The sequence below is a fragment of the Culex pipiens genome, chromosome 1 (assembly GCF_016801865.2).
Source record: "Culex pipiens pallens isolate TS chromosome 1, TS_CPP_V2, whole genome shotgun sequence".
Classification (NCBI taxonomy): domain Eukaryota; kingdom Metazoa; phylum Arthropoda; class Insecta; order Diptera; family Culicidae; genus Culex; species Culex pipiens.
The window spans coordinates 104844808-104916896 of NC_068937.1; the positions used below are offsets into that span (position 1 = coordinate 104844808).

Genomic DNA, 72089 nt, shown 5'->3' on the forward strand with positions numbered 1-72089 from the left:
GCAGTAAATACAGTAAAGCCAGGGGTGCTCAAAGTTTTAGAATGCCGGGCCAAATTTGAAGTTCAAATGAGCTTGCGGGCCAAATGTACAAAATAGTTTATTAAGAAAAGAAATTACGTTATTTTAATTTAAAAGACTAAAAAAAATCTATCGCCTTAAGTATTTGGAAATTTCTGCAAAATTTCTAATATTTTTTGAACATTTTCAGAACAGAAAATTACAGTTTTCATTAGTTCTGTTGATTTTATTGTTTAAGGTATATAATAAAATGGTATTTTGTTGAATATACTTGTGTTATCATTGATATTTTTTATATTTTTATAATGAAGACATGAAATCTTAAAAAAATGTAACGGCGTAATTTTATCTATAATTAAGTGTAATAAATGAAAAGGCGTTGCAAAATAATTTTCAAAAACTATAGCCTATAGGCCGTTGCAAACATTAAAAAAAGTTTTTGTCCTTCGATTCTAAGCATGGTCGAGGGAGGGCATTTTTGAAAAAAATATATAAAAGTTGTAATTAAAAGCCAGAATTGAAATTCTGAAACATTTCAATGAAAAATTTGTTGGAAAATGCATTATGCACCTGTACAGATTTGTAATCATTTATTTAAAAAAAAAAAAAGAGAACAAAACTGTTTGCGGTACTGTGCATCGAAAATACACTTAAATTTTAAAAATTAATATGGAGAAGGGATAAAAAATTTGTACAATATTTGCAAAAGCCTTATTCTTCTCAATTTTATCAAATTTTGTCTGCATGAATTTGAATAAGATGATAATCAGTCAGATTCAACTGTCACCTTTCATGAGTTCGAATCCCGAGGTAGAAGTGGTGTAAATTAAGTTTGAGGCTCAGTTCATTAAAAGGGTAATTTTGACTGTTAAATTGATATGGAATATAGACATATTTTTTTGCTCTTATTAAAGTTGTCTACCTAAGTCAGTCAATTTGAATGTTTCATATAACATTTCCGAAAATGTTTGATGAAAATTTTGACGAAGTTTACTATTTACTATATTTTGAACAATAAATTTGTGTCGTATAATGGGGATTAAAATATGGATAAATCAATGGTTTTATATTAACAAAAAGTAAAATAAAAAAGATTAACATAAAAAGTTAAAAATAAGCCTCCTTTAAAAAATATAAAATCACTTTACAAATGTACAAAGGGCCATTTTCATGCTCATTCGAAAAGGTTCCGCGGGCCACAAAAATGACCTCGCGCCCCACGTTTGGCCCGCGGGCCATACTTTGGGCACCCCTGCAGGAAACAATGTACGGAATACATAGAGCTACATTGGCTTTGATCGTCCAGTTTTCACAGCGGCGAGATGGCCGTACGAGTTGGGGCGCAGACTTAGCTAGATATAAATATCGCCGGTTTGATATTTTTTTGGGATCACAGACATTTTTTCATAGCATCTGCCAGATGTAAATTTACACATTATTAGTGGTAAAATTAAAGCTTTTTTCTGACATGAAAAATGTACCCATTTTTAAATGTTATTTTACCATGATTGTTTTTAATGTGTATTCAATAATTATTTTTAAATTTTTGCATCTTATTTTTTTGTCAATATCAAATTTGTTTTGCCACGACAGTTTGATTTTTTGTAATTACATATAAGGAATGTACATTGATTTCCAAGTAATAGATTTTTATAATATAGTTGAAAATTTGAGGCAAGAGTTGCTGTTACTAGTGTAAAATTTTCAAATGTTATTTATTAACGTTATTTTTTTAGTTATGTACTGACATTATGTACCACTATTTTTCCGGTTGCCGAAAACAGTGCTTAAAGTTTTTTCATAAAAAATACATATTTTTCTTATGTACCTGATAACTTTTTTCCTTTGAAAAAATGATCTTAAAACCTTCAAGACATTTGGCTCAATGATCACTGTTTATATTCTTCATTTGGTACTAGTGCGTCCATCCCGGGAATTCCCGGGACAAAAATCCCGGGATTTTTCCAAAACCGGGAATTCCCGAATCCCGGGAATTTTCATAATTTGTCCCGGGAATTCCCGAAATTGAAAAAAAAAATCAAATATTGGTCTGGAAATTCAGATTTGGTTGTAGAAATAGATGAACAGTTGAATACATAGTAATCGATACAAATTTTAAAGCATTACAATTTGTATTCGGCATATATCCGCTTTAATTATTCTTATAAGGGAAAATTGTATAATTTTTTTATTTCACAGTTCCCCAAAATGCCTGGTGTTTTTAATATTTTCTATTTAATTTTATGTTTTTTTAAAGACTGGGTATTATATTTTTTATTGAGGATTTAAAATTTGAATAAAAATATATCATCTTGAATTATTTTTCATCAAACACAGGAATCTGCGGCAAATCACGACAAACGTAACGAATTAAGACAGCTATTTAAGTCCGATTTACAAATTAAATGCTCTAAAATCTCCTGTACCTTCTCAGCCTGTAGTCCTGATTTTCTCAAGTTGGCGGTAGTAACTTAAAGATTATTAGTAAAATATGTTTTATGTTAAATAAGACAATCAAAACTTATCTGAAATTTTACATTGACTGGTATCATTTTATTTCTAGAGTTTTTGTTTTAAAGGGTCCGAAAAACATATGAAAGACTTTTAGGACTTAAAAAAAAAATTTGGTTTTGTTGCCACTTCTCGTTTTTTTTACATTTTTAAAGAAAATTTTCAAGCTTTTCTAGTTATGGCATACAAAAAATATATAAAAGAAATATATTTTTAAAACACTTATTTAATTTGAATCACATTAAGATTGAAAATTATAGTTTTTTTTAAAGCACAAGCAAAGAACAAAAAAAAACAATTTTTAATTTAAGTTATTTAAAAACTGTCGTCCTTGTTTGGATGGAAGTGTATACTGTTGCCAATTATTATTATTGATCTAATTTATGATTTTAAGTTTGAAAACGTATCAAATATTATGAAAACATCGATTTTATGACTGCTTCAAAAATTTCCCGGGATCCCGGGAATTCCCGGGATTTCAAAAATATTTTTCCCGTTTCCCGGGAATTTCAAAACCCGGGAAATTTGGACGCCCTATTTGGTACACAAAGACTGTCAAGAATCGATTAAATATTTCGAACTTTTTCGACAAAAGTTCACCATTGTTTATGATTCTATGAGTCATGATACTACAAACATGGGTAAGAGAGGATAAACAGGACATCATTTAATAATCATAATGAAATTACATAATAAGAGCTATTAATGTTACGAAGTTTTGTTTTCTCAACATTTTGCCAACAACAATCTGGTCACATTATAAATGCTTCCAAAAAAATGGCAACTGATAAATATCTTAAACCATTAAATAAAATAAATCGAAAAAAGTAAACGCAGTGCACAAGACTTAAGAAAAAAAAATTATGAAGTTTTGTAAATTGAACTGCAAATACTAAATAATGAAAAAAATAAATAATTTGTGGTCAATTTTACACAACTACGACTGGGAGTTATTAGACATTTTCGACTCGGACTCCAGCTCTTTAAATTCAGCCGACTCCGACTGCAACTCCGACTCCAGCTTTTCAAGTTTTGTCGACTCCGACTCCGACTACAGGTCCCCAAAAAGACCCGACTCCACATTGCAAATAAAATATCAAAAAAAATTACAATTCCGGTGTAAAACTAAATAATTTTTTTTTGTCTTTCTAAAGTGACGAAATAGTCAACTTTTCATCGCCTTGAAAAGAGTGCTGATAAGTGTATTATGCAACTATTTTTTTTCATAAAATTATTTTTATTAGGTCCTTTCCGGTGCTGAGACCTGGTATGCAACTAATTCTAAAAGCAAAAAGTTCAACTTTTCAAAACTTCATCAAAATAGTATGCAGTAATGATTGTTTTGGTATGATTCGCTACATTTATTTTTTATTTATTGTGACTGAAATAATATTGAAAAAAGCAAAACTATCCAACATATATTTTCTAAAAACACTTAATTTTTAAGGAGAAAATATAAAACAAGAAAAAAAAGTTTATTGTCAATCCAAAATGGCTCAAAATAACATCGGGTAATATGCATAAGGATGGCTCGAGATGATCGATTTTTCATAACATGTTTTTTTTCGGTTGCTTTTAGGCCCCTAAACAACTCCCCAAAATTTGGGAGCGATTGGTTGCGTCCACACTTTGCGAATTGCATTTCAATTTTGTATGGGAATTAGTATGGGAAACCCCTCTTTTTACATTTTGATTGTTTTCCACTAAAGTTTTCAAACCACTACAATAGCGTTAAAATTTAGAAAATTCTCTAAAACTTTCCCGAAGAAAGTATTATCCTATCTTGCTCCTGTCAAAAGATACAGCGTGCTCAAAACTGGCCTAAAACGTGATTTTCGAGTAAAACACACGTTTTAGACCAGTTTTGAGCACGCAAGATAGCACAATACTTTTTTCGGGAAATTTTTAGAGCTTTTTTTCAATTTTAACGCTATTGTGTTGGCGTGAAAACTTTAGTGGAAAATAAAAATGATAAAAATCAAAATGTAAAAAAGAGGGGTTTCCACACTAAATCCCATACAAAATTGAAATGCAATGCGCATAGTGTGGACGTAACCAATCGCTCCCAAATTTTAGGGGGTTGTTTTGAGGCTCAAAAGGCATAAAAAAACTTTGTAACGACGAGCCAGTCTAATATGCATAGTATGCAATTCCAAGGGAACGAATTATTTGCAAATGAATAGAAATAAAATACATGCTTCAAGTGTCAAAATTATGCCAATGAGAATACAGTCCCCATTTTACCCCACTGAGTCCTGTTAACAAAAATACTCATTGCGTAACGCAGGTAGCTCCTTTCTTCAGTCGCCAAACTTTCAACGGACAACGCATGCATTTTGGTAAGAATGCCACCACCCTCTCTGCGGATGCACTTGTCGAAGGGCCCCGGCCAGAACTGATAATTTATAAGGCATTTATGCTAATCGAAAACGAGCACTCAGACACATGCTGGAATTTTATGGTATTGTTATGTGTGCGATGTGAGCAGCATATTTACATCTGCGGGTCGGTTCAATCGACCTGCGCTGGAAAGTTATGGGTTCGCGTTTTGTCACCTAAAATGGGAAAATTTGATAAAATACGCGTCGCTAGCTGGGAGGTGAAAAATTTGTAATATTTCCTTCATTTGCATAAACGCACTCTTGACGTGGCTTTGCGGGGTTTTGTTTGAGCAAACAGTTCTCATGGAATAAAAATGAGCAGTTCAAGCGTTAGTCCGCGTTAATGCTTTCCACAATTAAAAGGATTAAAACAATCCTCGGGAATGGCACTACTGGTGCAGCTCTTTTAGCCAGAGTTCCTCCCCCAAGGAAAACAAAGCCCTACAATAGCAGGAACAGAGGAAGTCAATCCCCGGTCCCGGATGCTCGGAGAAGGCACGCGTGGAAAATGAACCCAAAATTTTCCCCCTCCTCGCGCGCATTTGACACGTGTCGATGGTTTATTAGCAACGCGTCCTCCCGGCGAGATGATCGAGATTTAGCACTCTCTTGAGCGGGAGTTTGACTTTTTCCAGGAAGTCCTGCAGCAACCCCTCGCAGTTGAGCATGAAGAATCAAAATCGGATTTACTTTACATATGTTTCGAATATCCTCGTGGGAGTGCTGACTGAACGAGAGAGAGGGAGGCAGGGAAGAAGAGATCGTTGTCGCTCACGGATACCGAGGCGAGGTTTGCTTCCTGAAGTCGATGTTGGTTGATGGTTTGGGGTGATTTAGACGGTTTGATTTATGATGATGGTGCTGCTTAGCAGCTACCATCGCACCGGTTTGTTGAAGATTTGAAGACTTGAGGGTTTGGTGGTAATCATGTTTCGATTAAGCGTTCTGAAGCTGTGGGAAGATAGCTCTGCGAGATATGTTATTCTGTGGATTGAAAAATAATAATACTCTGAATACTGACAATTATTCAACCGCAAATCGTTTCAAGTTACTCATGGATTTTTTAAAAATAATGTTCAAATATCTCAAGATTGTTTCACTGCATTTGATTAGATTTGTGCAACCGAGCCATGTGTCCCAGTGGTAACCCATCCGCCTCTTAAGCGGTAGACCTGGAGTGCAATCACCAGCTCGGACTAACACAACTGATGATTGTTTCCCTTCTGGATTCGAGTGCTTAGTGAAGAGAAGGTGATGTGGTCACACAAGCTGGACACCTAAGGGTTTATTCAAATATTTTGTCCAGAGATTTTCGGTATTTCAGACTCCCCTTCTGCCTTTCCCCCCTGTCACGCACTTTTCCTATACCTGTCGTGATAAAAATCATGTTTTCAAAAAAAATCTAAGTGATGTCCACTTTTATGGGAACAAATCAAAGGGGAGGGAAGTAAAAAAAATAAAAAAAGGTTTTTGCAGAACAAAAATTGCATAAACAGACCTCAATTTTACTTTATATCGATTCCAAATAGAGGCACATATTTTCTGAAGAATTATAAGCAAAAATAAAAGAAAAAATGTATCGATCAACGTAATTTTTCCGAAACTTTCTTACAATAATAAGTCCGTTGCAAATATTTTTCAAAGTTTATGTCGCACCCCCTTCAAAATTGGTTCGAAAAATCAAAGGACAACAAAAATATTTTTCATAAAACTGGAATATTTCAATGGAAATTGAAGTCTTATCAACTCAAAACAATCTAAAACGCCTTTTTCTGCTTTGATAATCATATTTAGCTTATTTGAGCATGTTAAAAAATATGTTGAACCTTTATGAAATTAAAATTTTACAATTTTCGTCCATACTTAGAAATTTTGCAAAACAACTGGACAGGTGTATAATGCATTTAAAATAACTTTTTTCATTCAAATGTTGAAACCGTGGCCTGTAATTTTAACTTTTTAACTTTTCAAAACCTTCAAATAAGTATTAGGATTTTATTCAGGGACAATTCTCACACGTACAGTAATTTTCAAAGATTTCTGAGTAAAGCGTTTTTCCAAAAGCAAACCTTAAACCTTTATTCTGTAAGAAAGGCAAAAAATAAAAAATAAATACTGTAAAAACATGATTGAACTACACTCAAACCCCGATGGTTTGACACCAACTGTTGTCAAACGAACGGGGTCACTTTTTAGTTTGACACCCTTTTTACACGGTGTCCACACACACTAACAAACGTTTGTTTTGATAGTGTGATTGAGCGCCGTGTAAAAAGTGACAGTTCGTCACTTTTTAGTTTGACTTTGACCAACCAACGGGGTACAAACTAAAAAAGTGTCAAACGAAAAAGTGACCAACCACCGGGGGTTGAGTGTACATAGGCAAAAGGAAATGATAGGAGGTGGTAGAGCAAGCCAAATACTATCAGAAACAAACATTTAATAACTAGAATAAATTCAAATTAAAATAAAAAAAGAAACAAGAAAAATATAACACAACACAAGTAAAGTTTTTCGTAGAGCAAAAGTTGCTCAAAATAACCTCCTCAAAAAAAAAACTTAACTTAAAATAACCTTCTGAACACGGGAAAAATAAATAATTTGGAACAAAATATTTGGGCAGTAGAGGGTTAAATTTGTTTTTTTTTTTTTTTGTTAGATTTATTCCAATATTATTGCAGTGTAACGTTTTATCCGGAATTTTTTTTTTGCGTTTTTTAATTAAATTTTTTGTATTAAAAAATTGGAAGTCGCTAAGAAAAGTTCTCTCAAACAATTTTTTTTTTTGTTATTCCGGGGCCTCGTGGCGCGGTGGTTAGCGGCTTCGGCTGCCGATCCCTAAATTACTAGGGGCGCGGGTTCAATTCCCGCCTTATACTCCTGGCCTTCAATCGGATGGGGAAGTAAAACGTCGGTCCATTTTCGTAAAAGAAGTTTTGGGTGACTCACCACACAGAACCTTCTAACGCTTAAAAATGAGCAGAAACTTGCAACAGAGACCACAAAAGACCCGGGGGTCGTTAAAGTGGATTGCTTTGCTTTTTGATTGTTATTATATTCGGTCATTGTTCCATGCAAAAAAATTCACCGAGTTCCATTCCTTTCAGCTGTAAGTTATTTCGTAATTCAGTTGGAAACTCTAATTGCTTTTAACAAAGGACTTAACTATAGATAAAACATTTTTACATACAAAAAATATATATTTTTGAACTTAAATCCTTCAAGTGAATTTTTGCTGAAATTTGCAGTAAATTTCAAATAATAAGACGATTTTATTTACCTGAATTGGTATGAATTAAACTACAAAGTCTAAAACTACAAAGAAATGACATCAAAATGAAAAAATACATGATAATGTGACTTCAACTAAAACCGTTACCTTAATTAGTGAAATAAAAAAAAACACCAATTAAAACGATGAATTTGAATTGCTACAAATGTGTGCTTTTCGTTGCTTTTGAAATAGTTTTAAGTTTGAAGGTCCTATAGCCAAATAAAATATTAAAGTTGTTTTATAGCACTTTTAAAAAAGTAATGATTTGCAATTTGTAATAATTGTGAATTTAAAATAAAATTTTATAGCGGATACACACTTAAATTTGTATTGTTATGCTCTTTTAGCAGAAACAAACGATCGTTATACATGAAATAACAATAATTCAATTTGAACCATTTGCTCAAAAGTGCATTAATTTCAAAAATAAACACTAGATCGTCTCGTCGTTCACCGTCTCGGTTGCCGCGTTTGATATTAACTTATTAATTTTAAAACCATCGCCATAAACTTTACAAGCGAGCCGTAAAATTTTACCGCCCAGCACACTTAAATTTCACCAAATTTAATAAAAATAAAGCGCACACTCAAACACACATCCCTCTCGCGCTCACATCAATCCGAAAAATAAAAATTTAAAAATCAAATAAAACCACGCTTCTATTCACCACTTAAGACTGCAACATTATACTATGGCCGCACTTTATTCGTCATCCCACACCACACACACCCCGCGGGGGAACCAAAATTTGTAATTAAATGGCGCGTGAAATTGTGCCCGATTATACCGACGCGGAACGACGCCAGAAGACGCCACTTTTTCCCCCCGAAACAAAAAAAACGTTTGAACACCTCCCGAACACAATGTCTTTGCCGCATGAATTTTCATTTCAATTGGACACCGAAAGTCTTCCGTTTTCTGGACAATTGTTTGCCTGGGCTGCCCAAAATTAACACATACGACAGTCAAAACACACATTTTCATCGCCACCACAGAAAGAACCCCTTTCTTTCCCCCTTTCGTTTTCCCCTTTTCCCTCTCTGACAGTTTGAACAAAACGAAACGAAACGAAAATCTTATTGTTTTCCATTTTCCCCCTTCGTCGACAATGTCCTCTTCTTGTCCGTTGCGACGACGACACGACGCATCAAGCTGCTACATGTCAAACATCGTCGTCGTCCGAAGCGGGGGTGAAACGTCGTTTCCTGCCCATTATGCGACTGCAACTTGGCCAATGTCACTGCACAAGCTCAACACACACAACGAGAACACAGCCAGACAAACGAGGTCCTCTTCAGGAAAGCTCACAGCGAGTCCTCCAACGCACGGGAGAAAACAACACGTAGAAGAAATCACCAGCGAAAGACAAGAAAGAAAAGAGAATACAGCGAGCGCCAGACTCCACCCTCGACCAACACAAGCAAACGTGTACGGCGAAGAGCAACCGTTGAGCCGATGCGATGTGACGAGCGCTGGCGCTCCGCCCCCTTCGATTCGATGTTCTCTTTTGCCAGTTCGTTCAGTTCCAACCGTAGCAGCCGGTTTCGCTGGTGTCCGGTGCAGCGCGGTAGGTTCGCTGCTAGTCGGGGTAGCCTGCTGTGATGTCGATGTGTTCGTGACTGGCGTTTTGCCTCGGTGTTGGTTGCTGGGCTGCTTGCGCGGGCTTCTGGTGCTGGCTTTGCTAGTGTGTTGCGGTGCCGTTGTGTGGGTTGCTGCGGGCTCGGTCTCCCTCGGTCTGAATGGGTAGGTGTGTTACACAACCATAGTTCAACAATTAATGCCTTCAGTCGACCCCAGGCCGTCGTCGTGGTTGCGCGGTTTTTTTCCTGTGTTGCGAGCGTACACGTTTGAGCGTTTTTTCGAAGGTAGCTGAGGACACGATCGTCGCGCTCCTCTCTTCTTTGTGGCGTTGCTTCTTCAGAGACACCTTGCGCGATTCGAATCTTCGGGGTTTTCGGGGGTGTACGGAACCTGAGCACGCAGCAAACAAAACAAAGTGAGCGCTCGGGATAAACATCTATCTCCCGGAGCAGTGTGACGGTATCCTTTGGGTTGCGGGAGTTCCGATTGCGCGCGCGAGGAAGATTCGACGAGTGTGTGTTTGTGGTGTCCAGGAAGGGGTATTTGAGTGGGCACGATTGCCAGGCGATCCGTTTCGCCTTTAATCATGCTAAGTGTTAATCCATTAAAATCGTGAATAGACGCCGCAGCGCAGAGTGTCATCAAACACTGGATTGAATAGATTCGTGGGTTGACGTGTGGAAGAGCGGTGAAGCTGGTCAAGCCCGCCGTACAGCAGTGGTGCAAACACTGAGATATGGCGCTTATGCAAAGTGCGTACCGAGCAGTTCGCCAGCACGCTGAAACGATTTAAACGGCCGACGAGCTGGATGCTGGATGCAGGCGAGTTCACGGTGAAGAGCATCCAGCGGGCTCGCTCCAGAAGCAGTTCCGTTGTGCAAGTTGAGACGAAGCCGTCCGGAAAACACAAAGAATTGATTAGCGACTAAGTGAAGTGGTTCTCGGCAAAAGCTAAAGCAAGAAGAAGTGGACCAAGAATCCACAACAACCAGAGAGTAGTGCAGTGTAGAACAAGAAGACTAACTAGAAACCCAGAGTCAACATGATGGATGCATCGGCGGTAGAGGCTCGCGGCTGGTACGACAACCAGCGGCTGGCCGCCGAGAGTTCGCTGGGCCCGTCGGCAGCTGCAGCGGCGGCTGCGGCCGCTTCGCTCGGGCAGCAATCGGCGGCGGCGGGAGTTGGCGATGCGTCCGACATGAATGCGTTCTATCGGTTCGAGAACGGAGCGGCGGCCGCAGCCCACCGACGGTACTACCCGACCGGATACGGAACGCACGGTGAGTGACGGTGGCGATGGCGACGGCGTAATTTGATTTTCGAGGCTGATAATCTCGATTGTGCATCGCGGGGATTGTATTCAAATCAGAGCGGTTGGCGTTGCGGGGTTTGTGTCATTGGTAGTGTGACGTAAAGTGTAGGAGTTTCGGGAGGAACGGTGCAACGCATTTAACGGGCAATTTTGAAACAAACAGTGTTGAGTTGATTAAAAATATTTACCTTTCACTAGTTGGCACGAGTGCACCGGCGTTGATGGCATGATCAACCGACGTTACATTAAATTTCAGTTATCGAACATCGTGTAACAAATCGCCCAGAAAATTGGCAGTAATAGCAAGTTGTAGGCAGAACGAAAAATCTTTTCCTGCGATCGGCTAATCAATCTCGCGGCGTACTATTGAAATCAAATCTTCCAAGAATTTGTTCTCATCGGGATCTCGTGTAAATCTAGTGATTCAACGTCGCTCCAACTGGAATGATGTTTCACTTAGTGTCGATGAATGGATTAAGAATTTTCGATGCTCCCCGTGCGCGCTTGTGCGAACAATTTTAAATCGCTTCATTGTATACAATTAGCTATCTCGCGGGGCAGTGAAACTTTGCTGAAGTACTTAATAGAAAATGATTACTTATTTTGCTGAATAATTTTGCGTTGTGAGGTGCGGGCTGCAAATGAAATATTTTGATGATGAATAATGCGTTACTATGCACGCTTATTTATGTTGATCAAACCTATTCTAACTCAAAGAACAAAACCAAAAGTTGATAAAAGTTTCAATTCTTGAAGAAAGCATGAAGAAACATGAATGAATGTTTTAACTATCAAAAAAATAGAGCTGAAAATAATTTTTCTAAGATTTTTTTAAAAACGTTGTTCTTGTTGTATAATAAATAACTGTTACCAAAAATACAAGGCAAACTCAAGTGTTCAAGTGCTTATTTTAAGTAATAACGATAGCTTTCGTAGTTTCAAAGGCTCTGGTTGATGTGCACCGTTAAGCAAATATTTAGGATTGTTTATGTCCAGACTTTTTTTGATTAGGTCCTATAAACATATGAAACACGATAGCTTTTAGGACTTAAAAAAAACTCTAGATGTATAACACAGCCAAACAATTTCAGTGATTAAACAAAAAAAATGTTCCAATAAAACATTCCTATGCAATCAAAGTTCTATGAATTTGTCGTGCATGTTTTGGCATGTGTAAATTGCTGTGTTTTGTTACAAAATTTCAGGATCAAATTCATTTTAAGTTTTTTTTTCTTTTTCATTTTTGATTTGATTTAAACTAGCGTGGTTCACGGATATATGGAAAAGACAAAAGTGTTCAATTTCGAGCGTATCAACCGTAATTTTAAGGTAGGGGAAATTCTCGTATGTTTGGCAGGTTTAGCACTCGCTCCTAACTCCATCCAATTTGCTGATTTTCACTATTCAAACAACTAATTTTGCAAACCTTTTGATAGAAACTTGCTTGCTCACTTCTCATTGAGCTATTTATCACTCGATTTCAGCTGAAAACGCTTTTAATTAGCTTTAATTGAATGTCAAAGTTCTGACCTGCCAACATTAGAGGCACGCTGGAATTAGATGCTGTTCCCCTACTATGACTCCAGTAGCTAAATTTTAGCTCATTTGGTTACTATAACTTGTTACATCTGCTTAGAAAAAAAATAATCCCAAAGCCCGATCAACCCTAACAACGTTGTAGAACATCGCAAATCGTTAGGAATTGACCCCGAAAAGATACAGGATTTTTTTTTAGTTTACTTTTTTCGGCAAAATTTCAAAACATACTTTAAAAAATTAGCCTGTATCTTTCCGTGATCAATTCTTAGCGCTTTGTGATGTTCTACGAAGTTATTCCCCGGATCAAAAACTATTAGAAATCTCTAGACGAGAAAAAAATATTGGGTTGAGAAGAATTTCCAAAAAAAAAAGTTTAAAGTGAAAAATAAACCAATTAAATTGATTGAAATTCCATTCTAACTTCAGATCAAAAATGGAGCAACTTAACCTTCACCAAATGAGCTTCAAATTCTAGGACTATAGTGCTTTAAAATTTCAGTTGATGCGTTCGAAATTAAACACTTTTGTCTGTTTCATATTTCCGTGAACTACGCTTATTTACAGCTTCCTGAAAGTTTTTATTTATCAAACACTTTTTATCATGTATTTAGAATTCCATTGGCAGAGTCGTGTGGTGTTCGTCGGGGGGATCGGTGTATGACGTCGCGCGCGAGAATACGCGAGAAAGTGGTGGAAGATTCTGGAATCATTGAAAAGAAGTTCGCGTCGAGGCCTTAGAAGTTGGGCCATCAGTCGTGTGGTGTTCGTCGGGGGGATCGGTGTGTGACGTCGCGCGCGAGAATCCGCGAGAAAGTGGTGGAAGATTCTGGAACCATTGAAAAGAAGTTCGCGTCGAGGCCTTGGAAGTTGGGCCATCAGTCGTGTGGTGTTCGTCCGGGGGATCGGTGTATGACGTCGCGCGCGAGAATCCGCGAGAAAGTGGTGGAAGATTCTGGAATCATTGAAAAGAAGTTCGCGTCAAGGCCTTGGAAGTTGGGCCATTAGTCGTGTGGTGTTCGTCGGGGGGATCGGTGTGTGACGTCGCGCGCGAGAATCCGCGAGAAAGTGGTGGAAGATTCTGGAACCATTGAAAAGAAGTTCGCGTCGAGGCCTTGGAAGTTGGGCCTTTAGTCGTGTGGTGTTCGTCGGGGGGATCGGTGTGTGACGTCGCGCGCGAGAATCCGCGAGAAAGTGGTGGAAGATTCTGGAACCATTGAAAAGAAGTTCGCGTCGAGGCCTTGGAAGTTGGGCCATCAGTCGTGTGGTGTTCGTCCGGGGGATCGGTGTATGACGTCGCGCGCGAGAATCCGCGAGAAAGTGGTGGAAGATTCTGGAATCATTGAAAAGAAGTTCGCGTCAAGGCCTTGGAAGTTGGGCCATCAGTCGTGTGGTGTTCGTCCGGGGGATCGGTGTATGACGTCACGCGCGAGAATCCGCGAGAAAGTGGTGGAAGATTCTGGAACCATTGAAAAGAAGTTTGCGTCGAGGCCTTGGAAGTTGGGCCATCAGTCGTGTGGTGTTCGTCGGGGGGATCGGTGTGTGACGTCGCGCGCGAGAATCCGCGAGAAAGTGGTGGAAGATTCTGGAACCATTGAAAAGAAGTTCGCGTCAAGGCCTTGGAAGTTGGGCCATTAGTAGTGTGGTGTTCGTCGGGGGGATCGGTGTGTGACGTCGCGCGCGAGAATCCGCGAGAAAGTGGTGGAAGATTCTGGAACCATTGAAAAGAAGTTCGCGTCGAGGCCTTGAAATTTGGGCCATCAGTCGTGTGGTGTTCGTCCGGGGGATCGGTGTATGACGTCGCGCGCGAGAATCCGCGAGAAAGTGGTGGAAGATTCTGGAATCATTGAAAAGAAGTTCGCGTCAAGGCCTTGGAAGTTGGGCCTTTAGTCGTGTGGTGTTCGTCGGGGGGATCGGTGTGTGACGTCGCGCGCGAGAATCCGCGAGAAAGTGGTGGAAGATTCTGGAACCATTGAAAAGAAGTTCGCGTCGAGGCCTTGGAAGTTGGGCCATCAGTCGTGTGGTGTTCGTCCGGGGGATCGGTGTATGACGTCGCGCGCGAGAATCCGCGAGAAAGTGGTGGAAGATTCTGGAATCATTGAAAAGAAGTTCGCGTCAAGGCCTTGGAAGTTGGGCCATCAGTCGTGTGGTGTTCGTCCGGGGGATCGGTGTATGACGTCACGCGCGAGAATCCGCGAGAAAGTGGTGGAAGATTCTGGAACCATTGAAAAGAAGTTTGCGTCGAGGCCTTGGAAGTTGGGCCATCAGTCGTGTGGTGTTCGTCGGGGGGATCGGTGTGTGACGTCGCGCGCGAGAATCCGCGAGAAAGTGGTGGAGATTTCTGGATTTCATTGAAAAAGGGATTCACGTCGTCGTGTGTATATTCACTTTCATTTAGTTTTGGAAGCCCTTCCCATAGCATCGTTGCTCGGATGGCACGACGGCGGTAGAAGTGAAAAATCGCGATTGAGGAATTGATAAGTCCTTCTCATAGCGTCGTAGCTCGGAAGGCAACGATTATGTTTCCCTGATCTATTTAAAATTGCACGTCGCCGAATAAATCGATAAATACAATAACATTTAATTTTGAAAGTCCTTCCCATAGCATCGTTGCTCGGATGGCACGCCGGCGGTAAGATGTGAAAAGTCCTTCTTATAGCGTCGTAGCTCGGAAGGCAACGATTATGTTTCACTTTCTGGTCATATCATCTACCAAGATGAATCCTGACCTTCCCTTTCCTTCCCCTACTAACACAATTCCCCCACTTCCCGTGATGCTTGAAGGAGATGCTGTGGATTCAACGGTCTCATGCGGTGTCAACAGGTATAGAGCGACAAACTCTGTGTCTGATGAGTCTGCAACTTCAACTATCGGACTAACATTCCTACCTTTGTTGAACTGCATCTCCTTGGGGGGGCGCCGGTATTGACTTGAAGCAGAGATCTTCAGGGGTTATACAGTGAGGATGATTAGCTCCCACTAATCATCTGTTGGTTCATTGTGTAACTTCAGCTGATCCGTCAATAACGGAGTAGCAGCTCATTGGCAGTCAACCATGCTCATGCTCATGCTCATGCTCATGCTCATGTATTTAGAATTCCATTGGCAATTACGAATTTCGAAAAAAAATCAACTGATTTTGTCTACCCCGTCTCTAATGTAAAAATTGACATAATTCTAATTGTTGTGCTGTGGAAATACATCAATGAACAAAACATTTCACAGTTTTATATTTTATTCAATAATTTGGAAGCATTCCAGCAGTTGCTCTGCATTTTTGTGATTTCAGACGAGCAATTTAATTTTTTTGAAACTAGACAACATTTTTGCCGAAATCTTTCACAGTTTGTAATTATCTGCATCAGAAAATGTCTTTGATTTATTTTCTCAATTTAAACTTTTGAATGTGAGTATTTTCTCATTTCCCTAACCAGTTTTTTAAACAATAAAGCAATGTTTTCTGGTCTCATGTTGAATATTATATTTTTTTCATAGGTTTTTGGAGTAACTCTTCGAATATGTGAATATTTAAACTCCCAAGGAATTACTGTTTTTTAATGAATTTCGGACAGATATTGATATACAACATGTTTGAGAAAGAATTCAAACAAGTCAAAAAATTAAGAAGTATTTTTTTCAATTGATGGAAATATTATTTCCATTTACATATTGAAATGGATTAAATAATATTTTTGCCCCTGATTTTTTACATGAACATGGAGAAACATTTGCAACTGCCTGGTTGTTGATGTGAGTAGTATATTGTTCGTTACATTTTTGTTAACAGTAATTTATTCTCTAAAAAACTCCAATAGATTAAAGTGAAATTGTCAAGTGATAAAAAGTGAGTCAAAACAGTTATTTTTTTTGCTTAAAAAATGCTGACATAAACAATAAAAGTCTCAACAGGAAAATTACCGGAAAAATCTGTAGAACGAATGTGTTATTTGTGTAAAAAATAATATTGATTAAATCAGATTCATCAAAGTTCAATCTTTTAAATTCATTTCTAGACTCTCTCGAAAAAATCTATCAGAAAATTTAACATCCAAGGAAAATTAGTTTTCCCACGGTGTGGCAACATCCATCCAACATCCAAAGATAATTTGTTTTCCGTGATAAAATTTGTCAAATGATATATATGTTTGACATATTATCGCTTCAAATCGGTTTAGGAACAAAACACATGAAAATGGCATTCTATCAATGAACATTAATGTGCAATTTTTTTAACAGTGTTTTTATATTCGATCCTCATTCCCTTTTTAAATGAAAATGTATATTCTCTACAAAGAAACTTCTTTTAACGCGGAATAATTCTTCGAAATAAATTCTTTGATTTCCGTGGAACCTAAAATCATCAAATCAATCTTCAAAATGCGATTTGAGGATCTGCCTAAGACTAAAAAATTGCTTTAAGAAGATGGCAAGAATGTTGCGTCGTTCAAGAGAAATTGTAAATTTTTCTCTGTATTTTTATATCATATTTTTTAAATTATAATATCCATGTAAGGCGTTAGAATCCAAAAAAGCCACATGTTTTTTTTTCTTTAAAAAGGGCTTTCTCAAATTTGCCTTTCTTTCCATGAAGCAATATCTTCCTTTTAAAATTGTCAACAGTGTTAGAAGAAAATATTATAGCTAGTTTCAATTTGGAACTTTACCAACATTTTATAAAGTTTATTATCGTCTATGGCCGATGTGTAAACTTTGCGACATAAGCTTTGAAACATGTTTGCATCGCTTTTTTGCAAAATAAGTATCACTAGATCTAATTTTCTTCTGTATATTGAATGAAAAAATAAATAAAAAGGTTACAACGTTCACTGGAAAATTTATTCTAAAACTGTAACTTCAAGAAAACAGATTACAGCTATTACATTTTGAACATAAGAAATCTATCTAATACAATGGTATAGTTGGCAGTTTTTAGAGATTTTGCTCGGGTTGTTCAAGAGGTTGTTTCGAAATGCTCCGATTTGGATTCGGAAATCAATCTTACAACGCCTACACCTCAAATGTGGAATTTCTCGAAGATTCCGAATATGTCAAAATTGAACACAAAAAGTCCCGCAAATGTGGGCAGGGCCAAAGTTAACTATGTAAAAAGTTTGTTATAGAAGAATCCTCAAACTATGAGAAAAATTAATTTTGGACAAAAATACCGTACACCCAAAATTCAGAGTCGAGAGAATCGTTCCCTCAAAATTTATTGAGGGCTCAGTGCCAAAATCGAAAGAATAATGCTACCAACTCACACCATCATAACAAATGTGTTCATTCGTTAATTGAAATAATAAATCTCCAACAAGTGTCATACATCGACATCTGACCGCTCCTTAGTCACCAAGCTGTGGTGGCCGAGGCAGTTAAGTCATTGGGTTAGTCTGTCAAAGGTCTCTGGTTCGATTCCCGTAGTCGACACTTTTCGTTTTTTGTTTTGACGGATGAACTTTTTTTTGCAAATGAACCTCGTGAGAATAATTCTCTCGCCCATCCCGATCTGTGTTCTCTGTGTCCGTGAATGGTGCCACTATTCTCTCGACTCGAGGCCATCATTCTCTCGGACAAGCGCTGCCCAGTTTTGGGTGCAGGCTTAAAGTCCACGAAATTACATAACTTACGTGTTGGAGGCTTTAGCAAAATAATATTGGGATTGAAAAATACTTATTTAATAATTTGCAAAAGCTTTAAGAAAAAGTTAAACCAATCCCGGATCTTTATGGCACAATTTATAAATAAAAAAAACCTTATTCAACGAGATTTATTGCGGATATTTTGTGATTTTTGAAAAAGTTTAATAGATTTACCTTTGTTTTGTTATAAAGGTATGCATTACCGCACCATTTCGGTTAGAATTATGCAAATAACAAAAAGTTTTTTCAAGTGATTCAGTAAAGTTAATTTTAAATAATCTTCTACACCCAGAACTGGGCATCGGCATACGAGAGGATAAAGAGCACGGTTCGGTAGTAAAATGATACTGTGTGCGGACGGAGAGGATAAATCCCGAAATTACCGAGAGTACTTTACTCATGTGTTCATTTTCCAAAAAAGTTCATCTATCAAAAAAAAAAGTACCGGTACCGAGACTCGAACCCAAGACCTTCGGCACATTGAACCATGCCTTTGCCGTATGGGCCACCATGGTTCGGTGACTAAGTGGCGGTCATTTGTCCATATAAGCCACTCAATAGGATGAACTGTTTCAATGAACGAATGAACACGCGAGAGGTCTTTACTCTCGAAAAATAGTATTTTCCTCACGTTTCTTTTCGGGAGGACTATCCCCTCGGTCTTTAACTTTGGGTGTAGTTAAATTCTTCACTTTGATGATTTATTGGAAAAAAATGCGGTAAATTTCAAAGCGTTTTCAAGTTATTTCAATTTTTTTAAGATAAAAAACAACGTATAGGAATGCATTTTCAATACATTTTAGTTGATTGTACTTCTATTCCGTTGAAAATTTTGAGTTTTTGGACAAACATGTTTTTGTCAACTGAATTTTCGTAACAAGGTTTGAAGAAGAAAGCCGTGCTTTGAAATGAGGGATTAAAATTATACATTTGCAATGCCCATCATGAACGTGACAAAAAAAAACCTCCACCAATTGTTGCCAACATTGTTACATTACAAAAAAAATCCCTCTTCGTGACCAGCGTCCACGGTGCGTTGCACCGCGCGCGAGATATTAGACAAATTAGATTTCCATCATTTCTGCAAACGCCACCGGCCAGCCCCAATCAACCACCTTGACTGCAACGGACCGCGTCCGTCCGGTTTGCGCGGCCGTCGGAACCTCGCCGCGTTGCAACCCACACAACGCATCAGAACCTAGACTCGGTGGTGCAAACGCGTTACTGATTCATGGCCGATATTTATCAAAAATTATCTATATCCCAGGGATTTACTTCCCACCACCCTCCACCCTCTCTGGGTGGTGGTTGAAAATTGCTTCCCTTCCTGACAGCTAATAGATCTCCCATCTTGATGTGCCGCGGCCCAGTACGGTACACAGAACCCGCGGGGAGGCCACACACGCCACGCACGAAACCGAAATTGTTCAACCAAAACCAAACTCCTCACCTACAAACACAGAAAGAAAAAAAACTGCTTCTTTGTTGCCGTTGTTGACGCCCTGCAAAAACAGAAAATAAAACGAGGGAGCCACCATCGAGGAACCGACGTCGGTCCGGCAAGTCACGCACCCCCACTTGGCATATATACCGGGCCTACAATGAGAACACTCACACAATGTTGCGTTCGGCCCAACTCAACCGAGCCAAGTCTCAGTTTTTCCCAGAAATGTCCAGTTTTTTGGTGTGGGGGGAGAGAGTTTTCTCCAGCAGCAGGTCGTGCCAGGCGGACCGTTACGCCCGAGGGAAATTGGGTTTTCGTAATTTGTAATTTGTTATGTTTTACCGAAATTTGAATGACCGGCGGTCTTTCTCGCGCGAAGGTCAGGAGGAGTTGCCGGCCGTCAGCTCAAGAAAGAAAGAAACTAGTTTTGCCGGGTTCCGAACTTGACGTACCGCCGCGGCTTCAACGCGCGATGTGCCTCGAGGGGAAGGAATTGCGCTAATGGTCCAAATATGCTGATGAGATCCGACGTTGGTGCGTTGGACCAGGCGTGACCAACAAAGAAAAAGCTCTAATTGCTGGATATTTAACGCATTTTTAAGATTAGCGGGATTTGTAAGGCGCGAGGCCGCTAGTACAAACAAATTGGGCTTGATTCAAATCGCGGCCTTACGCGCCCTATCGCCGGCCAGCAATCGGAGCATAGTTTCTGATAAGAAGTTCTAATTCCTGTGTGCGCGTTTAACACCCCATTCCTAACCCCTTCCTTCTGAGGTAGCTCCGGAGAACCCATTACCGGATTTGTGAGAGCCCCGCTTTGTCCTCAAGTGCCCAAAACTAACACTGATCCCTTTCTTCTCCCACAAAAAGAAATCGCCTTACCCGTTGTTCCTGCTGCATTCTCCCGAGATTATCCTTTTTTGCCCAGGGCACTTGAGTTTTCGGACAGTTTGGACTAGTTTGGCCGGCGGGGGGTCCTTGCCCTGAACCCCGCAGGTCTGGCGCCAGCGCTTCTTTACTGTCCCTCAGGACGGGGGATGTTTGCTTTCACTTGAGGTGAGGATTATTGGAAATGGGTACAGTGTAAGGTTTTTTTTCTGATTTTTGTTTTCGATTCCGGGACATTAGCAGAGCGGCGGGGGTTCCGACTGCCTGGACTCGGTGACCTGCGGTGGAAGGATCAGGGATATTCCAAGGAAGTTGGGAATGGTGCGAGAAGGTGGCGCTCGGTTTCGAGAGAAATGAGACATCTTCTTTTGTACCAAGAACTTGCATTCAAACGCGATTTCAATTTGTGATGTTTTCGACGTTTAACTCATTTTGAAGTTGAAACAAGACCGTCTGTGTAGCCTCCTTTGAATGATTTGGATTAGCCATCGAATGTTCTGAACAGGATCTCCGGTCTTCAACCATCTAGCTCACTCACTTTGCCTGACGAGCCCTTTTCTGAACTCAACACATTTCAAAACACACCACTCCTTGTACACCTATAGTATCTTCCAGGGGTTGACCCCCAGATGACGCGCACTGGCCGTCGGCGGCATTCCTCAACCTTCAAGATCCTCCCCAACTCAGCTGACATTCCGTCTCGTCCCCGCCAGTTCAACATAATTCGATTTTATTTAGCATGATTTGGCATGTTTCGGGCTCTTAGGCAGGTCCCTCCGGGAATCTCCCGGAATCCTCCCACCACTTTTGGCGGACCGTCGAGGTGAGGCATCAAAACACAACATCAACATGGGCAGCCACAACAACAACAACGAAAAACCTTTTAATGGATTAACACGAAACGCGTCGTGTGCGCCCTCTAATGGCTGGCTGGCTGGCCGGTTGTGATGGCCGGTTATATTTGGATCAATTCTTTGTTATTAACAAGAGCACACGGGCACAGTCTGAAGGCTTGCGAGGAGAGTGCTCTAGTTTTGAATCTTGAGCGGTGAGGGGGACATTTGAGGTTAGCTGGACCATCAAACAATCGTTCGTTTGAAGCCAGCTCTTCAAATCAGGGCTGTTGAGTCTTTTGAGGATCCGGATTCGGAGTCGCTGAATTCTGAAAAGCTGGAGTCCGAGTCGAAGTCGGCTGATTTTCAACAACTTTGTATGGGAGTTAATGTTCGAGTCGGAGTTGAGACGCGTCTCTGAATCTCGAGAAGCGTCTACGTCACTAAATTTTCAGAAGCCGGAGTCGGAGTCGTTTCAAAAGCTACCCGACTTCGCAGCATTGCTTCAAAAACAATCTTCCACTGACTCCGACTCCAACAACAACTCTCATACATAGTTGTCGAAAATTATCCGGTTCCGACATCGACTTCTGAAGAATTAGCGACTCCAACTCCGGTTTCACATAATTTCACAGTGAATTTTCTAAAGTAACCTTGACTGTAAACTCAACGTGAACTGACACGGGAGCAAGTGAGATAGACTGTTTGTTTACATTCAAAGTTTTGCCCATTTTAAAACTTATTACGGTTCCGACTGCGACGCCAGGTTCTCAAATGGGCTTATTCTACCGACTCCACAACCCAAGTCACATCTGACTCTTTTTTTTTTCAGCAGAACTGCAGAGTCAGAGCCAGGCCCAATTCAAAGTCGGCCAAGGCATATAGATTAAATAAGGTAAAGCGGCTTTTACAGCTGTCAAAAATGTTTTGCAGGAAAACCAGATTCAGTTTTCGGTTCATTTTGACATGCTTAACAACCCTATATAAAAAAAACCCTAATTTGCCTAGAAATGATGCAATTTTTTTTTTTAAGGTCTTCATTTATTGACATCCAGCAAACCCGCCCAACCTTATCTAATCTATATGCTTTGGAAGTTGACTAATTTTTGACAACTCGTATGAAAGTTACAGTACACGCACGTTCAAAATTACAAATTTTTCGTCAAAACCGAACCTACTCAGAAATGAGTAAATTGGGCATCTGTCAGATTTGAGTGAATTTCACTCAGAATTCAACGAAAACTGAATGATTTTACCCATATTTGAACGAAATATACGAAAGAGTTTGTAATGTCAGGCCTTTTAGACACCCTGAGATGTCAAATGCAGGACCGAAGCTATCAGAAATATCTGACTCCGCACTCAAAGTAAAAAGTATCCTTTTTTCAAGTTCACCCGTCGTCAACCTTTAAAAGGGTACCGAAAATGTACTAAATTTGACATACCCTTTTAAAAGGGTGACGCCGGGTGAACTTTAAAAAAGGATAGAAAGTATCCTTTTTGAGGGTTGAAAGTACCCTTTTGAGGGATACTTCTGACTTTGAGTGCACAGTTCTGGTTTTCGAAGAGGATTACGAACTCCAAACAGTCAGATACTCATGTACTCTTCAACAGCGGATCCACCTCGTTTTACCCCGCTCACCCAAAGTCTCAAGACCCCACGAAAATTTCGGCTTTCGCGGGGACCTGACCCCCTCGAGCACCCAAGACCTATTTGTTTTAATGCGTCTATTAAGCGGGGCCCATAATTTCGCCGGCCACCTCCACACACACTTTGGAGCGCTCCGATCGCCAGCCATTACGCGATCAATTCGGCGCCCGGCCTTCTCCCCCCAGAAAGCTCCCGCAAAAAAAGAACTTCGAACTCAGAGACCCCCAAAACGGTAGCCCCAAGTGTGGTTAAGGTCTGGCTTTCGGAGCGGGTGGGGTTAGCTCCCCCCGCGCGCCGCACGATCCGACTTTCGATCAGCTTCCATTTAATCTTCAATTAAGCCAACACATATGGTTTGGATAAACAGAAGTAAGCAAGTAGCTTGGAGTTAAATCGAATTATGACAGTTTGATTGTTTGGCTCGTGAGTGGCTGACCGCCGCTGATGATGATGATCAAGACCAGAGAGTTCGACCGAGAATGACGGGGGTTTCAGGTCGTCGTCGGGGCCTGGCATTTTTCGGTGGCGCACTCCGGTTTTGATGTGCAGACAGTTTGACTTTGACATGGTTCTGCGGCGGCGGCGGCTGACCACTCATGCGTGGAGAGTGAGCCTTAGGAGAAGGAGCTTGAGTCCGCGACGTCTGTGGTTCGGCGATCGTGGCGGTAAGTGGTAATTAGCTTCAATTAAGACATCAGGGGGCTCCTCGATGGGCACGGGGTGAGCCCCCGCTATCTGTCTCTAATGGGTCGGTCGGACGGACCGTGTGTGTGAAGGATTCGTCAGCTTTTCTTGCAGGGATCTTGGAGGAGGTGTAGTGGGAGGTGTACGTGCGTTTCACGTGCAATTTTGAAAGCTTTTAGGATCTGGTTGTTTCACATTCGGTACTTTCTCTTGACCATAACACCGGTAATCAAGTTTTTGTTGAATTGCGTTGATTTTCGGGGTTGTATCACAGTCTAGACGGTGTGGAACAACTTTAAAAAAAATCTTGAATAAAACATTCTGTCTCGGAGTGATTCTAAAGAATCACAATCGTCCTAAGTTTCTATGCAATCGCAAGCTATAAACCGCTTCTTGAGTTCCTTATATCTGAGGCTCCCAACTCTGAGCTGACCACAAAACTCCCAATCAAGATGAGTTAAGTCGCACCAAGCGACAAGACACGCTCGGCACACTTCTGCACACGTGGATATCAATCGGCACTTCTTCGCAAATTACTTGTCCGATGTCCACCGCGATCGGAGCAAATCCGCGTCCGCTAATTGCGCAACGTCCGAGGGTCAGTTTTTTGTTGTCTATTTTTGGAGTCTCGTCTGTTTACGACTCCGTCGTCAGGCCATTTTTATCGACAAATTTTGTGGTTTTTAATGTGATTCTGGAAATCGATCCACCGAGTGCGGGGCTCCAGCACGATTTACGGCCACCGAAACCTGACCGCAGCGCGCGAAGGCCGCCAGCAAGCGAGAATTAAGCGATTAGCCCCCGAAAAGTTAGGTAAGGGTTGAAGGGGGGAGAGGTCTACAAACTTGCCATTAGCCATTCTCTCGTCTGATACACATCAATAGGGCTTTTTGATTGTTTTATGGTCTCTTCTGGGTCCACACAGTTCTATCGGCTAATTAATCAATATGTCCGACGGGGACCACTCACAACTTTACGGGCCCTCTGAGGTCCCCCCGAAAAATCAAAGCTGTCTCTAAACGCGTGCTTTCTCTTCTCTCCCTTTTCAAACAGCCTCCCGGATGTCCCCGCACATGACGCCCCAGGTGTGCCGGCCGCACTTTCCCAGCCCGCTGTCCTGGTTCAACGAGTCGACGAAACCGTTCGCCGCGAGCGGCAGCTGGAGCAGTCCCTTCAGCTGTCCCCAGGATCCCCAGGAAAGCAAGCAGAACCAGCAGATGCAGGCCAGCAGTCAGGCCGCGGCCGTCGGCCAGCATCTGTTCTCGTTCCCGCCGACGCCCCCCAAGGACTCGACGCCGGACTCGGTGCAGACGACCCCGACCGAGTACCAAACCACCCTGAACAACTTCATGCACCTGTCCTCGAGCCAAGCGACCTCCGCCGGCAGTCAGCAAACGCACGGTGCGTCCGGCTCCAGCAACAACAACAACAACAACTCCAGCCTCTCGTCCGAGCAGTGCGGCATCGACGTCAAGCCCTGCCTCACCGGCAGCGGCGGCGGCGGCTCCATGAACGACCGGAGCGTCGTCGGACAGGACGTCGAGCAGAACCAGCCAAAGCATCGGGAAGGTACGGGCAGTAGCAATAACGTCAACAACAGCAGTTCCGCGTCCAGTGCCAACAGTCATGGGGCCTACCAGAACTCTGCGGCGGCAGCGGCGGCGGCCGCCAACTCGTTCAACATGTTTGACGGAACGGGTCACGGCGGCGGCAGCGGGTACGATCACACCGGCTACGGGTTCCACCAGGCCACCGGACATGGGATCGGTGGCGGCGGGGGTGGTTCCTCCGGTGGGGGATCGTACCAGCAGAGTTCGAGGCCGCCCGGTGGCGGCGGTGGCAGTGGCCTCATGAACAGCTCCCACATGAAGGCCCAGCGGGCCAAAGCGAAATCCAGTGCCGGTAAGATATGGACACGGTGTGGGGTTCTGTTTCTGTTTAGTTTGTTTCTGTTAAGTCATTTTCTGTGATTCTTTCTTTGATTCTTTGGTTTAACACTCTTAATCTCAACTCACTTTTGGTGTTTTTTTTATGGTTTCATATCTTATCTTCTATTTAAGTTTAATTGGCGTATGATTTGGCTGCTCGCGCTTTCTGTTTCACCAATTGTCACGGCTTATCAATGTTGAACACCATCTTTTGTTAGCTTTGAATTGAACCAGAACTTTTTTATTCTACTGCAAACTGTTTTAAGCACACCGTAAGAAATAATGTAAATCCAGAAGGATTTGAATGTGTTGGTTTAAATTATCATTTTTTATATGAATTTTAACCTCAATTTGCGAGAAACAGTAAATTTTCTCACAAATTGACACATTTCTGTAATATTTTGATTTTTCTGACGCAAATTCTATCCATATTCTCAAATATAACAGAACAATTCTCCGAACTTTTGGCAACTTTGTAGGGGCCTTCTCTATAACCAAAGAAACCATTTTGCGTCATTGGTTTGTTGATACAAGTTTGACAAATGTCCAAAAAAAAGTACGATATTCAAGAATCTGTATCTTAAGAATTGAATCCAAAATGCAAATAATATGTTTTCAAGCAGATCGATTTGGTTGTGTTAAAATGTGAAAAAAAAATTGTTGTTCTTGTAGAGTAAATCTATTTTTCCCCGAATTGTCCTACAGCTTTGCCCAATACATCAAATCGATTGTGAATACAAAGAGACGAGTTGTTCCTTTTAATTCCGCTATATATTTTTAATATCTTGACAGATACGTATTTCGTCTACTACTTGCAGACTTCATCAGTGTTCTGTTCTCGACTGAAGGTTCATCGCTGGTCAAATCAATTAGAAAACTACTAACCAAGATGCAGATTTCAATATATTTTTTCCATTTTTCCATCTAAAAATACAAAAAAAAATAAAATTCCTGGAACAAAGCTGATTTCTAGGATAGTTGCTGGATATCACTATTTTTCTGGGAGCAAAACAAAACATCGATTGATTTTTTACAGAAGTTCACCTTGAAAATTCGAAATACATTTATTAACAACATATTAAAAGTTGTTTTTTCTCATGTTAATACTTTGTTATCTTTTGTTATAGGGCAGCAAATGACCAAGAAGGTTAAAGCTGCCAGAAATAAATGAATTAACAACAACAACAATCTTTTGTTACAACAAGAAATATGTTTCAAACTTTATGAATTTGGATTTTATTTTAGCTAATACGGTACTTCAAAAATCAATTAGGTTTTGTGCAGCAAACCCTTCTATTAGATTGAACAAGATTTTACCGAGTATCGGATATAAAAAATAAAGAACTTTGCTGCCGAATTCCTGATAATTCGACCAGTTAAAGCAGTTAAAAAATCGGTAGAAATTTATTTTTGTTTCTTGGATTTTTAAATTCCACCCACTTAAGATGCACTTTAGATGCAATATGACCACAAAAATTGCTGTGTATCTTTTTTCTCAACAATCTTGCGATTATTTTCTCAAATCATCTAACAAAAGTGAAATAATAAGGATGAGCCCAATTTAACAAAATAAGTTGAACATGGTCTTAAGAATATTATATCATACAATTTTTCACGTAAAATTTTCATAAATTACCCAAATTTTCAGCATCATTTTGTTTAAAGCAAGATGGTAAGAAGGAAATTGTATTTTTTTGAATCACATTTTTTTATTTCAAGGAGTTAAAAGCATGTTAAATAAACTTAATAGCAGTTTATGTGACAAATTGATTCTGACAATAATGACTTTACTCATTTAAGTTGAAGGCCTCCTAATATTGTGGTAGTCACGAAATATTTTTAATAGTCTAAAAGCTTTAAATATGTACATGGATTGTGATGCTTATGAAAATACCAGCCAATTTTTGTCTAGTATTGGGAATTAAAATTTCTTCAAGATTTCTTTAAAGATCATTTGAAGTTCTGATAAATCTCTTCTGTCTAATTGATATTTTTGAAAAAAGTTTACATCAATTTTGAAACGTGAATAAAACAAAAAACTAGGGATGCAGTTATTCGCTTATTCGCATTTCCGGATCAATAGATATTCGGATAATTATCCGCAAGATCCCTGAATCCGGATATCTGGTTGAAATTTCTTATGGTTAATTCGGATAATATCTAGATTTACATATATTTAGAGCAACATTTAAAAAGGGCGCATAAGCATTTTGACAGCTAACACAATTTTGCCGATTCCGCGACAACAAGTGACTTTTTTACCAAAACCCGCAGTGTTCAAAGCTGAGGTCTGCTTTTCTGAACCACTTCGAGTTTTGTGAAAAAAAAAATCGCCTGTGAATAAGCAAAATAGTTCAGCCTGTCGAAATGCTTATCCGCCCTTTTCCCGCTTTCTCCAAGTTTTGACTCATGTTGAGCCCACAAATGTTTAGTTTCTTCAAAAACTCTTATAACTGCTAAGGTTCATATTTGGTGCTTTAAAAGATTATAATTTATTTTTTATCACTTTTTGTTCATTTCAATTTTATGATTTTGCTTTGTTTTGTAACGTTCACGTTTTGTTCACCTTAGTTTGTGTTGCACAACGTGTCTATATCATATCCGTGTAAAAACTGTGTTGTTCAATGTTCATAAAAGCACTCAGAAGTAGAAAAATTTCCGTAACTCACTAATATCATAACTTCACATGTTAAATACTACATGTGGCGCCATAATACAAAAGAATCGTCATACTGTAATGCAGCACTACATCCATTTTGCTTATTGATTTAATTCATGTTGTATTTTTGAGTACCTTTTGCTAACATCAACGTTTTAACTTGACTGTAATCCAATTAATGCCATAGTCATACTTGAAGGACTGGACTAAATCCAAACATTAAACATTGTTAAAAAGAGAGATTCATACCATAATAGCGACTCTACTAACAGCCACACTTCTTCCAGGAGTCCCCCAGTCTAACAAAATTGCCTCTCGTTTCCTTTTTCAGAGGGCCGCGAGTGCGTCAACTGCGGCGCGACGTCGACGCCGCTGTGGCGGCGGGACGCCACCGGCCACTACCTGTGCAATGCCTGCGGGCTGTACTACAAGATGAACGGCCAGAACCGGCCGCTGATCAAGCCCAAGCGGAAACCAGTTACCGTGAGTATCCTTTATTTTGTAGTAATTGAGGTGAAATCTGCAAACATTTCAAAATCATATCATAACAAATAAGTTACCATCCTCTTCAAATCTGTGTAAATTGATACACCGGATCGATATACCTGCGGGTTCGGCGTTCCCGTTCCGATTCGGGGTGGGAAGACCTCTGGAAACCGGAATCAACCTCTGTGCTGAGGCGCAGAAGTGGTGTGTAAATCGATACCGTACACACGTTCGATAGCTCAGTTCTCACACTTATTTTTGCAACATATACCTACCTTTAATGCTGCAGCTTCCTCGTCTGACATCCACACGTTTCGGGCAGCGAGAGAAATGCAAGTGGAAGCATAAGCGTTGTGCCTTGGCTTGTGGTGTCCTTGTTATGATTTTCGAAAAAGTTTTGCCAAATTTCGTGAAATTTTAGTTGATTTTACCAAATTGGTTAATAATCATCCAGGATTCAATTTCCTTAAATAATTAAATAACTAATCTTTTATTCAAATTAGTACGGATACCTCAGGCCAAAGTATAGCGCAGCTTATGCTCAATAAATTTCACGCCTTTTTGGCACGGAATTAAACCCCCAGAAACAACGAGCAATATGCTCTGGTCCTTCCCTCTTTCTCGCTCGATCTCTCTCTTTAGCTGGTTATGTTGCAAGGAAACAAGCCTTCCAGCTAATCGAGATCCTTTCAGAGGCGTCGACGGCGGACACAAGGGGAAGTACACCTCTTGGTACTGAGCTGCTGCCGGCGCGCAGACAATAATCCGTAGAAAGAGCCTCGCAATATAGACGCCCCCTTTTTGCAGCGAGTACCTTTTTATGTCTCAAAAATGATATAATTGGTTGTTTGGTATAAACTTTCATTTGAGATTTTTTTATTTCAAATTCTATTAAAATATCTACAAACACAAAAAAACTTCTAGAAATAATTATATCAAACAATGTTTATGTCAAACCAACCTACCCCTCTTAATTTTATTGCGTCTCGTCGATTAATCAAGCAGCATCTCATAATCCCTGATGAGAGTGGTGGTGAGCCGTGAAAAGTGTGGCGGGAAAAGAGCAAATTTTGCGTCCCTCTCAGCCTTTTCCAGTGGGAAATTCTTGTTACGTGTATTGAGTCTCTTGCTCTTGCTTGTTTGTGGGAACTGATTGCTGGAGCACGTAGAACTTTTCAGCTGTAAAGTGGCTCTCCTGGCTGTGGTTTTGTTGTTCCCAGGTCGCATGAATTTTGTGTTTTATTGTATGACTTTGGAATCGATTGTTTTCATTAAAAAGAGTACGTGTCAGGTTTCGAGGAGGCACTTGATTTGAGTACCTTATTGTTTTGTAAATATAATCAATTTCGAGATCAATTTAGTAAAAAACATGATGCAATTTTAAGTTGTTTTGAGTTCCTTTAAAATCTATGTAAATTTTTCATTGTTGCACAAAAAACATGTCAATAATGAGCTGATTTAACACAATGTCCTAGGAATTAGGTCATTAGGTTCTACACCATTCTGAAACGGGTCATTGGAATTAGCGCAAGGCCTTACACCACCTAATAACAGGGATAGCTGTATCTTAGAATAAAGTCTGGTACAAACTATACTTTCCCATAATTTCGCTGCCGGCCAGTAAATACTGGAAAGCAAATAGGTAGATTTCAAACCTCTAAAGTTTACATTTTCAAAGGTAAAAAACAACCATGAAATGTAAATGAAATGTTTCCAATTTTCTCATTGTTCCTCAATTTTAACTTCAATAATTCCTCCACCTTAAATTACTTCTCACATCGTCCCATTAGTTGACAGATTTCTCCTCTCAAGAAAATAAAGCCTCAAACACAATGCACTTTTCAAAGTCACACAAGCGCTGACTGATGGTGCTTGCAGAATGGCTCATCCACCAACCCAGGCAGTAATTAAACTTTCGCCTTCTTGTCGCTCGATGCTTGTTTTCATGTAATAATAATTTCTTCTTTTATTCCTTGGTTTTTTTTTCCTCAACAGTCCCAGCAGAGTGCGGCCCGGCGGGCGGGAACCTCGTGTGCAAACTGCAAAACCACGACCACCTCGCTGTGGAGGAGGAACCAGAGCGGCGAACCGGTCTGTAACGCCTGCGGACTGTACTACAAGTTGCATAACGTAAGTGTAACACGACTGCATGTTTTGTGTGCTGTTCAAGTTTGGAGATGGGACACCCGAAATGCGATCCAGTTTGTGGAAACTTGTTGGGCAATTTCAAACTCAAAGATCTGTGTAAACTACACAAAGAAAATTAACAATTCAAAAATGTTTCAGATGAGAAACTGAACAACTGAGACATGAACAAATAAACAACTGAGACATGAACAAATAAACAACTGATAACCCGAACAAATGAACAACAGAAGAACTGAACAACTGCACGGAAAAAAATGAGTTCCTAAAATCGTAAACAAGCGTTCACGAAATTGGGAACCAAGAACATAGTGTTCAAATTTCATGGTACGTTCGTAGTTCTCATTTTCATGAACGCTTGTTCACGATTTGCGGAACTCTTTTTTCTTCGCGTGAACAAATGAATAACTCATTCCTAAATAAAGGAGGTATTAGACTACGGCAAACAAACCAAAAAACTCACACATTTTCACAGTTTGCCAGTTTGTCTGCGTTGTTTGTTCGCCAGTGGGGGTGACTATGGGTCAAAAAACGATACACCTCTCGTAATTTCTTAATAACAAAAACAATTTAAATAGCATCGAAAATCTTTCAACGTAGATTTGTTCTTAGATAGTTTACTAACATTTTCCCAAAATATGGTGGATTTTGATGAAAGAAAATCGCTCCCGAAATTCCCCAGTAAAATCAATCTGCTGATGATTTTTTTCGAATTTCCTTGTCAGCACCACTCAAAAATATTTATTTCACTTTGTTTACACACATTGCCCCTCTACAAAATTTGACTGGTCATTTTTCGACGTGTGACGTTACACTTGCAAGTGTAGTAGTGAAAAAGATGTTCCACCGAACAAGATGATGATTTTTTTAGATTCTTTTTACCGATCATTCGTGCGCGAGAGGGGAGAGCCATGCTCCCTTCGGATTTTTTCTTTTGATGAACATCTAAAGATTTTCTTTTGATGATGATTATTCCATCACTGTGAAGAACTGAACAACTGAACAAATGAACAAATGATCAACTGAATAACTGGACAAATGAACAGCTGAAATCTAAACAAATGTATTCCCGGGCAGAAAGTTGCATCTTGGAAAAATCTACCCATGTTCGTAAAAACACGAACAAGTCAAGTTCACCCCAGGGTATGGTTAAGAGATAACCGAACATGGCCACGAACATAAATTGTTCGAGGCGTATCTGCGAAAAATCTTGTTGAGTTTATTTGACCAACAATGCCACATCAAGTTGAGTTTATAGTAGCAAACAACTGAAATCTTCCAAAAATCATATCAAGTTCATAAAGTAGATTTTGATCCCAAAAATAATTTTATTGGTTTTTAATGCACCCCGCCACTATTCAGACCCCCCCCCCCTTCTTTCTCTTCACAAATATGAGTAATATTGCAGGAATATACGCACTTACATCAAAACAAGATTTTTCAAAGTTGAAAAATTATTTTACTTTAAAAACTCATTAAAAAATTGTGGAGAAAGCGTTGAATTGCCAAAATGTCACAATAATTTTCCAAATTACGAAAAATCCAAAGTCTCTATATTCCATTTTTTAAAATTAAAAATAAAAGTCTATGAAAATATTCCTAAAATTGCATAAGTCCAAAAATCCACAGTAAAATTTCAAAAAGCCTGGTAATGTTTCTTATCAAAATAATTTTTCAAAATGTTGAAAAATATTCAACTGGCTGAGAGCAAAAATTTCGCAAAGTCCTGAAAATCTAATAAATTCTACCAACAATCTTGTCGTGATACGGATCCCGTAAATTTTCTAAGTGCCGGAACGATTTTTGTAGGGGGTATATCAATAATTATTAAAAACCGACTTTCGAATTTCAAAATTTCAATGAAGACGTTTTGTTAGGGACATTATTTTAGGAACAAACTGATGTTTTTGTAAAAATCGGACGAAAATTTCCTGTAATTTCGACGATTTTTCCGAAATTTTGGTTTAAAGCAAAAATAAACATCAAAATAATTTATCATGTTTCCAAACTCCCAAAAAATTTCTAATTCCCAAAAAAATGCTTTTTCTGTAAAAAGTAAAGAATTAAAAAATATACGCAAAAATTTCAAAGTCCCAATTTTTTTTTCAGTTTCCTGTTCTCGAAAAAAATTTAAGTATTGAATATATTTTACTGGCCGAAAGCCAAAATTTTGCTAAATCCAAAAAATCAAATAAATTCTACCAAAAATCTTTTCGTGATACGGATCCCGTAAATTTTCTAAGTGCCGGAACGATTTTTGTAGGGGGTATATCAATAATTATTAAAAACCGACTTTCGAATTTCAAAATTTCAATGAAGACGTTTTGTTAGGGACATTATTTTAGGAACAAACTGATGTTTTTGTAAAAATCGGACAAAAATTTCCTGTAATTTCGTCGATTTTTCCGAAATTTTGGTTCAAAGCAAAAATAAACATCAAAATAATTTATCATGTTTCCAACCTCCCGAAAATTTTCTAATTCCCAAAAAAATGCTTTTTCTGTAAAAAGTAAAGAATTAAAAAATATACGCAAAAATTTCAAAGTCAAGCATAAATAAATCAAACTTTAAAATATCAGCTCATGAAAATTATTCTAAGTGTCGGAAATTGAAAATTCTGTCAGTGACTGCAAATTTTGCTAAGTCCAGTATAAATTCGAAATAAAGTCAAAATAATCATTTCATAATGTTCGGGTAAAATTTTGGAAAAAATAAAATTTTCGAAATTTTTGCTAAGTCTAAAAAAACTACCACTAACAGCTCAATATCAACTGTAGATAATGCAGTATGATCATGGAATATACTTTCCATGATACGCAGTCGGTTTCAAAAGTCGTCATAACTCGAGGAGTTTACAACAAGATGCAAATAAACAAGCCAAGATAGTTCCAAGTTATCGCCACCAACTCACTTTCCGCCCGGGTTTCCAGCATGCTTTCATCGGACTGGCTGCGTTTGTGTTAGAATAGATTAGATTAGATAAGATTAGATTTGAACCATTTAAAACCCAATCTAAAAATTATAAATTGAATCTTTTTCCGGAAATTTTAATTGTAGGAAGAATAACGGTCACTAAATACTTTCATAAACAAACTTTAATTTCGGGACGAGCCGCAAGCGTCAATGATGGCGCCACCATATTTTTGAGTGATTTAAAAATTGATTTATTGTCTTTTTGGTAATGCCAATGCTTCTTTTTCAAAATTACGAGCTATTTTAAGACCTGTTAAAAATTGGTAAAGATTTCCCTTTTTTAGTAAATAAAGTGATTTTTTGTTAAATTTGCTTATGCTGTATAGGTAAGCTTTTTTTTAATATTTTGCTGTTATTTTCACTAGGTAATTTTTTTTTTTTTTTTTATTTTATTTATTTATTTATTTATTCATGTAACGTAAGATAAAATCTTTTTAATTGTTACAATTTGTGTGCTTGCGTGATTTAATAAAACTATTTTACACAGTGATAGGTTCTCTTAAACTAATTAATTATTCGTGTTGTTAAGGTAGGTGAGCAAATCATGTTTGAAAGTATATTTAGATATAACGAGCTTAATACTGGTTGGTAAGCTGTTCCAATTTACAATGCCTCTAGCAAAGAATGATTGACTGTAGTAAAAGGAGTTATGATTTGGAATAACGTAACTTTGGGTTCTTGTGTTACGAAAGGGAATCAATTTTTCATAAAGATAATGGGGTAATCTTGATCTAATGATTCTATGAAGAAGAACGCAAGAACGATATTTACAGAATTTTGAGAAATTGCATCCAATGAGATTCGCTTGTAGGTGGGAGACTCGAGAATATCTATTCAAGTTGTAAACATATCGAACGCACGCATTTAATGCAATACGAAGTCTGTCCAACGAAGCGCCCAGTGCGTTAGAATATATGAAATCGGAATAAATAAAGTGCGGGAAGATCAACGTTTTGAAAAGTTTTAATTTAATAGCTGTATCTAAATGTTTAGTTCTCATGTTTAATTGTTTCAGAGCTATGTAAATTTTTCGACACTGGGAATTAATTTGAGCATCCCATGCCAAGTTATTTTTAAAGATGACACCAAGGTTGTTCGCTTCAACTACAAAGTTTATCACTATTCCATTCATTTTTATAATGGGTGTTTCGGGTGTTTCCCTTTGATTGTGAATTAACAAAGCTTTCGTTTTTGAAGGATTAATGGGAAGTAGATTAGATACTGACCAATTTATCACTTGTTCTAGGTCGTAGTTTATATTTTCGCACACTACACTCATGTTTAAATTTGGAGCTACACAGTAATAAATTTGTACATCGTCAGCAAATAAATGCACTGAACAGTGACGCAATACAAGTGGTAAATCATTGATAAAGAGAGAGAATAAAAGGGGACCTAGTATGGAACCTTGAGGAACCCCAGATTCACAGAGTATAAAAGGTGAAAAAGTGCTATTGGAGAAAACAGACTGATACCTATCTTTTAAGTAACTTTCAATTAACTTTGCGGCTGAGTCAGAAAAATTGTAACGAGAAATTAATTTATTGATTAGTCTAGCATGCGAAACTCTATCAAACGCTTTGGCGAAATCGATCAATAAGAGAATAGCGACACCTTTCTTATCGATTGCAAGCGCAACATCGTCATGAACTTTCATGAGAGCTGTTTCAGTGCTGTGGTTTTTGCGAAAGCCAGATTGAAATGGGTGCAAGTAATTCATATCAGCAATGAACTGTGAGATTTGATCTTTAACTATCTTCTCAAAAGCTTTAGATAGAACGCTTAGCAAGCTTATTGGGCGCAAATTCATAATATCCGAGTTTCCTCTTTTCTTAAGAATTGGAATAACTTTCACGCGTTTCCATTGAGATGGGAATTTAGATGTAGAAATTATTGTATTGAATAAATGATGGATGAAAGGCAATGCTAGTGGTAAGATGGTTTGAAGAAATTTAAGGGGAAGAAGGTCAAGTCCGACCGCATTGGACTTAATAGAAAACAAAGAGATAATAATATCATTGCAATCAATTTGACCAAAATGAAACGAATTTTGGGAGTGAGAATAATGAATAATTGAATTGTCGATTTCAGAGAAATTTGATGCAAAATAATTATTTATCTCTTCTGCCGAATGAGCAGAGCTACTATTGGATAACTCTGAACTTGAAATTCCAATATTTTTTATATTTTTCCAGAGTTGCTTAACTGGAAGGTTTGTGTTAATGCGTTGTCTATCATGAAAGTATTTAGCTTGTCTTATAAGAGAAGTGACAAGATTTCTCATTCTATTATAATGAACTCGATTTGCAGAAGTCTTGCAGTTTTTCCAATTTCTGTAGGCTAGATCTCTATTGATTATTGCTCTTTCAATGTCAGAGTTAAACCACGAATTACATTGAGATTTTTTAAAGCGTAGAGGAAAAATTTGTTCATGAATTATATATAAACGATTATTTAAAATGTTGAGAAGAATGTCAGAGTCATGAATACTTTTAAATTCATTTAAGTTGATGCGGTTGAAAGCTACATTTAGTGATTCCTGTTCATAATGATAGTAGTCACGAAACCAATAACCCACAGACTCGCGGCGTGAAGTTATATCTAAAGTGGCAAAAACTAGATCATGGTTAGAATCAATAAAAATCAGCTAAGTAAAAGAGAATTGTAATTTGGAACCATCTTTTTGTTTATCATTGAAAAAGTATTTGAAAGGGTTTTCTAATCATAAAAGTTTAAAGATCTGGCAACACTGTCATGATCAGGATTGCCAGGTTGCCAGATAAATCTGGAAAATCAAGATTTTTCAAGTGTCAGCCAGAATAAAGATTCATCATTATCTGTGCCAGATATTGACAGATTTCGACTGTTTTTACATTTTTTGCCAATATTGAACATCTTTTGAATTCAAATGAACAAGTTTAATTGAAAATCGAAAAATTTATTAAATATTTATTTAAATAAAAAGGTTAATTCAACCTTTTTGAGGCCGAATATCATATCCTCCCTTCCACATTCATAATTTACAGATTTTTCAGATTTTTTTGGTACCGGACCAGAAATTTATTTTTTTAATTTTGACTTGGTTATGAGTTAAGGAAATATTAGACTATGAAAGATAATTAAACAAACAAAAAACTCGTACTTTTTTGTGTTTTTTAGTTTGCCAAACTCGCAAACTCAGCAAAATCTATGCAGGCTGACGGTTCGGCAAACAAAATGCAGGCAAACAAACAAAGCTGGCAAACTGTCAAAAAGTGCGAGTTTGTTTGTCAAAGTCTAATGTATCCTATCGAGAAATTAAAAGTGAGAGTGTGTGCAACATGGAGTTAAACTTTCTGTGAAGATTAACATGGCACTTTGAAAAGTTTAACTCCATGTTGCACGCACACACTCTCAATTTTAATTTCTCGATAGCGATAATTATGAAGACTTGATGAAAATTTCATGACCGGCTATTGATTCCCAAAATCAAATTTGTTTGATAAAACTTGGGTAGTTATTGGAGAGACTCTTCAGCTGAGTCATAAGTTATGATAATCAGGCAACACTGCAAAAGAAATTGTTATTTATTTAACTTGTTAAGTTCAGATGTTGATTAAAAAAAAATGACTTTTAGCCCATGTTTTTCTATGATTGTATAGGTACTAGACCCTTCGATAAAGCTATAAAATCTGACAGCACAGCCATGAGTATTTGTGTTCTGAATTTGTGTTGCTTCATTTTTCAGTTTTGTGGTTGACAGTCAGTTTGCAATTTTCTGAAATGCTTAATTTTTAGTTTTCTTTTTATTTTCAAAATCAAGCTTTCCAGCTCATTGTTTTGAATTAATTGCAGTTTTAATTTCTTTTTCCCCAAAAACCATTAAAAAACTGTCACCCACATAACATTTCAGCACACTTTCCACCTAGTCAAAAATTTCACATTTTCCATTCCCACCCGCTAGTTTTTTAATCAACATCAATCTCCGGCTCGAGGGCCCTCGAGGAGCCAACGCAACGCGCGATGACGTGAACGTGATTTTTACAGTTTTTCCTAGAAAAAAAAAAAAAAAAAACCCCGACACACACAAAACGAAAATTAACTGCTAACTGGGGGCCTTCCACTATACCAACTACTGTAGAGAGTAGGTGACCAATGGTGGTGGTGGCTTTCATTACGATCTTTTTGGGTTGTGGTTTGGATTTTTTTTTTCAGCTATCCCTGGGTTCAGCTCACCGCTAGTAATTCCATCATCTGGCGCGCACAAAACTATAAACCCAATTTTATGACGTCCACCATCAGCACCCCCTTTTTTCGGGACTCGGAGTTTGGGGGAGGGGGCAGGTCCAACCAAGTTTGGACTAAGCAAAAATTTAATTGCTCCGGTATGGGTAGGACCCCCTCACCCCACCCTACCCTCGTAGAGGGGATGTCATACTAGAGTGGACTTTTCAGGAGGGGGGAGAAAAAAAATGTCAGTTAGCAGAAAGACACTGACGAACTGAAGTTCAAAAAAAAAAGTATAATTGAAGAATGAAAGAGAGCGAGGACAAAAAGTGCGGTGTTTTCCATTCATTAAGCACATCTAATGGACAAAAATATTATTCAAATTTATGCAAAACTGCCAGTTGTGGGCTCTCCCGGAGAGACCCCAACCAAACTTTGAGTGTTTTTTCTGTTCGGCAGGGTATGAAGCATTAAACAAAAAATTAAAACTTCATCAAAATCGAATCATGAATGGGGGGAACGAGAAGAGACCTCCACAGCTTTTCCGGACCGGAGGGAGAAAAGGCGAGCAAAATGCGGAAGTGAACAGGGGGGAAAAATGGTTCAGCTTTTCAGCGCAACAGAGTGACTGTTCAGAAAAAAACACAAAAACCTGCAGCTGAAGCAAAAATGAGTTATTGGGCGATTTAATTATGGTGCCATTAAAATCATCATTGAATGCAATCGAGGTCGAAAGGTTGTTCATTTGTTTCCGAGTTCATTTGTTCAGCCTTTCAGTTGTTAAATTTTTCATGTGTTCATTTGTTCAGTTGTTCATTTGTTCAGTTGATCATTCGTTCAGTTGTTAAGTTGTTCTTTTGTTTACTTGTTCATTTGTAAAGTTATTCAGTTGATCATTTGTTCATTTGTTCAGTTCTTCATTTGTTCAGTTGTTCAGTTGTTTAATTTTTTGATAACCCGGGCGGAAAGTGAGTTGGTGGCGATAACTTGGAACTATCTTGGCTTGTTTATTTGCATCTTGTTGTAAACTCCTCGAGTTATGACGACTTTTGAAACCGACTGCGTATCATGGAAAGTATATTCCATGATCATACTGCATTATCTACAGTTGATATTGAGCTGTTTGTGGTAGTTTTTTTAGACTTAGCAAAAATTTCGAAAATTTTATTTTTTCCAAAATTTTACCCGAACATTATGAAATGATTATTTTGACTTTATTTCGAATTTATACTGGACTTAGCAAAATTTGCAGTCACTGACAGAATTTTCAATTTCCGACACTTAGAATAATTTTCATGAGCTGATATTTTAAAGTTTGATTTATTTATGCTTGACTTTGAAATTTTTGCGTATATTTTTTAATTCTTTACTTTTTACAGAAAAAGCATTTTTTTGGGAATTAGAAAATTTTCGGGAGGTTGGAAACATGATAAATTATTTTGATGTTTATTTTTGCTTTGAACCAAAATTTCGGAAAAATCGACGAAATTACAGGAAATTTTTGTCCGATTTTTACAAAAACATCAGTTTGTTCCTAAAATAATGTCCCTAACAAAACGTCTTCATTGAAATTTTGAAATTCGAAAGTCGGTTTTTAATAATTATTGATATACCCCCTACAAAAATCGTTCCGGCACATAGAAAATTTACGGGATCCGTATCACGACAAGATTTTTGGTAGTATTTATTTGATTTTTGGACTCAGCAAAATTTTGGCTTTCGGCCAGTTGAATATTTTTCAACATTTTGAAAAATTATTTTGATAAGAAACATTACCAGGCTTTTTGAAATTTTACTGTGGATTTTTGGACTTATGCAATTTTAGGAATATTTTCATAGACTTTTATTTTTAATTTAAAAAAATGGAATATAGAGACTTTGGATTTTTCGTGATTTGGAAAATTATTGTGACATTTTGGCAATTCAACGCTTTCTCCACAATTTTTTAATGAGTTTTTAAAGTAAAATAATTTTTCAACTTTGAAAAATCTTGTTTTGATGTAAGTGCGTATATTCCTGCAATATTACTCATATTTGTGAAGAGAAAGAAGGGGGGGGGAGGGGTCTGAATAGTGGCGGGGTGCATTAAAAACCAATAAAATTATTTTTGGGATCAAAATCTACTTTATGAACTTGATATGATTTTTGGAAGATTTCAGTTGTTTGCTACTATAAACTCAACTTGATGTGGCATTGTTGGTCAAATAAACTCAACAAGATTTTTCGCAGATACGCCTCGAACAATTTATGTTCGTGGCCATGTTCGGTTATCTCTTAACCATACCCTGGGGTGAACTTGACTTGTTCGTGTTTTTACGAACATGGGTAGATTTTTCCAAGATGCAACTTTCTGCCCGGGAAGTCTTGTGATTAGATTTCGCCCCAAGCAATTTTCTTGTCAATATTAACAATTGCAGTACATCCGAGAACACCCGAAAATGTAATACAAAAATTGAAGCGGCCAGCCCTACTACGTTGTGTTGGCCGCAGAGAGGATTCTGTGAACGGGTCACATTTCACAGAATCTACAGGGGAGGAAGGATGCGTGGACATACCGTACCAAACGCTCCATGTTTTTAAATGGTTCAAATAACAGAAAAAAAACTCAGTCAATCTATTTTGAGTTCTTTTTATTTATTTTTTAATAAACCCAAGCCTTCTTAGATTAGTTTAAGATGTTTTTTTAAAATCATGTTTATGTTTAGGTTTATTCAAATTATGGTTGTTCAAAGCAATTTTTGATTTTCGTCTAAGAATCCATGTTTTTAAATTGTTGTATACATATTAAACAATGCATCCATTGCAATTTTAGTCACAGAATAAAACAAGTACAGTCCAGACTAGATAACAGAGTCTCCGGAATGTTTTTTTTTTTGGGAAATCGAATCACGAAAAACATACTTTTGGGTAATTGTGCTCAAATAATATCCAAAAAATTCTCTAAGGTAAATTTGAAATATTTAATCACAGGTGCAGCCGAATTGGCAGTTATAAATTGCTGAGAAAATGCATTTAGTACTGTAACAGGCACAAAAACCAGTCACATTTCATTCACAAATGGGGTCGCAAAACTTGAATTTGATTTCAAAAATGAGTTGAAAAAAAAAACAACAAAATCTCCATGAATCGATAATTCGATGTTCTTTAGAAACTAATCGAGTCTGGACTGCATGAAGATCAAAATCTATTTTTTCTTGCGTTTGCCGAATCTTTAAATGAATCTGCGCATCTGCCAATTTCGCTGGAACGCATTTGATGAAAAGCAATGATTCAAGCTCAAATTTCGAAATTTGTTACACAAATTACCCCCAAAATTTTCGCTGCAATTTCACCACACCACCACATACTGGCGATCTTATCGAACGTTTTTTTTTTTTTGCGCAGCGGGATTTCTCAACAGATGCTTCGAAGGCCCCTCATCCCTTCGCTGTTCTGCTGCTGCCACTGACTGTCCCGCAGTGGTGGTGGTCTCATTTTGCCTAATGAAGTTTAATGCACCGTACGAAACGCCAATTAACGCGCTAATTTCGTCGTCTCTCATCATCTTGATCAGGGGGGAGCCCACGTGACACACGGCCGCCGCGAGGATCTCTGATTTGCGCGACGCCGACGACTGCGGGATTTATTTCAGAACATTTGGACGGCACCCTGTGTTAATTATGCATTTTTGGCTGACGACTTTCGCGAGTTTCTGATCTGATAAGGTGTCGCTCACAGCAGACGAGTTCTGCAGCTACCGCGGACCCCATGACTAATGAGTACGATTTCGCTTTCTCACTTTCAAACAGGTGGACCGACCGCTGACGATGAAGAAGGAGGGCATCCAGACGCGGAACCGCAAGCTGACGGCCAAATCGAAGAAGCGAAAATCCACGCCCGGGTACAGCTTCTCCTTCGGCGATCTCATGAACCCGCTGGACCACAACAAGTCCTTCCCGGGGGCGTTCCCGACGACGATGGGTAAGTCACCTCACCGACCTCTTGAGACCCGCAATTTCTAATCTCAAAACCTTTCCCAACTTTTTTTTCCAGGTCAACACGCGCACTTGTCCGGTGGATTGCACCCGGCCCACTCGCACATGCACAGCGGTTGGTACACGACCGGACTCGGATCGCTGGGATCTGGGAGCAGCCTGCAGAACGGATTTAGCAGTGGGGCACCGCTGGGAACCGGCGCGGTGGCGCACCCCCAGTCCTACCATCTGGGGTTGAATTCGATGGTGAGTTTCGTTTGAGCATATCGACTACCGCTAGAAAGACACGAGGAATTGCCCTTTATTGCCCGTTTGCGTCAATGGAATGTCGCACTCATAACTTTGAAACCGTCCATCAATCATTTGGTGTCTTCATCAATATCAACTTGTAGACACATGTAGTGAGGCACTTCGGACGCGGTGTTTTGCGATAATAATGTATGTAAACGAAGAAGCATTGGCTTTGGACAAGGTTGGGTTCACTGCAATGATCCACGAGGTTTTTTCAGAACTCATTGCATATCTAATAAAATTAAAATGATTTTGCTGCACTTTCAAGTTATAGAAACTTCAACCTTATTATGCTGTATATATTTTTATATTATATTTTCTTAATTTTAAGAAAAGAGATGTTCGTCAAAAAAATCACTTCCAAATAGGTTTTGACAGCCTCTTTTAAATCCATCAATCTGAAATTTCACGGTCATTTTGAATGATCTGAAACTCACCACAACAATTTTGAATTCACCAAAATCCTTTGCACGCGTTTGACAGATGATTGCTTCTATATTGCGTTCGTTTCAAGGTTCGTTCACAATCAACGTCTGTTTGTCTGTGATTCAAACTTTGCAACTAAAAATATAAATGTTTTTCCAACTGCCCAGTTTGTCACAGTTTTATGATAATTTCAGGTCTAATCTAACACAATACATTAAATTTGGAAGGACTAAATGGATTCGGAAAAACTATCGGGCTGTGAAAGTCAATGTCAACCATTTTTTTTTGTTTTTTTTTTTTGCATAATGCATCGATGTTTTTAGAAAATTTATGCAAAAATCAGCCAAGTTGTCAATTTTGAAAGTTTGAGTATTTTGAAAAGCTGTTTACATTTCGTGTAGAAATCCATTTTCTATATACAAAATTTCATGAGATTTTATGTTATTTTGTTAAAACTTTAAGCCAATGCACATTATGATTTAAAAAAAAATTGCTGAAATTTAAAAAAAAAAACTTGTACAATTAATTGTAAACTACAATTTTATATATTTTTAATTTAATTAGAACTTTCAGACTTTTTACAAATTTTGTATTTTGGAACAAATAATATTTTCATAATTCATTGATATTGACGTGGACTACGTTTTTCTCGAAGGTATCTTGTATTTTTTTTAGTAGCATAACTGTTAAAAATGTAAAAAGCATTTCGTGATAGTTTTTGATTGAATTTCGATTTTTCAACTTGCATTGTTCATCCAATATGACTTCAGTATGTAAAAAAAATAAGAAAAAATAACTCCATTGCAACATCACAAAATTAAAACAATATCTAGGCATCTTTCTAAAATCCTGAATATTTCACTTTAAAAGTTTAAAGCTTTAAAGTATTCTAAAGTATTTAAAAAAGTATCAATTTGCTATGTAGCGATCATTTTTCGTTAAAAAACACATTTATATTGAAATTTTAAAATGATCTGACATTGTTCTAAATTAAGGGAGAGTTCAACAGACAGAAAATAGACTTTATTAATTTTGTCTTCAACTTCACGGGCATTAAATAGATATTTTTCATCAACTTCTTTAGAAAAAAGTGATCAAAGAGTTATCAAAAGTTAGCTCAATTCTAATATATCTGAAAAATTATGCAAAATAAATCACATTGCTTTTTTCTTTCATCTAACTCTTCAAAAGATTACTTCAAAACTGGCCCTTTTTAAACATTAAGAGGCAAACAGCATGCTTGCGTATGGCATTTTTTCTTGGAATCATTTAAAGTTACAACTGAAAAGTTTATTATAACACTCATTTGAGTGTCGAATAGTAAATCTTTTCAGCACTTTTATCGAAAATTAATACTTTTCAACACTGTCAAATCCTATTCAAAGATGTCCTTCGAAATTTAAAAAAATTGATGCAGCGCGTGATAAAATTCGATTTTATCGGCACTCGTCTTATTTTTCCAGCTCGGCCGAGCATCCTTGGATAAATGTGTGAATCGTGCTAAAAAAAAACGAGTTTTGCAACGAGATGCATAACTTCTTTTGCGATACAATGATGATAATTTCAGTTTTGAATTATTAAACAAAATTCAAACACAGACTGGTTAAAAATTCAGTTATTTCATATTTCATAATAAGCATAAACCCATTGCAGTGCTTTCAGTTAAACAAATTTAAATGTTATAGGAAAAAAAAGATTATTTATTCCTTTTTGAATGAACCATTGCTTGAGAGGCTATTATAAAAACTTTTCAATATGATCTACATTGAAATAAAATTAACAAAGTTTAACTCAATTTGTAAAACAAATAAAACTCCATAATTCGATCAGCTCATGCTTATGATTGCTCCACATTAACCAATCAATTAACTCTGAATCCTGACAAGCAATTCCCCTAATCATTTTTTTTTCTCCTCCTCTCTCTTCTCTCCCCAACAGAGCTGGCGCTCGGAATACACGTGACTAATGGGCCAGTAAATCCGGACTCCCAACACACACCCAAACCGTACCCGTACAGTTTAAGCACCTTTTGGTAGCAGCAGAAAAAAATCAACAAAAAAAAGTGGCACGTGCACCTCCGGCTGACTGACTAAGCCGCATGTGTGCAAACTAGAAAAAACGGGTTCTAAGCAGCAGCAGCAGCAGCACCAGCTTCATCCGCAGCAGCAGCCCGCCCGAGAAGCCACCGCAATAAGTTGATATTAGTACAATTTTAGATTTAGCCGCCCGCAGTCGCCGCCGCGCACCGATTATTATCTTTCAAAAAGAGACAATTACATTGATTTATGTCATCGTTGGGTTTTCCTCCATCCCACCTTTTTCTCCCGCCACCCACAAATCAGAGCAGGCCATGGCTCAAAATCGCACCGCCCGGCCAACCAGCAAAGCCTCGAGCATTTCACGGTAATTGATTTCCGGCACACTAACGAGTGCGTTTTCGAAAAATACAGAACAAAAAAAAACTGTTGGTTTTGCAAACTGCTGTCTGAAAACGGTACACTCTGTTGATTTGGAAAGGTTGAAATTTCAAAATGCTTAAAAAGTAAAACGTTATTCTAGGGTTTTGTTTCGAGAGTTGGTGGGGGGGCGGACGGGGGTGCGGGGAAGCGTGGTGAGGGGTATGGCAGAGGGAGGGGGCATTATTGAGGGGGTTGGGTGAGGTGCGGACTCGACGGACACCAGGTGTCGGTCGGCGGGGCAGTTACTAGAAGGGAGGGATCGGACGGAGGGTGACTGCAAGGGGTGTGGGGAAAGGGGAGAGGTATATTTGCGGGGGTGAGTGGACGGACGGCAGACGTGTTCTGGGATGGGGAAGGGAAGAGCGAGGGGGGGGACGGGAGTGGTGGGGGGTGGATAGAACAACAAGAGGCGGTACATGCCAGGGCACACATAGGGGGGGCTTCTGGTGCGCAGGGTGCGACACCAGGAGGGAGGGGGGTAGAGCAGGGCTTGCGGTCTGTTGGGTGGTGGGGGACGTGGTTGGGGACGGGTGCGGGATCAGGTTATGGGCTACACGGGACCGGGGAGGGGAACAAGGAGGAGGGCACATGAGTACGGTGGGTGAAGTAGGTATTAAAAAAAGTGAGGGGCATGGAAGAGGTGTGGGGCGGGGGTCCGGGGTGGAAGGGAGTGGGGGGGACGTGGGGGCGTGGGGGGACGCAGGTGCGGGGTGGGGGGGAGAGGCGGTGTGGTCGGAGGGAGGTGAAGTTTTGGTGGCAAGGTGAGGGCGTAGTGGGGGGAGTTGGGTGCAGGCGGGCGGGGGGTGAGTGGACGACGGGTGAGTGGGATGAGGGGGACGGGATGAGGGGGCACGTTGCTAGAGGGTCTGTGAGGGGTGGTCGGGCTCGTTGGGCTGGTTTTTGGTTAGTGGGAGTTGGGGTGTTTCTTGGGGGTTTCTTGTGGGTCGTGCGTATCTCTTCGTTGGGTTCAGTGCGCACCAGGGCCGGGGTGTGTGAAGAGTGGTCTGGACAGTGGGGGGGGGGCCATGGGGGGGGGTGTGTGGGGGCAGATGCGTACGTGGGGGGTGGGGGGCGGATTGGGTCCGTGATTTTGTTGAAGTTTTTGATTTTCTTTGTTGTAATTTATATTCTGGTTCGTTTATTTTTTTTCTTTTATTCTGTTCTTCTTTTAACCCCTTCCATACCAAAATCCTACCACCCCCCCCCCCAACCCACCCCACACCCACCTCCCTCTACCCCGCCCCCCCCGCATCTCCCACCACCCCCCCCCCCCCACTCCCCCCCCCTCACTCCACACCACCCTCCACCCCACCCCCCCATCACCACACCCATAACCAAGACCATCATCGTCTGCCCTCTACTCCTTCTAGCAGCTGAATTCCCCTGCCCATGATGATCACTCAACGGTTAAGAGCTTAGGCACATGTCTCTCTGCGCGTATATTTTTATATGTCATGATTTATCACGTTCGAGACTTCAGATCTTCTAACAGTTGGCTCATAGCGAAGATTTTGATCCACTCGTCTCTACGATCTGTCACTAGAATCCAACTAGAACTAGAGCCTTCAGAGTCCATCGCCACTCTCGCTGTCTTCAGTACTCTCGTTCTCTGTGTATCACCAAAATCTACCATTCAACCATTATAGAAACAACTATCTCTCCTACATACAATCTGAATCTTCGCTACACAGATCATAATCAATACCACCTTATAGCATCAGAGTATTATCTTATCCTTTATCTCTTCTTGAAGATCTACTTATAACAATCTAAGACTTAGAGAACTCACTATCTTAAAAAGTTAATCCTAAGAAACTCTGACTAAAAACTAGCTGAAAATCCTCATAATTCATCTTCTGACATTGACAACACACCAGCTATATCACCTATAAACCACTTCATACTCAGCTTCCCCCACTTCATACTCATATAACTCTAACTTGTTATTATCCCCATAATACCCAAATTACTATGACTCATCGTTATAGTCTAGAATGATAGAGATCTTCTCACTGACTAGTTACAGAGACTGTGGACCTAGACTAGAAGATCGACTCCAACAAGATAGTCGATGTACATAAAACCACAGAGTTTTCTGCATAATGTATCACAAAAGAGAGAGTGTGCGGTAAGATGAGAAGAGCATCGCGCCAAATAAAAATACACTAGTTGTTTGAGTAGTGACTGTAGACAAAAACGCTTGTCTTACAGAAAGCGAATGAGAGATAGACTCACGGCTGTCATTGAACTCTCAACACTTAAATTGAGTTCCATCCGCTCATAAATGACCTACTTGTCTTTGATAGAAAAAGACTGACTAAAATACACTGTTGAATAAGAATACATTCTTCCCCCCACAATCGCTAATTACTTAGAGTGACTCACTAGATACTTGAGATCTATCTACATAATACAATAAACTAGACTCATGAGAGGAGAGATGAAGTCTTGAGCACCTAAAACTTTATTCAGAATTTGAGAATGAGATAGTAGTATAAGACTTAATATAAGATAGAATAGACTGACTACAGAGTTTGTGTATTCTTAAATATCAGCTACTCGTGTGACTAATAATTGATTGGATGTAATAAAACACTCAATCGCTAGCATTTAGAAATACTATGTAAGTTCATGAAATAACAATACAATAGTGAGTAAAAAAATAATTGGGTATATAGATCAAGAAAAGTTCAACTGAATCAATAACTTCTCACTTGACTCAATCGCACCTATGAGACAGGTCTTGGTCCGGTCTTGATGTTGATTTCTTGATTTCTGTGTCATTGAGAGAAGAGAAAAACACAAGATTATGAGTGAATTAGAATCTCTCTTCTCAGAAGACGATTGCTATCCTGCACTGATAATGATCACTATATCCTTTATTTAGATGAGTAAATAATACAAGTAAATTTCTCCTTGATCTCTAGTTTTGAGAGATTTTGAAGTAAGCGCAGACTATATAACTCATATTAATTTGTTGTGAAAAGCTCTAATAAATAGCAGCGTAGTTTATAATATATGAAGTTTATGAACTATAACAGCGTGAATAAAGATCTTATCTCTTGAGAGGAACTGTAGCTACACCAGGGCCTCCAGCGCTCACACATACTCAGCTTGACAGCTGCATAGGAGATGCGTTTCGTTGAATAATAAATATAATACAACAGTTGCAGAAGATGTACTTATATAAACAATAAACGAGGAATTTTACGCTTCTGACTTTATTCTGAGTACTATAAATAGACTCTTTGACATAAGATGCGCTTGTGATGATCTAATAATCTAGAGATCATAGCGCTTACATACCAACAACAAACTCCATATAGTGCAGGTCGTTCATCTCTAGTCGTATCTCTCTAACAATCGCTGAGTTCCTCTCAATGGACTTATCTCTTTGACTGCATTACTAGAGATCCAATTTGATGTAGAGTCAGTACACCTCTATGAGATAATATATCTCCTATATCCCGCATGATCTCTCACATTGTAGTTGACGCCACCACGTAGGTTATGTCTAGACTATACTCAAATATAACGATAACACTCTACTCCTGTCTCGATGCTATAAGACTCCGCACAAACACTCTCGAATCAAATAGGGTCATTTTACCATCACGACATGCTCACAATCACTACAACACTATATCAAATAGTGATCAATAAATATAGATCTATATGATCACTATCTGCTTACTTCCTGATTAGACTCGAGATATATGAGCCTACGTGTAATAGAACTGATAAATCAGAGATGGTACTCGCATATTCCGTTGATGTAATAGACAATACATATATCAAAGCCTTGTCATGAAGGTTGAGAGTAATAAACATCGATTCAGGATAAAAATCAATCATGTTAAGTTATGTGGCAAGTACGATGATATAACAATATAATATATTTCAAAACTAGTCTCAACAAAATATAGCAAAAGAACAACAGATCTAGTGTGCTCACTAATAGAAGAAAGAGATTTTTTCATATTCACATAATTTGCATATACGGACCTCAAATACCGTACAAAAACCGATACTAACTGTGTTATAACCCGCAAGAGCATATAATTCTGAGATACAGATCATAAGTTTAACGGTTCTCTCTCACACTCTCAATGCTTGAATGAGTAATCCGTCGTATTATCCACCATCTTATGTCAGTGAGTTTAAAATTCCTACCACCAATAGCACTCAGTATATATATACCAGATGTCTATGTAATGCCTTAGAGATGAATTACTACATGTCTTGCATCTACACGCACACAAGTAGACCATCCAGAGAGTAAGAGTAACGACTCATCGCTCTCACAAGATCAGCTCTATAACGAATGGTAGAGGAGTCGAGCCGTAATAGAAGCTTGTAGAGTCACAAAAGAGGATTCTATCGCTATTTCATACTCACATAGGTTAGGAGAGTCGTGCTACTGAAGACAATAGATCTGAGATATGGCATTTTATTGTGTTTGCCTAAATGAGTGATAAATGCTCCCCAAAAATGTCCTTGACATTATATGATACACAATGTGTATGTCAGAGAATATTTCTGAGCTTAGAAAGATGATTTTAGCAAAGTATTCTTAAATTAGAATCGTATATAAAATTAAGTACTATAAAGAGATTTCTCACCACTCCAAAATCGAGAAGATGTTAACCATACAAGACTCCTGCTCGACACCTATAGAGAGTTTCACTCTTACTGCCGCTGAGTGTCACACAGATCTTACTACAGATAGAGTCAGACATCATCCGCTCACAGTTATTGAGTGATGCCCGGAACCCACCCGCGGTACTCATCTGTATCATCTAACCGCGCACGACTTCGCGTCTGGTTGCGGTGGCACCAGCGGGAAGAACTCGCATCGCTGACACGGATATTACTAACTATATAAATATCTATAACACGAGATACGCCCTATGATACGCGAGACACTACACAGGCAGCAGACGCGATCCACGTCTACGAGAGCGCCGAGTCGCTGGCTGCACGCCTATTATATCTCGATCCCTTACGCGAATACTCACCCTCGTTTCCTTGACTATCGTCTAGGCGACTGAGTTATATCTCAACAGAATACAATCTAATCAGATCTACCAACACCATCACGTCAAAATATCAGAGCGATAAGTGATCTCGAGGAACGCACTCTCGTCTACTGCGCAGGACACGCCTCGTAAGTGCGACTCCAGCGTATAGAGACCTACTCGACTCTGACGACACTCGGACCGCTAACACCCAAAACACCAGTATCACCTCTAGAGTCCCACACCACTCTGAGAAGATTATCTACTCAGAAACAATTGATAGAGAAGAACAAGAGACTATCTCACGCTAATAATCAATAAATTGCGACACACTACCACTCAATAAATGCGCAGAGTGGACTCTGGGCCTCTCTGTAAAGATAGCGAGCAAGGAGATTTCTAAGGATAGCTCTGATCATCAACACGAATGAGAGTGATTGTTTTTTTAATCTATTATTTGTTGCCTAAGTCCGAGGCATAGAATTCTATTCTCTTAGATCGCTTCTCCTCTCGAGTAAGTCTCAACGACTTACATGACAAATTACACACACGACTAATCAGAACACACAAGATAACTCACTCCACTCCCCGTACTGGTGTTTGCGGATACGCTCAATGAATAATTCTAGTCTCCTACGCTTGCTACACAATCTCGTAAGTCAAAATAGCTCTGTGAGAATTACGGAGTGAAGAGAGAGTGTTGACCAGTCTATAGTAGACTGTTGAGAGCCAGTAGAAGCGGCTACGACTGACGACAGCCGCTGCCAGGATCACAAACCATAAGAGAATCCGCTATAATCGGAAATCGCTCTCCTCTATAGGCTTATCGGCACTAATATATTTCTCTAGGCATAACTGAAGAATTCCCAGAGTTAGATCTTACTGTACTGTCTCATGATATCCTTATATCAAAGAATATCCGTTGCCTGCTCAAGAAGTCGGCATATTAAATCGGATGCGAACTAATACGACTGAGAACATAGATTCCGTCGTCATATCTAGCGCTAGTAATATCTACTGAGTGTGTAGCCTCAACATATACAATATCAGTTAGCTGTCTCAACTATAAGATAACCGGAAGAGAATAATACTATAAATCTAACAAGTAACTCCTATACTACACGTAAATAGATATGATAACCTGAGATCTATCCGTTCTTTAGAAATCTATCACATCTACTACAATGAATTAGAATGCACTATATACCTAGTAAAAGATAGAAATAGACTTATCACAACAAAGTATATGTATACTAAATTTCGTCAGTCACTACATTCAGTATGGGTTCACTTCTCTAACAGCGTCTTCTGCTATCTGCGCCAATGGGACTCACAACCTCTGTCCCACTCCTAATATTTTTATCTTAAATTATAATTCCGCTTCCGTGACTACTCGCTCTGAGTCGTCTAACGGACCGGCACTACAAATCTTATCATACACATGCATAAGAAGAAATCAATTAAACTTCTGCAAAGCCGTGAGGCAATGGCATTGAAATCGCACTCAACATAACAAACAAACTCATTCTACACGCCCAAATCTCATTCCGCACACAGTATGCTCAATCCTATGTATCTCACTACAGGAGTGGCAGTCTCAGTGTCCTGAATTCTCATGTATCGAAATCAACATCTGGGTCTCATTCTCGGGCATCGGATGCAATCCAACACACACTCGTCATCTGAATCCCAGTAGTCCATCACACTCCGACGCCACTCTTCATCTGAGGAAGTCACTACGGCTCATCATCTGACTGGCGTGCTCGCGCGCAGACCGACAGTCTTAGTTGCCTCTGTCTGACGCGCGACAGAAATATAGCCTGAGCATTAGAGTACGGACGGACTGTGCAGCCAAGATCCTGAGACGCGCAACTATATTAGACAAATCTAGAGACCCTCGGCGTAAGATCACTTGGTCTATATTCTGAGTTAAACAATACTCTTCATTTCTTTAGTTAGTGATGTGTACGACACCCTCCTGGATATATACTCGCACTAATTGTGATAATTTCACTAGGAGTGAGGCCCATATATTAGAATAATAAAAACAGTCTCGAGTTTAATCTCCCCTGGCTCTGCTCTACTACTGCACGTGATCACCTTCTCGCATCACACACTCTAACTAGAGAGATATAATGTTTTAGTTTAGGTATATATTTATCATGAAACCATATACCTTCTAGAGATGTCTCTGACATCAAGTCTATTGTTGTTAGATACGATGGATTCTCGCATAGAGTACACGTCTCTGTTGATTAGAGAAGCGAAAGATGTAGCACAGCAGCACATTAAGCCTGCGTCAGTATCATAGTCTCGATAAGTCTTTTGCGACTTTATGTGTATTGCACTTGTCACAGGTGCAATACGCGCTCACACTCTTCTGTACGACAATCGCGAGCTTACTTGCGAGGCTTCGCGCATTTCTATCATACTAACCAGAATGCATCGAGATAGGCTCCTTTGGTCCATACATCCGGGAGAGTCGGACCCTCTGCACGCGCATCCACCCATATCACACTCGTACATTATATCCTTCCTCGGAGAGTTCTCGTTCGACTACACGAAAGGCACTCTTAATCTCAAAGATTATCAAGTGAATACACTTCAAAGACAATTGCTCCCAACGGATCCAACGACCCACTCGTACTAGCAGAGACACTCAGTGCAGCTGGTCCGGAAGGTTTCACACTCCGCCTGCCACCACATACATGCCCCAGTCATCTTGCGAGACCGCGTTCCTTGTGTCCTTGACCATACTCCCGGATCCTGTTTGGCGTTGTCATATGACCACGGTGGGCTCACGTGTACTCACCGTCAGGAGACCTCTATGTCCACACAGATAGTCAGACATGCCACGTAGCCGAGTATAGTTAGACTGTTCTTGACTCTCTGCTAAGACGTGAATCGGGGTCAGGTCAATTGGAAATCTCAACATAGAGAGGAACTAATCATCGATGGCGAATGTCTCCTCGCGGAGTCTCATAACGGCTGGACTCCAAGGTGTCTGCACGCGAGAACCACAGCCCCCTAACAGTGAGACTAATAGAGAATCGAGAGATCGGTCTCGACCATAATCACAGTCACCCTAGAAGCTCTCTATCCGCGCGCGTCAAGTCCCATAGATCTACACTCAACGATAACGCAACGAGTTTCGGAGATCTCCGTACATCGGCACGCGCCATAGCTCAACTACGCGCTCTCTCTCGCATCCCTCGCACAGGATCCCATCTGACTTTGGCTATCGTCCACTCATGATGAATCACCTGACCGTCTGCATAAGGGTCACTGATTGCCGCTCACAATTCCCTTATAGTCGTCACTCGACACATGACGACACACCGATGTCACACATCTAGACACGAACTAGAGATATATCCTAAACACTTCTTCGTGACACACACTGTTTTCCGTCACAGCTCTTCTCGTCTAGACTATCACCAACACCTATCTCACACCTCTGCACACAGACTGATATCGGATATATCAGTCCTACTCCGCTCTTCACAGCTCTCGCACCTCTCACTCACCATCATCTTAATAAAAGTCGCTATCAGATAACGCAGAAATCGCCCTACTCGATAGGATCGCTGCATTTTCAGCGGACTCGACAGCTTCCTCACACACACAACAGCTGCTCAAGTGATAATGTAGTTACTGCGCACTCGGCGCTTGCCTCCTTAGCTCGTCACTTCCTTACTCTATATAGACGCTCTCTTATCAGTACTACTCGCCGCGTATCTCATCAAATATCGTTGAACATCTAAGTGCCTCGTCGAATTTACTATCCCTATTAATGCGACATCACATCTCTTGACAGCAACCACAATTCACCATTCCAGATATAGTTATAAGTAACTCACCTTCTTCTCAGACGACGCTCACAACTGCTGATATCGCGCGCATGCGACAATCAGCATATAGCGTCCTAGCCACACGACTCGGTTATCTCTTGCTCGACCCTCTCGAGCCTCCTCTCTCCTATCCACCCTGATACAGGCTATTCACATTTTGTGACGTCGGCGTCTCGACAAGATCAGCGAGTGCTCGGTCGAGGATCATTCTACAACACGATACCCAGCACCACCTCACTCTCTTTCGTCATTGCAGCTACTGTGATCGCGATTCATTGCTAACATGTAGCAGCTCGGGGTCCTCGCTTAGCGATTCGTGTTCGCTCACGCGGAAGGAACAGCGAGCACCAGACCGCTCCCAGATCGAGTAAAGCTATGCTCTGCATCGCGACTGCCCATGATCCGCGTCGCCTGTATCGTTCTGCACGTCTCTCTTGTACACGAAACGATAGCGTCCACTGCACGTTGCGTCAGTAAGTCTCTGCTTGTCGTCGTCTGTCTGCATAGAGGGAATTCGCACATGAGATGATTCTCCTATTTCTCTGATGAGATCGCTGCGAGACTTCTTTCCATATATCGGGTAGTGTCTTTCGTGCCTGGTAGGCTTTGTCTTCTCTGAGTGATCGCATCTACATAAGAGAATATTGCTCGTCTAAATCGCAGTGTCCTCCTTCAGATCCGGTGCACGCGGGAACCTGCGCTGAGAAGCCGACCACAACGCTGCTACGGCTGAGTTTGTCACCTATGAGATACATCTGTCATGAGATATTTCATAAAAGACTGATACACCATAGCATCAGTAAAGCTGGAGATTAGCTCGGCTACTCTCTGCTTAGTGCGCGCCTCAGGCGCCGAAGCACGATCTACCCACACGATCTCTTGCCACACTCATATACCTGCGGCTTGACGCCTCAGGGATTCCGCGCGATTGTCTCTCGTCTCGATATGACATCTAGAGCTCGAGGGCATCCTAGGTCTCATCTCCAGGGACTCTGCCTCGATAGTGAGTCTCTTTTTCGGCCATCTGCCCTTGGACTCATGCCGCTTGTGTCCATCATAGCCGCACTACACCACCCGGTGTACCCCTCGACTGATGGCGCGCAGATCTCTTGCACTATGCCTTCCTCCGGTGACAAACAGTCACAGTTAGGCCCATCTGAGCTTGGGTCAGGACGTCGTGAGCATATCCTACTCCTGACTCGTACTACTCCATCAAATGGAGGCACTCTCTCACTATATTGAAAGACCAAATACTAACCATCGGTTTTATGCGCTATGCGACTCTGTAGTAAGTGGAACTGTATGAAAGCATAACGGCCTGTCTCGTTAACACTGTCACAGGCCTTTTGAACCAAACCATACGACTGAGAATTCTCCGCTCGCCGTGTATTTCTAGATGAGTTTGTCTGTTCGCTCATATTCATAGTCCTCACTCTTCAGAACGACCAATTCAGAAGTTAGATTGTATCAGTTGCTATAATAAAACGTAGACGTGCTAGTGAGGTATCAATGAGAGACCCTCTCAGATGCGCTACACACTATATAGATACTCACTAGAGATAAGCTGTTTGATTCAACGTTTAATGAGCAGTCTCGCTTGCGTCTGGCTGTCCATCGTGGCTACCTTAATCATTCTAACTCGAGACTTCTCTTCAGATAATCGCGTCTCCATCTACGCCACACCCACCTGTACACTCATATTCCGACTCCGCAGCTGACAGCCGATCCCATATCAATTACCACACATGATCTACTCTCTCCTAATTTGAACTGCTGAAACACACTCGATCGCTTGAGATACACTGATCCAACTGACCCACACGCTGGACAGCGCCATCGCCCACAATCTATATAATCTTGCCTAAGATCTAGATACCTCGAAGTAACTTTAATCACTAAGCAACGCTCAGCCAGTATACCAAGGCTTTGTAACTTCCTGAATGTCTTAAGTCAATTAGCCCTTGTAGTAGAGAATTATACGGTACAAATATAACTAATAGATCGTAGTATACAACACACGATCTAGGATCATTAATAAGGCACCATCTGTAAATGTAACCATAGGCCGTTTAACAGCGCACTTTGCGATGCACTGAATAGAAAGTCTATCGAGACGCGCTCCAGTTTAGCGCCCCTCGCCAAGATACAAACGAGAGCTGCGTGCTCGCTCTCTCATTTTAGGATTCTGATACTCGTATCCTCTGACTGCTTGTCTATATAATACGCTCACTAGAATCCTACGAACATAAGGCTCCACGCTGAAGCGTGCAGCCACATATATGCACAGCCATCAAAGGATCAAGTATAAGTATCCCTATAATATAAACGCACGGCAGAACACAGACGGTTGATACGTACAGAGACAGCGTAATATATCTTCCCCTGCTACCTGCCGCCACGTCTCGCTGCCGGCTAACCTCGGCTCACTTGGACACAGCTTCGCGATTCTGTCTTCGCACGCAGTTAAGCTCATATCGCCTACATCTACTCCTTACTACTCGGCTCCGGGACTCGTCGCAAGAGAGAAGTCACTGCTTGTCCTAACGCTCTCCCCCCCTCCTACCAGCCCACAGACCCATTACGCCCCCGCCCACTACCCCCAACCACAATCGCGCTACAGAGCCTGCTCCAGACACCCTGCTCTCCCCTCTCCCAACCCCCAATCCCTGGAACGAACCACTTGATGACATTCCAGATCCTCTGGCGCGATACTAATACACCAAGACTCTGCATAAGAAGAGGAGCATCACACTGCTACTAACAATTAGCACTCTCAGGCGACTAATGAATAGAGACTGAATCAGCACGCTTCGCTCGAACCACACGATTTACGTGTTGGAGCACACCTCTCTTTTTGTTAAAGCCAACCTTTAGACTTATTCGCACGATCTTAAAAAATTTTGCGGATAGAACGAAGTATTGGCGTTAGTTCGGCTGCTCGCTTACACTGTATAATTGCGTCACACTCATCGAAAACTCTGTTTGCCCATAAGAATAGGTTTTTAACAGTCATCCAGATATATCACGAGGCGGCATCTCCTAAATAAGTTCGATATTTTGAGACAATACTCTAGATTTGCTACATCGGACTCACACAACAAACCCCAACCCACCATCCAACCCAAAAACCACAACACCACCACACAACCCAACAACAACAACACAAAAACACAACCTAACCAAAACCACAACCCCACCACCAACAAACAAACCCCAAAACCAACCAAAACCCACCACAAACACCCACCCCACCAACCCACCACCCAAAAACAACAAAAAAACAAAACAAACACCCAACAACCCAACACCACACCACCACACAAAACCACCCACCACCACCACACACCACAACCACCAAAAAACACCCAAACAAACCACACACACCCCCACAAACCACCACAACCAACCCCACCACAAACCCAAACCCCAAACCACACAAACAACCACCCACACCCCACCCCCACACCAACCAAACCAACCACCAACACACACCACCCACCAAAACCATACCAAACCCAAACCACCACAAACCACACCCCCCCCCACACAACCCAAACACCCAACCCACCCCCCACAAACCACCCACCCCACCCACAACAACACAACAAACCAACACAAAAACCCACCCCCCAACCAAACCCAACCCACACGATTCGACCCTATGACTGAGATAGTAATTTCTTGTTATATGCGTTTGACTTCTGCTACCGTTAATTTGCGCCGGCGCGGTCACCACTCTACCACCTCCGAGATACCATATTAGATATCGACTAATCTGTCTCGAGTCCACTTGGTCTCTACCCACATGACTAATGCTGCCAGACCCTGTTCCATATTGAGAGGAAGCACCTGTCCCTTACATATCTAACTTGAGTGTCACTCGATGTAATAACGTCTGATCCCAATATATCTAGCCTGTATAATAAGTCTCTGCGTGATAGTTAGTCTTTGTCTGTCATAATAGATGGCTGCTGTACTCGCACGCAACAAGATGACAGATGCTGTTAGGAGTATTGTTGAGGATAAGTTGAGAAATACACTCAATGAGAGTCACTACACGGATAAGCTACTCAAAGATGGCCACGGACTTTTGAATCACCCTCCTATAACAGAGATTTGCTAGACACTAAAAATCAATTCTCGACATAAATACCGCTTATGAAGTTTTTCGATTAGATCTGAGATATTAGAGAAAGAGTCTACTTGTTGTTAGGGGACTCACATAAATAATCCTCGCAACTCTGGTCGCCATCAAAGCTCGAATATCAATGGTAATCTATAAAAAGACTCGCACACCGACGAAGTCCATATGACTTTGTTGTTGATAAACAATAGAAATCTCCGATGATTTTTGATAAAAATATACTCAGATGTCTTCATCGTGTCACCAATCAACTTCAACGTCTTCGATCACTTATATGTGTCTTGAGATTTTGTCAAATATATTGAACTTTGAATATATCGAAATTAGAAGATACTACTCAACAAGCTCTTGTACTCGGACATCCAGCTCCAGTTTCATAAGATATCTATAGAACTACACACTCACTCTCACTCACACAGTAAACAGCTTCGTCGTAGCCTTTCAGCAGAATCTCTGGCAGAGCCACTCGAGATCTCTCTCATTTTGTAAAAACTTGAGAAGATGAACTCATACATATAAGCTGACCACTTCCGTGAATAAATATTTTTTTTGTCTTTGACAATAAGTGTTATTAGCATCATTATAATCATCTATGCTATAAATAGAGAGTCTCTCATGATAGACTCTCTGAAGATACTGCCGCTCTACGAGTAGCTGAACTGAGATGCGCTCCGACCGACTTCATCTGTCACACAACGCCACCCGCATAACCTTACGCTACGGAGCCATTCCACCTCTATATACTCAACCATAACTCACTAATAACTAACTCACAACATCGCCTTCTAACTCGCTCGTTATCCGCCGCGATCTATCACTACATGCTCTACAGCATAGATTCTCTAATCGACGTCTACATAATGTATAAACTATATCGCGGAACAATCTTGGACCGACATTCTGATCTCAGAAATCTCTATAAAACATACAAGTATTATTGATAATATCACTTTTAACATGGTACTCTGGCATAGTCCAGCTAGGTTTATACAATAGAGAGCACGCTTAGTTATTACTAATGTTTTCGGACCACTAAGAGTCTCTCCTATACTCTGCGTTAGTTCTTGCATCTTAATATTCTTGCTCTACACAGAAACTAGTCCGTCTCTGTAACTACGAATAAATAATGATCAACTAGCGACATATGTTTCTCTCCCGATACGCGGTGATCAATCTGTCTTCTTATATAGTCTGATATAAATCACGGACTCCTATAATACTTGCTGAGATTGCTAGCACAGTAACTTTATCCAAGCTTCTTCGCGCTCGGGACAACCTTTAAGGAGGGCGATAGACAGAGTGAGCAAAAAAGTCACTCATCCGTTTCGCTCGTTCTCGAGTTGATTGATCATGTATGTCGCCTCGCTATCTCCCTCTCGATAAACAGAGGCGTCAATCCTCTGACCATCTATGTCACTAATGACGACAATATTTTTTCGCATTAGTTATTCCCCCAGAGAGAAACCCTGTACGTGTGTCCTCAAACTATACTAATGCATAGGGCTAGAATGAGAGCTCATACATACAAAGAGTCAGAGAGAACATATCTAGTGCATGAAACTTGATACAAAAATGCACACTTGGTTTCATAGATACTATATATTGTCATATCTAGAACCTTTTCCTAGGAGAGGCTAGTATGTAGTCGATATACAGGCTAGATCACATTTTGATCAATATAATAAATATGTCAAAAGCTGAACAGTCCCTACAGAGATCCGTAGATTCGAAATTCCTTTGGTTGCCACATCTCAAACCAATATCATGTAATATATCACATAGCGTTTTCTGCAACACTAAGTCTCTTCTAGCTATTTTGTTACTCCCTTCATATCAAAAGAGACACATAATTATTCGGTTTCTCACTATTATCATTCTAAGTAACTACCAGGATGGCTGCATTCTTACAGAGTGACACCAGAGTAGATATCCCTTCTCGGACAGACACACCAACATCGCTTGCTAGCGATGTAGATGTTCACACTGAAAAAACATATGAACAATATATATATCTCGCACTTTAATCTATATAAATCCGAATCGCGATCAGTACAATGGATAATAACTATGCATCGTTAGTGTACGCTGCTAACAATACTTAGCTTCGTTATCAAAATAACTACCTGATCTCAATAGCTTTTTCGCTAGGACCTATCCATGCTTTCTTTTTGACTCACACACTAGTCTCTGACCTATATTAATATCCCGTACCAATGAGAGATGCTCACGCAGAATTCCATAATCTTGAACACGTATAAATCTATCTTATCACTCATATAAATCCACATCGATCTATCCACGCTGCGAAGAGAGAACAGTCACTTCACATAACAATATCCTCTTGTATAGGAACACGCACGTGCCCACTAAATAGTGCGAATGAGCAAGATCAGCTGGAGAAATGGAGTGACCACTTAAATGGACCACACAACATACATTAGCCTCATATTTGCGCGCCACTCTGGGATTAGGCCTACACACCATCATAATATTCTGAAGACCATAATATATCCACACATTAAAACCGGACAGAGATAACGCCCACTCTCTGATCCGGTCTAGAGTAGAGAGACTAATAGAGTATCACTTGGTCATCTCTGAACATATGTCTTGATAAGCTTCACTCTTAATAACGGACTCGCTCCTCACAATGCCACATCTACTTATCTATAATGATATGTTGCAGGCGACCTCAAGCTATCAAATCTCGCCCGTTTGATTTTTTGACGATCCTTAGTATCCGTAAACCCTTTCGAATGACCTTCTTCGCACAAAGTCACAAAATCATGATACGCTCGCGTGTGATAGAGAGAGCTCTCTGCGATATCCTTGGATCACTAACCTACTCTTTAATCTTTAAAATGAGTGTATTCAGTACTCATACAATCACAAATGACGCATGTTCCTCTATCATATAGAAAACTCTGTCATTTTAATGTCTAATAACATGTTTCATCTCCCGATTCCAGAGTCTTCTTTCAGAGCTGAATTCAGATAGATGAGTCTATCTAGAGACATAGATTACAATGACATTACACATAAGATCAACTTCAGATACCCCAATCGGTGTTTAGAGCATCCACTATGAGATCCATATAGACTCACACTCCGACCAAACTTACAAATACGCTCGTTCCACAATAATGACCTCTTGTCTTGATTATTTAGTCCTCTCTGATCTGCTTTGTATCACAATTATCCCGTTATATCCTATATCGATGTCCTATGATCAGCGATCGATCAACATCTGGTATATCTTACAACTAGTTTGAGCTACGGATCCCCACTTATAGTGCAGATTGGATAACCAAAGAGACCGTGTTAGCGTGATAAGTATCAGAGAGAACAATCCATACATTGAGTTCTCATAATCGTAGATAGATGGATCATAATCAGCAATCAATCTTCATATTAGATCAAGCGTAGAGAGCATTGGACGCAGATGAATGATTCCATGAGAAAGAGAAATACATATACATAGCGAATTCGCTCCCACGCGCTTCGTGAGTATAAATATAGATAGTCTTCGCGTTTGTCATATTATGTCTACTCGTGGCGATATAAGATAGAGTGTCAGTCGCTTGTATATAGCACACTCACTACTCCCAGCAGTATCCTTATCAGATAATGTGTAGTCACTGATACTCTCAGAAAATTCGCCAACGTAGACATAGGTGAGGGATACTCACACGATAGAGAATGCTGTTCGACTAATTTGTAGCATTTTTTGGAAGTAGCTGTTGAAATGACATGTCTTAGTCTGTATAACTCTGACTTTTCTCCACTCAATAAGAATGGAATTACCTCCATTCCTAAGATTGTACGTAGAGCTGATGCAGAGAATCATAGAGAATGTGATCCGCTCCAGAGAGAGCGGCTCAATCTGATAATATCTGCGGATCAAAATCCACATTGTAAGCACAATTATTGAGTTTTGATAACGGCGTTACCAGGTCGCGAATCGAAGAGCTAGGCCCCCTCGTGTATCTAGTCCTTCGCGAAGGACTCACTGATCGCTACGCTTAGCTCACGTCTCGTCATCTCTCTATACTTATAGAGCCACTATCATAAATCGGTTCGCAGATGTTAAACGCGTTACGCAGGACACGGAGGTCACGCATAGAGAACACATGCGTCGCTGAGCTTCCTGTCCTAAGCTCTTCGGGAGCTATATCAGTCAGTACAGAACACAGGATAAAAAATTGTAAAAATACCAGGCCAGTTTGGGAATGGGTGGAAGAGATTATTAGCAAGAGATTGAAATTAGTAGTAGAAGATCCAGAAGAAATCATGCAAATGAGTATAGTAACATCAATGAAAAGAAAAGCATGTTTATGGCTAGTAGCAGAAGTAATATGTTTTAATCTTAAAAATACCAAGAACGCAACAGTAAAGGACTTTCAGCACCACATTAGAAAAATCAGATGGAACTTTCGAGAAGTTTTCAAGAAACATTTTGGGAATCTGCTAAACATTTGCTAAGATCGCTGTTTTTGTAAAATATCTCCGTAAAAATAAAGACAATTTAAAAAAAAAAAAAAAAAAAAAAAAAAAAAAACAAAAAAAAAAAAAAAAAAAACCGACACCTCGTTCTTCAAACGGTTATTCTCGTTTCGTCATGTGCTGCCCAAATGTATTCAATTGAGTAAACACCTGCCAAATTATGATGCATCGCGTCGTTATTACAACTTGAGGTGCCGCAGGCACTATTCCGTGGTAGTTCTTCGTCTGATCAAGGAGTTCATTCTTTGTTTCTCTTCGCTCCTCCGCTTGCTCCAAAACTATCTCAACTCAGCTCGGATGGTCAATTCTGTTCGTTCCTTCGCGTTGCAGATAGCCCTAAACGCTGTGCTAATGATTGATATCAGTGATCAGCAAGAGTGGCAAATACCACACCTCAAACGCAGCAAGAATGGACCCCTTAAGCTGTGCGTACCCATACTTGGTGGTGATATCACAGCCCTCCATCGGAATACGAAACTTATGACTGCTGCTGGGTTGATGATCAAGTCGGGAGTTATGCATTTTTTCAAAGATGACACGCGGAAGCAATCGGGACACGTGCATCTTGGCGGTGGTGATAAAAGTTGTATAAGAATGATTCGGGCAAATTTAACTCCATTGGATTTGCATTGTTTGCATGAAAAGCTACGAGTTGACCATAAGTTTATGCAACTGATTCTAAATGTATTACGAAATGAAAATTGTTTCTAATTTCCTAATATCAAAATATAATCAATTTCACAAGAGTCAAATCATATTTTTATCGTTTAAAAAAGTAACTGTAAAAACTCTGGGGATTTCAAATTGCAACCCTAAAATATGTACAAAATATTTTATTAATCACAACCTCAACTGAATTGAGAGCATTTCAATCAGATATTGGCCAACTTCAATTGATACATTTAAATTCTCTTTTTTTCTTTTTGCTTTTGGCTCTGACTCAAAATCAAGCTTCGTTATCCAATCATTTCTCGAGAAATATTCATTCAAAAAATCTGCAAAAAATCATGGACGATCGATTTGTGACGCCCGATTGATTGACAATGACAGAATTGGTCTATCTCCAATATCCGAATATTGGGGATCAATTGACCGTAGAGCTCTCTTGGGCGCATTTAAATGCGGATTTGCTGAACCTGAACCAGTTCCATACCAAATTTGAATTTATCCATTTTTTTAGGGGACACGGAGTATGTTTTCAAATAAAAATTCGGTCGAAAATTAATATATTCAAATGGAAAAAATGCATTTTTCCAATTTTTCACCAAATTCCAAAACTGTTCCTTTGGCATTTTATCTAAATTGTTTTCTCCATATGAGCAGTTCTCTAGGATTTCGGTCATTCGATTTTTTTTGTATTTTTTAATCCGACTGAAACTTTTTTGGTGCCTTCGGTATGCCCAAAGAAGCCATTTTGCATCATTAGTTTGTCCATATAATTTTCCATACAAATTTGGCAGCTGTCCATACAAAAATGATGTATGAAAATTCAAAAATCTGTATCTTTTGAAGGATTTTTTTGATCGATTTGGTGTCTTCGGCAAAGTTGTAGGTATGGATATGGACTACACTGGAAAAAAATTATACACGGTAAAAAAAATTTGGTGATTTTTTTATTTAACTTTTTATCACTAAAAATTGATTTGCAAAAAAACACTTTTTTTAATTTTTTTTATTTTTTGATATGTTTTAGAGGACATAAAATGCCAACTTTTCAGAAATTTCCAGGTTGTGCAAAAAATCATTGACCGAGTTATGAATTTTTTAATCAATACTGATTTTTTCAAAAAATCGAAATATTGGTCGCAAAATTTTTTCAACTTCATTTTTCGATGTAAAATCAAATTTGCAATCAAAAAGTACTCTAGTAAAATTTTGATAAAGTGCACCGTTTTCAAGTTAAATCCATATTTAGGTGACTTTTTTGAAAATTGTGGCAGTTTTTCATTTTTTTTAAATTAGTGCACATGTTTGCACACTTTTGGAAAAAATATTTTTGAAAAGCTGAGAAAATTCTCTATATTTTGCTTCTTCGGACTTTGTTGATACGACCTTTAGTTGCTGAGATATTGCAATGCAAAGGTTTAAAAACAGGAAAATTGATGTTTTCTAAGTCTCACCCAAACAGCCCACCATTTTTTAATGTCGATATCTCAGCAACTAATGGTCCGATTTTCAATGTTAAAATATGAAACATTTGTTTAATTTTTCGATATTTTCGAAAACATTATTTTCAAAATTTTCAAATCAAGACTAACATTTCAAAAGGGCCAAACATTCAATATTACGCCCTTTTAAAATGTTAGTCTTGATTTGAAAATTTTGAAAATAATGTTTTCGAAAAGATCGGAAAATTTCACAAATGTTTCATATATTAACATTGAAAATCGGACCATTAGTTGCTGAGATATCGACGTTAGAAAATGGTGGGTTGTTTGGGTGAGACTTAGAAAACATCAATTTTCCTGTTTTTAAACCTTTGCATTGCAATATCTCAGCAACTAAAGGTCGTATCAACAAAGTCCGAAGAAGCAAAATATAGAGAATTTTCTCAGCTTTTCAAAAATATTTTTTTCCAAAAGTGTGCAAACATGTGCACTAATTTAAAAAAATGAAAAACTGCCACAATTTTCAAAAAAGTCACCTAAATATGGATTTAACTTGAAAACGGTGCACTTTATCAAAATTTTACTAAAGTACTTTTTGATTGCAAATTTGATTTTACATCGAAAAATGAAGTTGAAAAAATTTTGCGACCAATATTTCGATTTTTTGAAAAAATCAGTATTGATTAAAAAATTCATAACTCGGTCAATGATTTTTTGCACAACCTGGAAATTTCTGAAAAGTTGGCATTTTATGTCCTCTAAAACATATCAAAAAATAAAAAAAAATAAAAATAGTGTTTTTTTGCAAATCAAATTTTAGTGATAAAAAGTTAAATAAAAAAATCACCAAATTTTTTTTACCGTGTATCATTTTTTTTTCCAGTGTAGTCCGTATCCATACCTACAACTTTGCCGAAGACACCAAATCGATCAAAAAATTCCTTCAAAAGATACAGATTTTTGAATTTTCATACATCATTTTTGTATGGACAGCTGCCAAATTTGTATGGAAAATTATATGGACAAACTAATGATGCAAAATGGCTTCTTTGGGCATACCGAAGGTACCAAAAAAGTTTCAGTCGGATTAAAAAATACAAAAATTAAAATTGAAGAAAAAAGACCGATTTCGTAGAGAATTGCTCATATCATAATCTAGACCAATATCAAGTTTCAGAAACAAATTTGAACTTATTCGGATTTACCGTTCAGATTTTAGAAAATTTCCATTTTTGCATTTCTTACTGGGTAATTCTCCGCCAACTCACACAGCAGTTGCCCCGACCCCTCTTCGATTTGCGTGAAACTTTGTCCTAAGGGGTAACTTTTGTCCCTGATCACGAATCCGAGGTCCGTTTTTTGATATCTCGTGACGGAGGGGCGGTACGACCCCTTCCATTTTTGAACATGCGAAAAAAGAGGTGTTTTTCAATAATTTGCAGCCTGAAACGGTGATGAGATAGAAATTTGGTGTCAAAGGGACTTTTATGTAAAATTAGACGCCCGATTTGATGGCGTACTCAGAATTCCGAAAAAACGTATTTTTCATCGAAAAAAACACTAAAAAAGTTTTAAAAATTCTCCCATTTTCCGTTACTCGACTGTAAAAAATTTTGGAACATGTCATTTTATGGGAAATTTAATGTACTTTTCGAATCTACATTGTCCCAGAAGGGTCATTTTTTCATTTAGAACAAAATTTTTCATTTTAAAATTTCGTGTTTTTTCTAACTTTGCAGGGTTATTTTTTAGAGTGTAACAATGTTCTACAAAGTTGTAGAGCAGACAATTACAAAAATTTTAATATATATACATAAGGGTTTTGCTTATAAACATCACAAGTTATCACGATTTTACGAAAAAAAGTTTTAAAAAAGTTGGTCGTCATCGATCATGGCCGTTCATGGTCACCCGCGACAGACACGGACGACGAAACAAAGAGAAACGCAAAAAGTAACTTTTTCAAAACTTTTTTTCGTAAAATCGCGATAACTTGTGATGTTTATAAGCAAACCCCTTATGTCTATATATCAAATTTTTTGTAATTGTCTGCTCTACAACTTTGTAGAACATTGTTACACTCTAAAAAATAACCCTGCAAAGTTAGAAAAAACACGAAATTTTAAAATGAAAAATTTTGTTCTAAATGAAAAAATGACCCTTCTGGGACAATGTAGATTCGAAAAGTACATTAAATTTCCCATAAAATGACATGTTTCAAAATTTTTTACAGTCGAGTAACGGAAAATGGGAGAATTTTTAAAACTTTTTTAGTGTTTTTTTCGATGAATAATACGTTTTTTCGGAATTCTGAGTACGCCATCAAATCGGGCGTCTAATTTTACATAAAAGTCCCTTTGACACCAAATTTCTATCTCATCACCGTTTCAGGCTGCAAATTATTGAAAAACACCTCTTTTTTCGCATGTTCAAAAATGGAAGGGGTCGTACCGCCCCTCCGTCACGAGATATCAAAAAACGGACCTCGGATTCGTGATCAGGGACAAAAGTTACCCCTTAGGACAAAGTTTCACGCAAATCGAAGAGGGGTCGGGGCAACTTTTCCCGATTTCGTGTGAGTTGGTAGAGAATTACCCTACTAAAGAAAGGTATAGGGTTTGCTTTTGGCTCCGACTCAAAATCAAGCTTCGTAATCCAATAGTTGCTCGAGAAATATTCATTCGAAAAATCTGCAAAAAAAATCATGAACGATCGATTTTCGTCGCCTCGCTGACAAGTTGCCAAGTTGAGCTTCACATGCATACGCAAGTCATGCTGGCGCGTATAGAGTTTTGATATCGTGATTGTTTATGCTAAGCTTCAGTGAACGCAAGCAGCTATCCGTTCTGAAGCCCCATGCTCATTCTTTTGCCTTTCTTTTTTTTTCTTACTCATTCTCTGATCGATCTCTGAGAGAACGAATTTCTGTTGAGCGTCCAAACATCCCATGCGCCAGTCACAACGCACATCGCGGGTTTGGTTTTCTAGCTTCGGTACGAGCCTTTTTTTGTGTTGGTATGTTTGTTTATCGTACCAGCGCATCAAGACACGCGTTGGCTCGTCGTCTCGGTTTCGTGTCTGGCACCCGTGGCATGAACCCAGCGTATGAGCCAAGGTGGTTCACTCGGTACGGTACGTTTGCGTTTGTCGTAGTCTCACCGGGGGCTCAGTCGCAGTATGCTTCCCAATCCCAAAACGCCTAAATGCATACTACATAATTTTCTGGCTCACAATTTTGCCTAACGCCTAAATATCAGTTTAGTGACAACTTTGAAGCGGCTTTCCCGTTACATCGTTTCCACACACGGCAAAATCTCTTTTGTGGAAACACTTTCTGCCAGTCATTTTGTAACCACTGTAACGCTCTGTAGCAAGACGGAATTACTTTGTTTTCTCGTTAATACTTGTTATTTTAAAAAGTGAAAAAACACTTAGAGAATACTTCCGAAGACAGAAAAATTTATCGATCGGCAGAAAACATTACGAACATCGCAAATTGTGAGCGATTTTGCAGAATTCTCTGCCTCAAAACTAAGTTGTTCTGTTTTTGAAAATCGAAAATGAGCGAGAGGTGTGCTTGTTTGCGAGTACAGCACCCGGCCATGGCGAATGGGGCAAAAAACAGCGCTTTTCAGTTATATGAAAAAATCAGGTTGATTTTTGAATTGATTCATGAATGGACCATTCTTTATTTTGCTATTTCTTTGAAAAAAAATCAACTGCCGTTATATTCCTTTTGTAAGAAAGGCTCTATCTCACCCCAGGTGGGATTAAATCGGGATTTTTGTCAAAACTTTCATACGACCGAAGGGAGCAATTTGTATCATTGGTTTGTCCATTGAAGTCTTCTGGCAGGTGTATTACAAAAATAGTATGTAAAAAAAACTTAATCTACCAATGTAGTTGGTGCCTTCCTCACTCCTCACCTGAAATGAGTCTAGCTTAGGGCGGCTCGACACTAATTTCGTCCAACGAAATGACAACAGGTTTTTTTCATGAACCAGAAACTTGAAACAGCAGAAAGAAAGTCTTCATTAATGTTCGATGCATCAACCACATCGATTAAAACTTTCAAAAAAAAAAACACTCATTTCAGATTACATCAGTTGGCTGGCGCGCATCCTGGAAATCGACGAGAAAATTCCTATAATACCATCAAAGCGTCACACTCACACATCAAACGCAACAGGAGAAAAACAAAATCAAAGGAGGCAAGTGTGTCGATAAAGCAGTTTATTTTTGTTCAAACTTTCGGTGAGGCATTAAATCGGCATCACTGTGCGCCACTTGAAATATTTCTCAAGGGAAAAGTGCTGATTTAATGTGTTGAAGCATTATCTGCTGGTTTTAAATGCCAAATAATGCTGATTTAATACCGCTATTTAGTGCTTCGCGTTTACTTGACAAAGATTGCTGCTTTTGTCTCATAATATATAGTAAATGTTAGTAAGAAACACAACCAAAGTTGACCCCAACAAATATTACATATTTATAAACATCAAATTTTCTAAAATTTTCTGAGTTCTTCTTTCCAATGTTGTTTAAAGATCAAAAATCGGTTCAAAAAGTGTTTATTGGTAAATTGTTAGATCGAAGCCCGCATAGAGGCGGGGTTGGGTTGTGGAGGGTCCAAAGATCCGGCATTAGAAAATGCATCAATATCACGTAAGTGCCCATAACTTGAGACAGGGTTCCCAGACCTTCGGACTTTTAGTCTCGTTTGGAATGTCAAAAATCAACTATCCAACGCAAGGTTTGATTGTAGATTGTGACAGAGCTTTCATACAGATAAGTGTGATTCGGTTTAAGGAAAGTACATAAATATCACTTAAGTGATTATAGCTTGAAACAGGGTTGCCAGATCCTAAACAAATTGGAAGATCTAAGAGTAATACTTTTTTACTTTTTTACTATCTAACATTGGTTTATACACAAAAACACAACTTTATAAATTATTTTTGAACTGTACGAAACTTCAGACAATTCAATAGCGATGTACGGGACCCTGACTCAACTCAGGGTTCATCCAGTACCGAGAAAATAAGTGACAATTTTGGCCACACACAAACACAGACATTTGTTCAGTTTTCGATTCTGAGTCGATAGGTATACATGAAGGTGGGTCTACGAGCTTTCTGAGAGAAGTTCATGTTAAAATGTTGCCTCAGAGATTTTCTGATCGATTTGGTGTCTTCAGCAAAGTTGCAGGTTATGAGGAGGGCAATTCAGAAAAAAATAGTTGCACTCTTAAAAAACGATCAATTTTGTTATTAAACATTTGTCACAAAAGTTAAATTCTAAAAATAAAAAATATTTTCAATCTTTGTTTTTAATTTAAAACGTCAACTATTGAGCAAAGCATTTTTCGCGATTTTTCAAAAAAAATAAAATTTATCGAAAACATTGATAATGTACTCAAAAATCTAAATGTACAAATTCAAAATCAAGTTTAAAATTTTAAAAAAATATAACAGTTTGTTTCGATATAAAAGCACCGTTTCCAAGTTACAATCACTAGAGCATTAATGTCATGTTAGTTAGTTTCAATTAAAAAAAAAGAGTAATTTTCTGAGACTAAGGCATTTTTCATCACTGGTCCATACAAGTCTCTATACAATTTTGGTAGCTGTTCATACAAAAAGGCTACTAATATAGTCAAACCCTGAACCTAGAGAACGAACTTTCTAATCGATTTGCTGTCTTCGGCAAAGTGATACTTAGGACTTCTCAGAAAAAAATAGTTACACTCTTTAAAAAATAACCTATGTTTTATACGAATATCTTAGATCAGAAAATAATTTGCAAATAGACTTTTTTTAATTTCAGAAACCAGCATATCTTTTAAAAAAGGCTAAAACATAAATGATGCAAAATGCCTTCTTCGCCCATAGGGAAGCCCCACCCAATATGTTGTCCAAATTCCAAAATTCGGAGAGCATTGACCAATTTCTAAATTTGCAAGGTCTCGGATAAAAATTACTCCCGAAGAAGTATTGTTTTACAATACCTACAAGAAAGGTATCAGAAAATTTGTTTGATGAGTCCTACATTTTGAAGATCTGGCAACTCTGACTTAAAAATATCGTCTCTTGAGTGGGATTTGCATCAAACGATGCCACAGCCCTAATGAGTTTGCTAAATTCACAAGTTCATTTTGAGAACTTGGTTATTAAAACATGCTATGCGAATTGATTCATATTTTCTTGCCAAACATTGCGTGTGTTTTTACTCAAGTTCGTTTGCGGCACGAGAAGCCCTCAAAGAATCCAACAGCTAAAACATCATGCCGAACAATCGAACGAACCAAACAGTTGTGAACAATTTGTACAAAATGCATTATATGCATATTATTTATTTTGCCATTCATAATCCCATGGCACGAACGGCGGTGATGCGTTTTGGGAGGGCCTCCGTTGCATATAAACCGATCTCAGTTTTTTTTTTTTGTATTATTATTATTTCGCAAGCTTCATCCCAATGCAATGCAAATCGCCGTTGCCGGCTAATAAAAAATCAATAAATTCCCAGTGGGACAGAAAACGTGCAAAATTGTTAGCATAACTCTCTCGAGCCAGTTTGTCGTTCACATTTTATGGAATTTATTATTGTTTTCCAGTGAACTGAACCGGCCAAATCTCTAGTGTTCGAATTTGTTCTGTTTCGAAAGAAAAACTCTGAGTTGCATAAATATTTAGCCATCAATTTGTCAGTCAAAATGTGCATACAAACATTTATTCAAACAAATTCCGCCGAAATCCTCCCCGACTGGGGCAACTCATCCGGTCCGGCCAGACTTTCTTCCCAGAAGTGGTTGTTTTGATTAGTGGCGCAAAACTGACAAATGTCTGTCCAATTTTGCATGCCCCGCTTGATTAGTTTGGTGACACTTCCGACACTCGAAAGCCATCAAATCCTAAAGAAGTGGCGTCAAAGCGTCCATCATACAGCGCAAAAAAAACATGAGAAGGAAACTTGACTTGCGGCTTGCGATTGATGTCTGATTCATCAAAGTGGAAGCGGGATGTTAACTGCAAGCAAATGCATCGGCTGCATTAGAATTGGCTAATTTGATTAATTTGGTGACACAAAAGCATCAAACGCACGGACGCGCTGCAGTTTAGCCACTTTTTGAAGTGTGGGCGGCAGTGCTTTGATGTTTTGCAAGCA

The 72089-nt window shown here is 39.3% G+C and overlaps 1 protein-coding gene across 3 annotated transcripts; it reads left to right on the forward strand.

Annotated features, from left to right (window-relative positions):
- Positions 1-9809: 9809 nt before the first annotated feature.
- On the forward strand, positions 9810-45380 carry LOC120422030 (GATA-binding factor C). Of its 3 annotated transcripts, none has more exons than XM_039585355.2 (7): positions 9810-11046; positions 24805-25653; positions 28670-28821; positions 30820-30954; positions 41937-42108; positions 42181-42368; positions 44778-45380. In XM_039585355.2, exons 1-7 carry the CDS (start codon positions 10809-10811, stop codon positions 44799-44801), a joined length of 1758 nt encoding a protein of 585 aa, XP_039441289.1. In that variant the 5' UTR covers positions 9810-10808; the 3' UTR covers positions 44802-45380. The 3 variants fall into 3 exon arrangements, with proteins under 3 accessions (XP_039441289.1, XP_039441291.1, XP_039441290.1); XM_039585357.2 differs by having other exon boundaries at positions 9812-11046; positions 24805-25320; XM_039585356.2 differs by lacking the exon at positions 9810-11046 and adding an exon at positions 23549-23732.
- The last annotated feature ends 26709 nt before the right edge of the window (positions 45381-72089 follow it).

Excerpts from the sequence above, each read along its gene's own strand:
- LOC120422030 (XM_039585355.2), top strand. The coding sequence starts at position 10,809 with ATGATGGATGCATCGGCGGTAGAGGCTCGCGGCTGGTACGACAACCAG. Across the intron at positions 11,047-24,804 it reads GACCGGATACGGAACGCACG|CCTCCCGGATGTCCCCGCAC; the intron begins GTGAGTGACGGT and ends CTTTTCAAACAG. Across the intron at positions 25,654-28,669 it reads CAAAGCGAAATCCAGTGCCG|AGGGCCGCGAGTGCGTCAAC; the intron begins GTAAGATATGGA and ends TTCCTTTTTCAG.